This window comes from Dreissena polymorpha, chromosome 14 (assembly GCF_020536995.1).
Source record: "Dreissena polymorpha isolate Duluth1 chromosome 14, UMN_Dpol_1.0, whole genome shotgun sequence".
Lineage (NCBI taxonomy): Eukaryota > Metazoa > Mollusca > Bivalvia > Myida > Dreissenidae > Dreissena > Dreissena polymorpha.
Window position 1 is genome coordinate 40,449,347 of NC_068368.1, and position 72,089 is coordinate 40,521,435.

Here is a 72,089-nt window from a genome sequence, read left to right on the forward strand (position 1 = left end):
TAAATTGCTTTCCGACTTGAATGAAAAGGCATATTGGTTGATCGTGTAGCGTTTATGTGCAAAATTTGAGGGCCAATTGATAAAGCTTGTTGATGCCAAAACAGGTAATAATAATAATTTATTATCAGGTACATGTACACAAGCAAATAAGTATATTTAACCCTTTCATTGCGGGAACCGAATTTAAAGGCCTTTGAAAACAGTTTGGATCCAGATGAGACGCCACAGAACGTGGGCGTCGCATCAGGATCCAAACTGTTTGCTATTCTGATAGTATTTTTTGAAAAAAAATCGAAGAAAAATGCTAATTTTAGAAATTCAGCAGACGACATTTTAGCAGACGACAAATTTCCCAGCATGAAAAGGGTTAAGATGCTTAAGGTGTGGAAGACTCATAATCAGGTTTGGTGTCCCTCAAACCCTAAACCTCTTGTTATTCCTTATGCAGTTTGTATAGATAGTGCCGCATCCTGACACGTAAAGCTTGTGCTTTGTTGGCAGCGTTAGTTGGCTGTTAACAGGTTCATTGTGGTTATCTCCACAATCAGTCTGTCCGTCTGTTCTAGCCACTATCTCTTACACCATAAGCACTAGAACCTTGAAACTATGAGCATTATGTGCGACCCTGAACTATTTGGAATTTTGATCTGACCCTTGGTCAAAAGTTATAGGGGTTGGGGTGGGGACGGGTCAGAGATTTTCACTCATTTTTAGCTCGACTATTATATATGAAATATATATAATGGAGCTATCCTGATCACGTCAGCATTACCGTTAGCATGCACATGTTAAAGTTTGTGTACTACCCTAAATATTTTCTTTGTCCTTTAACAAATTACTTTTATATTTTTATGCCCCCCCCCCCCCTTCGAAAGAAGAGGGGGTATATTGCTTTGCACATGTCGGTCGGTCTGTCGGTCCGTCCACCAGGTGGTTTCCGGATGATAACTCAAGAACGCTTAGGTCTAGGATCATGAAACTTTATAGGTACATTGATCATGACTCACAGATGACCCTTATTGATTTTGAGGTCACTAGGTCAAAGGTCAAGGTCACTGACCCGAAATAGTAAAATGGTTTCCGGATGATAATTCAAGAACGCTTATGCCTAGGATAATGAAACTGGATAGGTAGATTGATCATGACTCGCAGATGACCCCTTTAGATTTTCAGGTCACTAGGTCAAACGTTAAGGTCACGGTAACCCGAAATAGTAAAATGGTTTCCGGATGATAACTCAAAAACGCTTATGCCTAGGATCATGAAACTTGATAGGTACATTGATCATGACTCGCAGATGACCCCCTATTGATTTTCAGGTCACTAGGTCAAAGGTCAAGGTCATGGTGACCCAAAGCAGTAAAATGGTTTCCATATGATAACTCAAGGACGCTTATGCCTAGGATCATGAAACTTCATGGATACATTGATCATGAATCGCAGATAAGCCCTTTTGATTTTCAGGTCACTAGTTCATACATGTACTTCTTAACCAACATGGACCCTAATCTATAAACAAGAGCCAGACAACTGTATCAAGCATTTTGACAGAATTATTGCCCTTTTTATACTTAGAATATGCATATTATTGATAAATCTATGTTAAAGTTTGCATACCACCTCAAATATTTCTATGTCCTTTGACATATTGCTTTCATATTTTGCATACTTCATTACCAACATGATCCCAATCTATAAACAAGAGCAGACAACTGTATCAAGCATTTTGACAGAATTATTGCCCTTTTATACTTAGAATATGCATATATAATTGATAAATCTATGTTAAAGTTTGCAAAACCACCTCAAATATTTTCTATGTCCTTTGACATATTGCTTTCATATTTTGCATACTTCTTTACCAACATGATCCCAATCTATAAACAAGAACAGACAACTGTATCAAGCATTTGACAGAATTATTGCCCCTTTTATACTTAGATAATTGAACATTTTGCTTAAATTGCCATAAACTTCTTTGTTTATGATCACATTTGATTCATACTTTGACAAAACAACACTTACCTGACATACCACAATGCACTGCACCCAAACTATCCCCATGCCCCACCCCAGAATCCCCCCCAAATTTTTTTTTATAATTATTTTTGAAAGTTCATCTTTTAAATTACCACCAACCCACATAAACCCCCGCTCTCCATGATGGCTTACATTAACCTGTCAAGCACTCGAAATCTCTTATGACAATACGGTCAATCTCAACCATGCATGGCCGCATTACAAACCCTGGGGGCGCCTCCTGGGTCAAACATGCGGCGTGGGAATACGCGTCAGCCTCTGCCGCACCATTTTTCACCAATTGACTTCAAATTAATACTAAGATTTCTTATGACAACACAGTCTATCTCGACCATCCATGTTCACATTACACACCCCAGGGCCCTGCCCACTTTGGTGGTAAAGATCCCAAGCTATTTCAGCATGATTAAAATCCAAGCCATTTTTGTGGTCAAGACCCGAGCTTTCTCACCATAATTAAAATCCAAGCCAGTTTGGAGGCAGAGACCCCGAGCTATTTCAGCATAATTAAAATCCAAGTCAGTTTAGTGGTCAAGATCCTGAACTATTTCGGTATAATTAAAATCCAAGCCAGTTTGGTGGTCAAGACCCCGAGCTTTTTCAGCATAATTAAAACCCTAGCCAGTTTCGTGGGGGAGACCCTGAGCTATTTCAGCATATTTAAAATCCAAGGCAGTTTAGTGGTCAAGATCCTGAACTATTTCGGTATAATTAAAATCAAGGCCAGTTTGGTGGTCAAGAACCCAAGCTTTTTCAGCATAATTAAAATCCTAGCCAGTTTCATGGCCGAGACCTCGAGCTATTTCCGCATATTTAAAATCCATGCCAGTTTGGTGGTGAAGATCCTGAAATATTTCGGCATAATTAAAATCCAAGCCAGTTTGGTGGTCAAGATCCCGAGCTATTTCAGCATAATTAAAATCCAAGCCAGTTTGGTGGTCAAGAACCCGAACTATGAGCATAATTCAAATCCAAGCCAGTTTGGTGGTAAAGATCCCGAGCTTTTTCAGCATAAATCCAAGCCAGTTTGGTGGTCAAGACCCCTAGCTTTTTCAGCATAATAGAAATCCAAGCCAGGTTGGTGGTCAAGATCCTGAGCAATTTCAGCATAATTTAATTCTAAGCCAGTTTGGTGGACATGACCCCGATTTGTTTCAGCATAATTAAAATCCAAGCCGTTTTGGTGGTCAAGACCCCAGGCTATTTCAGCATATATTGTTTTCGGCATAATTTTTTCTTACCCAATTGTTTTCGTACACACATTTTTTTTGGTACCAATTTTTTTCTGTTTTTTGACAGAATACTGCCCCCTTTTATAGTTAGAAATTTGGTTAAATTTTGTGTTCAGGTCTACTCTTATCCTATTTGTGTTAAGGTCTACTCTTATCCTAAAGTATCAAAGCTATATCGTCTACTTAATGTTATAAGTCATGTAACTGACATTTTTATACATTTTATCTTTTTTTTCCATTGTGTTTTTTATTAAGGTGACATACATCAACTGTTTAATAATAAAAGTAGCATAACTGATATTTAGTTAAATTTTCAGGAGAAGGAAAAAAACTGCTTTATTGAAATAAAATAGGGATACTAACAGAGTAAAACAAACACATGGGATATTTTCAGATTTGAATACTGGTATTTTACGCATCTTTAGGCAGTTCTGTGTACCAAGGATAAATACAATACTTAAACATTCATGTACAATGCACAATACTAAAAACCTGAATTGTAACTGTAATGTATTTCAGATTCGGAGATGTCTGTGTTGTTTCTAAGGTCAGGTGAAAAATTAAGTTTATATGTTTATAGGTTTAAAATTGCAAATTGTCCTCTTACTTGCCCTTGTATTTCAAGATAGAATACTTTCCTTCCCAGAGGAAAGAGATCTGGGTTTGAATCCCAGTGGGGGCTTCAGAGGATGATTCATTTTAAGAAAAATAAATATATTTGCTTTACTTTGTCTCTAACTTAACCAAATAACTCTGACAATGCCTTTACAAGTTAGCAGTTTTTGATAATTCAATTATGCAAGAAACATGTATAATTTTAGGGTAGACTAAGACAGCAAACTAAGAATGGGCATCCATTTTAGTTTTTTAAGTCAAAACAACAATAAATGCATATAGGAACACATATTTAAATTAAAAATGCAACAATCAGAGGACATAATCAATTAAATAGTAAATGACTACTTTAAATATTTTTGAGCACTGTTTGTTTTTCAGAGATTTGTGAATATGCCGTTTAATGTTCTTCCCATTGAACTAATGCAATATGTACTATGGAACTGGAATCATATAGTGTTGGAAAGCTGATGTTTCACGTCCAGAGGGTCCTTGCTTCCTGAAAGCTGAAAATTGTATATGATCTCCCCACTCATTCCATCCCGCGAAACCCTTAAGGTGTCGCAAGTCTAGTATGGAATGAGTGATGTATTGGACGTCATCATTGATGACGTTCATTCGAACGAATGATAAAGGGGGCTAAGTTTCGTTAAGGTGGCGAGAATCACCGCGATTTGAGCGCCTTGAAAACTGGCCCAGCACGTTTGCTGAAATTTGACATGTATATGGACAAGAATGCGATCTACCTGTTGGCGTAGGCGTTATACCTGGGAAAAATCAAGTTTTTGATGAAATCACGAAAAAATTTCGCAAGTTTTACATAACCGGAATTACAAAATGCGTTATGTGGAAATACCGATACCCTACCGAAATATCCGAAATCAAACTTTCATAAAAACAATGTTTCATTAGTTATTTCAGTGTATTTCGCAACAATCTATATTAAAATACGCAGTTTTTCGATAAATAATCAATATTAATGGGGATTTCGTGGAACTCGTGGATTTCTGGGGATTTTGGTAATTACGGGAAATTCGGTATTTCTTCACACCCGTCAAAATGGTCGACTTCGTCAGAATGAACGCTTAGAAAGTATTTACAAAAAAAACATCATCTCAAACGATGTAAAGTGAACGCTACTTATCTGTTTTGTAGATAAGTATACGATCCATTGGAAAACACCAACATTTGACATAAAAAAACGCCAGTGGATATGGAAATCTTCATCGTTTGAAATAGCAGACGGCGTCGACCAAAGGCGAAAAGAACGCGAGAAAGTATTAACAAAATAACATAATTAAAAATGATGTCAAGTGAACGCTAATTCGCTGTTTTGTAGATAAGTATACGATCTATTGAAAACCATAACATTTGACATAAAACACCCGTGGATATGCAAATCTTCTGCGTACCAAATAGCAGACATCATGCGGCGTCTAATCTGAGTCTACGCTGTTTGCCAAGGCCGATAGTATAATGAATGGAAATGCACAAACTCAGCAACTGGCAAGCATATATGCATTAGTAGATTGTTTCGTGATTATTTAGAAACGACTACATAATTCTTTTGGTTCAGCCAGTGCAACTTAACAGAAATAAGTATAATAGTTTCTACACCTGACAACAATGTGCCAACTTTATACAAGGTAAGTTGTTTACATTATTTAAAATATTTCAAGCTTACAGTATACAACAATAAACAGCTGGCACAATGTAATGTCATCGTTTTAATTTTAATAAGCCCGTGGTTAATTACCCTTTTTAATCTTATGGTTCAATGCATCTCTAACACCTTCAATTGACATTCTCGGCTCGGGTACTACTTACCGGTACATGTACCCCGGGTACTCTTAACTTTACTTACATGTAGCCCGGGTACGGTAAAGAAACTTAAACATACCCGCAAAGATTAGATTGTATCCGAGTTGTATATCTGCCAAAAATCCGATGTCGTTAAACATGCTAGCGATTAAAGTAAAACAATATTGTTTACCTTAAAGAAACTTCTCTTTAAAAAAAATCTGCATCAACATGCTTTTTAGTATGAGTGTTGAGAGGACGCCGTAGGAATAATCAAGTAATCAAGAATACGTCTCTGTTTCTGCTTTTATTTCCTTCATGTATAATTACGATAAGGATTGACGACTAACATTGACGGCAATGATAACAAGCATTGAAAACTAACACTAACGACAAGGATTGGCGACTAGATGTAACATTGACGATTCTCTACAATAAATGAAATTAACAATAAAGAATGAATAATACGATTATAGTACAACAGATCTGCTATTCGAAGTATAATATGATAGCATACACTCATTAGAATAAAAGGTTTCATAAATAACAATTTGAAACATTTTCAATAAATATCGAAATATCTTATACAATATTTATTACACAGCATGAATTATTTGTTAAAACATAATATAAATACCAAATATGGTGTTCCCCATTTAACGGACCTCGCAAACCAAAAAATGTTTCTTTAAAAAAATCTATGACGGTAAAAAGTGAACGTGCGACATCGCGGAAAATATACTTGACAACGTCATACAATGACGCGACTTTAAACAATTTAAGATTTTAAATTGAATCACATTAATGATTGTAAAAATAAGTTTTGATAATACATTGTATAAATGCCATTTAACAGAAAATTGACATAAATGTAAACATAATTAATTTTTACAAAATAGCCGACAACAACCGATTTAGTGTTAAAATTCCCGGGTATGTTTTAGTATATTTACCGTACCCAGGGTACGAGCCTTACTAACTGTATTATTATTATATCTCACCGACTACCTTTACCTTGTTGTGTTTCAACCTGAAATTTATGTAAAATCCGGCTTTCTTTACTTTTATTTTTCATTCATTTGATTACGCAATTGTTGACGTATCTCGTGGAAAATTATTTGAATCTTTGGATTTTAGTGACGACAAGCTGGAAGTGTCAATTTATTTTTTACAATGAATCTAAGATGTATTTAATTTTTGTGTGTTTGTCATGCATAGTTCAGTGTTTTCCAGAAAAATTTGAGTAGCCAGTTATATGGCCGGCAACTATGCAGTAAAACCAAAGCATTTGTGACATTTACTTGATATATTTGGGAAAAGTAGCCGGCATCAAGAGTTAATGTAACCGGCAAGATCGCTAGCAGCCGGTATTTAAAGAGAACACTGATAATAGTAAACTAAATCTCTACGACGGGATTACAGCTTTGTAAAATTGTTTTTTGGGTGATAATGGTTAGTAATTCATACTAATGTTATTAAAAAATATCGGCTTTAAATTTAATTTTGAGAATGGGATGGAAGAACAGAAAATGAAGAGCATACAGGGATGGAAATAAGTGGTTTACCGTGAACCCGGGGCAAGTAGATTTTGGCCTGGGCAACTCAATTTCAAAAGTTGGTAAACTTCTTTTTTTTAAAGCTTAAAACAATTCACTGCAATAAAAATTGAAAAAGAATTGATCACCATGGATCAATACTAGTTAAATAACATTCATTATTTAGGAATAGGACATGATTCAATTCAGGCTCATAATAAAACATCATGCATTGAACATGTGTTGTCAGCAAATGTATTTAATTATCTATTATTTTATTAAAAGAATGTATAATATTCACATGTTCATATTTCTGGGCTCGTTATTCTTTATCTGGGCAACCAAAATACTAAAGATGGTTGCCCACAATAGTAAACAGTTAGTTTCAATCCCTGGCATATCATTGTATCTCTATTGTTATAAGCATTGCATTAAAGTTGTGATTGAGGTTAGCCTGTTGTTTATGGTATATTTACATTTTAGCTTGACTGTTATATATGAAATATATATAGTCGAGCTATCCTACTCAACCCGGCGTCGGCGTGCGCATTGGAATGTTTGCGTACCACCTCAAATATATTTCCTATGTCCATTGACATATTGCTTTTATATTTTGCATACTTCATTACCGACATAACCCCAATCTATAAACAAGAGCAGACAACTCATTTACTGTATCAAGCATTTTAACAGAATTAGGCCCTTTTTCACTTAGAATAATATGCATATTATTGATAAATCTATGTTAAAGTTTGCATATGACCTCAAATATTTTTTATGTCACTTGACATATTGCGTTCATACACCATGTATTTTGCTTATTAACCAACATGACCCCAATGTATAAACAAGAGCAGATAACTGTATCAAGCATTTTGTAACAATTATGGCCTTTGTTTCACTTAGAATAAGCATATAATTGATAAATCTATTATTAAGTTTGCGTACCACCTTTAAATTGCCATAACTTGTTTATTATGCTCCCCCCCAAATTTTTTAGGGGGAGCATATAGTCGCCGCTTCGTCTGTCCGTCGGTGCACAAATTTGTTTCGTACCCAATTTTTTTTGTACCCAAATTTATATATGTACCCTTTTTTTTTCGTACCCAAATAGTTTTTTGTACCCTAATTTTTTCGTTCCCTATAGGTTTTCATAACCAAATTTTTTTTCGTACCCAATTTTTTTTTTACACAAATTTGTTCGAACCCAAATTTCTTTAAACCCATTTGTTTGTACTCAAATTTTTTTCGTACCCAAATTCGTTTTGTTCCCAATTTTTTTTGTACCCAAATTTTTATTTGAACCTTTTTTTTCGTACCCAAATAGTTTTTCGTACCCTAATTTTTTTTCATAACCAATTTTTTTTTCGTACCCACATTTTTTTGTACCCAATTTTTTCGTACACAAATTTGTTCGTACCCAAATTTCTTCGTACCCATTTGTTCTTACTCATTTTTTTTTCGTACACAAATTTTTTCGTACCTTATTTTTTATTTGTACCCATTTTTTTCGTACCAAAATAGTTTTTTCGTTCCCTTATTTTGTTTGTACCCTTTTTATCGTACTCAAATTTGTTTTCGTACCCAAATTTGTTTTTTTTTCCTACCCACATATTTTTTCGTACCATTTTTTTTTTGAAATAATCGATTTTCAATTTGATTTCATCTCTCCACTCATTCCATCACGCGAAACCCTTAAGGTGTCGCAACTCTAGTATGGAATGAGTGATGTATTGGACGTCATCATTGATGACGTTCATTCGAACGAATGATAAAGGGGGCTAAGTTTCGTTAAGTTGGTGCATATAGCCGCGATTTGAGTTTCTTGAAAACTGGCCGAACACGTTTGCTAAAATTTGACATGTATATGGACCAGAATGCGATCTACCTGTTGGCGTAGGCGTTATACCTGGGAAAAATCAAGTTTTCGAGTATTTTGCGTCTAAATATTTTTATGGGAAAGGGCACGCGCGCGTTACGTCATGAAAAGCGCTTAGGCTAGCTTCCATCTTGCTACGAAACAAAGAAACTGGCGTTACGCGTTATTAATTCAGTTAGGCGTTTAATCGATAAACAAAGGCGTAATAATTGTGTTTGAATATCAATCGGTAGTACACATGCATGTCTTTTGTGCACATTGTGGTTTTTTAATGAACATGACATAAATCTATGTGTTATTCAACGTATTGAGTGCGACGAGTTAAAGAAAGGTTTACACGGCTAGGCTTTCCGAGATAAATGTAAGTACACACTGGTATTAGAATGGTATTCTATTTTATAATTTATCCGAAAATATCTTGAATATAAATGATATTGAGACAATTACATTATTAGGGTTTAATAATTTATTATTTAATCAAAAAATAAACGCGAGCAGCAAATCAATTTCGTTTGTAGTGGAAACCGAAAGTAAACAAACCAACCGTCAAAATGGCTGACGACATAGCAACGTAGGAAGTAACACTCAGAAATTATTTACAAAATAAGATCATCAGAAATGATGTAAAGTAAATGCTCATTCGCTGTTTTGTAGATAAGTATACGATCTATTGAAAAACCATAACATTTGACATAAAAAACACCCGCGGATATGAAAATCTTCAGTGTAACGAAATAGCAGACATCACACGGCGTCTCTGATTCTACGCTGTTTGCCAAGGCCGATAATGAATGGAAATGCACAAACTCAGTAACTGGCAAGCATATATGCATTAGTAGGTTGTTTCGTGATTATTTAGAAACGACTACATAATTCTTTTGGTTCAGCCAGTGCAACTTAACAGAAATAAGTATAAAAAGTTTCTACACTGTAATGTGCCAACTTAATACAAGGTAAGTTGTTTACATTATTTAAAATATTGCAAGCTTACAGTATACAACAATAAACAGCCGGTACAATGTAATGTCATCATTTTAATTTTAATAAGCCCGTGGTTAATTACCCTTTTAAATCTTATGGATCAATGCATCTCTAACACCTTCAATTGACTTGTTCGTGAAAAATATACACCCTCAGTGCATGTTATCCCATACACCATCACTCACTTACTAAGGCTCGATTGATCATTCTCGGCTCGGGTACTACTTACCGGTACATGTACCGGTAAGTACTCTTAATTTTACTTACATGTACCCTGGGTACGGTAAATAAACTTAAACATACCCGCAAATATTAGATTATATCCGAGTTGTATATCCGCCAAAAATCCGATGTCGTTAAACATGCTACCGATTAACGTAAAACAATATTGTTTACCTTAAACAAACTTCTCTTTTAAAAAATCTGCATCAACATGCTTTTTAGTATGAGTGTTGAGAGGACGCCGTAGGAATAAGCAAGTAATCAAGAATACGTCTCTGTTTCTGCTTTTATTTCCTTCATGTATAATGACGATAAGGATTGACGACTAACATCGACGACAATGATCACAAGCATTTACGACTAACACTGACAACAAGCATTGGCGACTAGATGTAACATTGACGATTCTCTACAATAAATGAAATTAACAGTAATAAATGAATAATAAGATTATAGTACAACAGATATGCTTTTCAAAGTATAATATAATAGCATACACTCATTAGAATAAGAGGTTTCATAAATAACAATTTGAAACATTTTCAATAAATATCGAAATATCTTAAACAATATTAATTACACAGCATTAATTAATTGTTAAAACATAATATAAATACCGAATATGGTGTTCCCCATTTAACGGACCTTGGTAACCAAATAATGTTTCTTTTAAAAAATCTATGACGGTAAAAAGTGAACGTGCGATGTCGCGGAAAATATTATACTTGACGACGTCATACAATGACGCGACTTTAAACAATTTAAGATTTAAAATTAAATCACATTATTGATTTTAACAATGAGTTTTGATAATATAAATGCCATTTAACAGAAAATTTACATAAATGTAAACATAATTAATTTTTACAAAATAGCCGACAACAACCGATTTAGTGTTAAAATTCCCGCGTACGTTTTAGTATATTTACCGTACCCAGGGTACGAGCCTTACTAACTGTATTATTATTATATCTCACCGACTACAAAGTACCTTTACCTTGTTGTGTTTATCAACCTGGAATTTATGTAAAATCCGGCTAATTAGTAACAGATGTGATACACTGAGATAAAGATATTGCCTTAGTCCTTATGTATTTGAGGCTGTTTCCATAAATAATTAAGAAGTAACTTTTTACAGCTTTAAAGATTTTTTAAAAATAAATAACTCAGAAAAAAGTTTATCAATTACAGAATAATTATTGATTTTATATAAAATGGCTCCTTTGTAATGTTTAAATGCTACAATTTTCAATCGACCAGTAATGACCAGTATTGACCGGTTTTAACCAGGTATTGACCGCCGGCCCGGTCAATACTCAATTGACCGGTCAATATGCCAACCCTGCATTGAAGCCTAATATGCATTTATCTATTATTATTTGGGCACAAATAATTTTACTGTGTGAAGACCCTACATAAAAATGCTGATTTTTTTCTTACTTGGTACCTGGCGACACACATTTTCAAGTCTATTTCATTAAATTTGGCATAGATATTTATAAAACTGGCATCGTATGAACCAGTAGTCATAGTATAAGCAACATTGAAGCCTAATATGCATTCATCTATTATTATTTGGGCACAAATAATTTTACCGTGTGAAGACCCTACATAAAAATGCTGATTTTTTCTTACTTGGTACCTGGCGACACACATTTTCAAGTCTATTTCATTAAATTTGGCATAGATATTTTTAAAAATGGCATTGTATGAACCAGTAGTCATAGTATAAGCAACATTGAAGCCTAATATGCATTCATCTGTTATTATTTTTGGCACAAATAATTTTACCATGTGAAGACCCTACATAAAAATGCTGATTTTTTTCTTACTTGGTACCTGGCGACACACATTTTTAATTCTATTTCATTAAATTTGGCCTAGATATTTTTAAAAATGGCATTGTATGAACATATCGTCATAGTATAAGCAACATTGAAGCCTAATATGTATTCATCTATTATTATTTGGGAACAAATAATTTTACCGTGTGAAGACCCTACATAAAAATGCGGATTTTTTTCTTACTTGGTACCTGGCGAATCACATTTTCAAGTCTATTTCATTAAATTTGGCATAGATATTTATAAAAATGGTATCGTATGAACCATTAGTCATAGTATAAGCAACATTGAAGCCTAATATGCATTCATCTATTCTTATTTGGGCACAAATAATTTTACTGTGTGAAGACCCTACATAAAAATGCGGATTTTTTTTCTTACTTGGTACCTGGCGAATCACATTTTCAATTCTATTGCATTAAATTTGGCATAGATATTTATAAAATTGGCATCGTATGAACCAGTAGTCATAGTATAAGCAACATTGAAGCCTAATATGCATTCATCTATTATTACTTGGGCACAAATAATTTTACTGTGTGAAGACCCTATATAAAAATGCTGATTTTTTTCTTATTTGGAACCTGGCGACACACATTTTCAAGTCTATTTCATTAAATTTGGCATAGATATTTATAAAAATGGCATCGTATGAACCAGTAGTCATAGTATAAGCAACATTGAAGCCTAATATGCATTCATCTATTATTATTTGTGCACAAATAATTTAACCGTGTGAAGACCCTAGATAAAAATGCTGATTTTTTTCTTACTTGGTACCTGGCGACACACATTTTCATGTCTATTTCATTAAATTTGGCATAGATATTTATAAAAATGGCATCGTATGAACCAGTAGTCATAGTATAAGCAACATTGAAGCCTAATATGCATTCATCTATTATTATTTTGGGCACAAATAATTTTACCGTGTGATGACCCTACATAAAAATGCTGATTTTTTTCGTACTTTGGTATCTTGCGACACACATTTTCAAGTCTTTTTCATTAAATTTGGCATATACATGTATATTAATAAAAATGACATTGTATGAACATGTCGTCATAGTATAAGCAGAGAAGCATAATACGCATTCATCTATTATAATTTGGGCTCATACAATTTTACCGTGTTAGCACCATATATCAAGTTGCAGATTTTTTAAATATTCGCCACATACCCAAAGGCATTTTCATTAATATCTCAGAAAAATAGACCTATATATTAATACACATGGCATCTAAAGAACATTTTATCATAGTTAAACATGGTTTCCAGCCAACCTGGAAATCAGGGAAAACCTGGAAAAAGACTTTCACTAACGCCCAGTACAAATATATGGACAGAATGATTTTTTCACTTACCGGTATGTGGGTGTATGTTGGCTCCACTTCACAAGATACAGACATTGTAGTTTAATTGAAAAACGCATCTTACAATGTGAGATGAGTTCTGGGTTCAAGCCCCAGCAGTGCCCTATCATGTGTGATATACAGAGCCATTATGATTAAATATACACAGTTATCTTTTTAAACAATACAATTAAATATAAGGAATAATGTTAAAGGGGCATTGCTGCTAAGCCATTTTTGGGATTGTATTGTGATTTTTTGCCAAATTTGACACTGAATAACAGGGTTTATATACATCCCAAGCATAAATGCTTCTAAATTTGTAAAAAAAACAAGTCGAAGTGTGCAGAATATTAAAAATTTGCAACTTTCTGATGTCTAAAGGTCATTAAATGCCACTCAAAGTTTACATTTTTTGTACAAAATGACCCATTTTGTGCTGTCCATTATTGGTTAATGTTTTACGCTGTCAGGTCCAAAAACGCTCATTCTGTAGCTTGTTTGGACTATAATCTATAATGTGGCCAAGTTTCAGCAGATTCGACCCAGTGGTTCTGATTTTATACGCCGTGCCTAGCTTTTATTAGTCCACTACCAGTTTTACCGGAGGGGATTTATGGTTTGTGCTCTGTGTGTCCGTCAGTCATTCAGTCAGTCTGTCACACTTTTCTGAATCCTGCGATAACTTTAAAAGTTCTTAATATTTTTTCATGAAACTTGAAACATGGATAGATGGCAATAAGGACATTATGCACGTGATTTCATTTTGCTCCTATGTAAAAAATTCTGGTTTCTATGGCAATAAATAAAAAAATAAAATAAATTCTGACAATGGTGGAGCCGGTAGGGGACAAAATAATTTGCTTGACAATAGTCTTGTTGAGTATTACTCACTGACTTATGCATATGCGATCGGCTGTTTTCGGAGAATACCTGAGGTATTGTCATAGCTAGCTCATCGTGTCGTGTCGTGTCTTTTCGCCGTCCGGCGTCCGCCATGCTAAAACCTTAACATTGACCCATTGTACCCACAATTTTCGTACCCACATTTTTTTTCGTAACCAAAATGTTCGTACCCACATTTGTTTAGTACCCAAAATTTGTGTTCCCACATTTTCTTACCCAAAATTTTCGAACCCACATTTTTTTAGTTCCCACTCATTCCATCCCGCGAAACCCTTAAGGTGTCGCAACTCTAGTATGGAATGATGTTTTGGCATTTGATGACGTTCAATTGAACGAATAATAATGCCGACTAAAATTCGTTAAGCTTCTGGTTATAGCCGCGATTTGAGAGACTTGAAAACTGGCCTGACACGTTTGCTGAAATTTGACATGTTTATGGACAAGAACGCGATCTTCACGATGGCATATTCGTCATTTCTGGGAAAAATCTAGTTTTTGATAAAATGACGAAAAAGTGGTGTTTTTTATTGCGCAATCGCTATAAACACGTGACTTGGCCGGAAGTACATGTAGCGTTAATAGCAACCCCAAGACAATTCACCCCCAGGAGACAATTCACGCGCTAGACAATTCAAATTTGATTTTAAATAAAAAAATTCGGACCCAAAATATTTCGTACCCATATTTTGTTTGTACCCAATTTTTTTTATACCCATTTTTTTCGTACCCAAGTTATTTTCGTACCCAAATTTTTTCGTTCCCCAATTCTTTTTTCGTAATCATTTTTTTCGTACCCAAATGTTTTTCTTACCCAAATGTGTTCGTTTCCAAAAAAAAATTCATACCCATTTTTTTCGTACCCAAGTGTTTTTCGTACCCAATTTTTTTCGAACCCAATTTTTGTTTCGTACCCAAATTTATGTCGTACCCATTTTTTTTCGTACCCAATTTTTTTCGTTCGCAATTTTTTTCGTACCCAAATTTTTTTTCGTACCCAATTTGTTCGTACCCAAATGTTTATCGTTCCCAATTTTTTTCGTACCCTAACTTTTTTTCGTACCCAAATTTTTATTCGTACCCTTTTTTCCGTACCCAAATAGTTTTTCGTACCCTTATTTTTTTCGTTCCCTATATTTTTTCGTACTCTAATTTGTTTTCTTAACCAAATTTGTTTTTTTCCTACCTACATTTTTTTCGTACCCAATTTTTTTTCGTACACAAATTTGTTCGTACCCAAATTTTGTCGTACCCATTTGTTCGTTCTCATTTTTTTTTCGTACCCAAATTTTTTCGTACTTAATTTTTTATTCGTACCAATTTTTTTCGTACCCAAATAGTTTTTCGTACCCTTTTTTGTTCGTACCCTTTTTTCGTACTCAAATTTGTTTTCGTACACAAATTTGTTTATTTTCGTACCCACATATTTTTTCGTACCAATTTTTTTTATAGAAATAATTGATTTTCAATTTGATTTGATCTCTCCACTCATTCCATCCCGCGAAACCCTTGTGTCGCAGCTCTAGTATGCAAATAGCACACTTAGAATTTTCATGTTACCAAATCTATTGTTTTTTTTAAATTTCATTCAGTGGTGTTTAGGGTAGTTTTTTTATCTCAACAAACTATATACACAAACATTTTATATTTATTTTTGCATTATCAAAACAAAATGTATATATATTTATATCAGTGTATATGTATATGGGCTTTTTTCTATATTATTACTGATATTGATTAGATGCACATGGAATCTGAGTGTGCATGTTGATAAAGGAGTGGTTTCATTACAAAGAACAATATAAATCTAATAATACTTGTTTATTAAGGTTTTGTTAGTTTCCCATGTCATTACTATATGAATTTCTTAGTATATCTAAATAAACTCAACATTCATAATACAATTTCTTATAATAAGTATACAAATATTACATTTAAGTACAATATTAATTCAGTATCAACTTCATAAAGAAGTACACTAGTTTTCACAAGATTTAAGCTGTCAATTTATAAATATGCAAAGACTGCTATACAAACATATACAATCGGTAATTCACATGTTGCAAAATAAATCATCATCATCAACAGGTCTTGACTTTAGGGTTTACTGTACCAACAAATATACCAAGTTGTACTGATACATGTACTAAATGTCAAAGGAAATCTGAATATCTTAAAATAGTTTTAAATTCTTAATGGCCCCTGTCACGAAGGAGGGTTGGGGGGGGGGCGTAAGATCTTATAAGCAATGCACCGAGTAATAAACACGACATTTTGTTTGATTGTTTTTTTTTCACTGCAATACTTGCACCATCACGTAATTAAACGGAACAGTGTTTTAGTTTGTCAAGACTGGTCAATTAAAAGGTGTTTAAGAAACATTACATTTGAACATTTGCTATTTCTTCCTTTAACTGTTCATTTATTATTCCGTGACACTTTTGAACGTTTTCCATTTGTTTTAACTGTTCATTTATCAATATATCGTTTCAAGTCTCTTGAAGAAATTCTAGGTACTTTCATCTCCTTCCGGAAAAGAAGAAAATACAGAATGATAATCGTATGAAGGCAAAACGAATGTAAACATTTAACATAATAAGTATACACATATTACATAGCACATTTATATTGACAACCAATCAAATCAAGTTTTACATTAAGAGTTTATTATATCGTTACAACACAATTCCTGAACTCGTTTATTTACATATGGTATATTTATGATATAGATGAGCATGTGTAAACAAACAGATAGAGAATATGAGTAAGTACCACAAATAAAATATGCTGAGACACCCCACGAACTAAGCTTTGCAATGAAATTCACAGTCTTTTCAAGCTTGTTTATAACATCATATAAAATCATGTCCAGCAAAAGATGTTTTCTGGTTAACGCATCCTTTCGTTGCACAGTGGCACGTGAATGACTGTTATCAAACACGTTTAGTCATTCGCTGTTACACGTATTGGTGCGCAAGAGAAGGCCTGTGTGATATGTTAAATCTGTTTAGGTGTAAAAGTAGTTGGCACTTTATCGATCGTCCTTATCGACATATGCAACCGATATCTCAAAATATACATTTATTTTATATAAATAAAAACCAGTTACATATTTTTTAATCTTTGGTTTAATTAACTTGCTACACAAATACGAACACGAATCTTAAAGTAATAGAAATTACAAGTTCAGCTGCACAGTGACAATAATTACATTTCATGTTCAATGTTGTTTACCATACGATATTAACCAGCATGAAAATGTAAAAAATTCCTCAAACATCATCAAATACGTATTAATATATTGTTTTTAAAGCCGTTTTGCTATAGATGTTAAATTCTTCAAACAGTTATTAAATTAATCAACATAAATAAACTTTTCCCCACCCAACATAGCATTGTTAATTGTGTTAATTGTGTACTCAAATATATAGTTAAATATATTTCGTGCGCTCGCAAACGTGAATGAGTGAGCGAGTATTCAATATACAAGAAAGTAATACGTCCACACGTGCATTGAAACAAGTATTTCCCATGTCCCCTCAGCACTGTACATTTTAGCGTTACTACACAAATTATAGTAACACATCACGACTGAACAAAGCAAACCTACACATTCGTATTTATTTTTATTTTATTTTTTCCTTTTTTTATTTGAGTACTCTGACTTTTAATAAACGCCTGTTACGGAAAGTGGGTTACAGTGCTTACCAGTTATGAAATTGGGGCTTATTTTTCGAATTTTGATGCATTTATTGCGATTGCTTGTTGGAAGCATCCTGGTGTAAATGCAAGACAAACTAAGATGGTTCAAGTCCACCTTTCCATGAAAACTGCTGAGAAAACTAATATATGACCTAGAAGTGCACATGCAATTTACAGTTTCAATCGTTAACAATCAGGCACTTTCGTAAAAAGACTTCCATTACTTGAAAAATCGACCGCCATTTTGAACACCAGTTACTATTTTCTCACTTGCGCCCCAACAGTTACTTGTCCCTGGTAGTGTTGTAAGATGTTCATGCGACTGAAAGCTTTTTTGTGTATAGTGAATTTGCATTAAAAATATAATTTCAAGACAACACAAAAGAGTTGATCGCTTAAATATTAATGTCAGATATTTGAAATGTGTTTCGAAAATATTCATTTATGTGTCCATTGAGATATGGCGGGCATCAGTGTCATTCGGACACATTTCTAGTTATTTACAACTACTCAATTATGTGACCACTTGGAAGATTCCAGCATGAACATTTGAGCAAGATTTTATGAAACTTTGTTCACGACCCCTCTCTAATGTTTCGTGCCAAATATAAAGTCACGACTTTATATTAAAAGTTATATAGTTATGTAATAAATAATACTATATAAATCATTATACCACTGGGGCGTGGCAAGTTTTGATTCCATGGGCATGACTTTAACAACATATGCAGAAAATCACACACGCCAAATTTTAAACGCATGTGCATTGTGGTTTCAGAGCAAAGGGTTCATAAAGGTTAACCTTTGCCATCTTTTCTTAGCACTGGTAACCTACATATGAAACGGACCTGACCACTTTAAACTACTTTTAAATAGGGTCAAACAATGACTTTTCTAGTGAAGTTCAATACAAATCTACATAAAAGCTTAACAGCAGATGTAGTTTGAGGCAAATTCTTGACGACACACGACGGACGACGATGGGCGCCGGAGAGTCTGTCAGTCGGTCTGTGTTCGTTTTGCAACTTCCCCATGCATTGACCGATTTTGTAATATTTTTTCACAAATGTTCACCTATTTGGGACCGTAGATTAAGAGATTTTACAAAAGCATATCAAGTTCGTAGACAAAATAAGGAGGTGTTTCGCTAAAAAGAAGCAGGTCGCTACATAAAACGTCATACTTTGAGATCAAAAGTCAATATACAGCATTGATTTTGAATGTTTATTGTGGTTGTCAAAACGTTATATGGGTTATTAATCACTGTCAGTTATAACTCTTCTCTAATTATTACATTTTTTTATTGCGTGTAATTATCGTTTATTTATTTTTTTCACTCGGGTAGATTTTTAATCATTTTTGCCGTTGCAGTAAATTATATTTCATTGATATAGACGTTAGCTCCTTTTTTAAACTTTACAATGCAACATAGAAATCAATTCTATGTAACACCATATATATCACAATTACAGTTTTTTTATTAAATTGTACCTGAGTGATTTCAATATTGTTTTTTGTTCTTGCAAATTGGTAACCCCCGAGATGCATGTTGAGGTTCGTAAGAATAGTGATTTATACGTTCGCAGCTCATCTCGTCGACCCGGTTCAATATCCCCACACGGCCCATTTGAGTTTGGTTTTGTGGTCACCATACCGGAATCTACGATATGCGTCATTCCTTGTGATGTATTCATATGACATATATACTTTACATTAAATATGTCAGGTTTTTTATGAGAGACGATCACCTAATCTTGACCCCCGTCAACACAACAAGCGGTCCAAAGAGAGGATATACAATATTTGCACATTAAATATCACTACAAAAGCTAAATATTCTCGAGTAAGCAAACAATGGTTTGTCATTAAAAAACAATTATCTTGACCACCACCACTTACTTCTTATAATCAATTTCATGGAAGATCTTGTTATTAGGTATACATGTATACATTTCGTAATAAATATGCTGTTGTTACGTTTCTTGCTCCAATTTTTCTCGCGAACGCACCCTAAAGAAAAACTTGAACGTGCCTACATAGATTATGTGAAAACAAAAATGTAAAATGTCCCTAATGTCGATCAATTTTCAATAGAAGTTACCAAATGATTCTTTGTATTAAACTAAATAAAACCCAACAAGCTATCCCAGAGCACATAACTCAACGAAAATCTATTACCTGCCTTAATAAATGATTTGTAGATTTTCTACAATAAAACTAACAAGCACATCTTGTTTACATCTTGAGTTACAAAACTAGCACGTTTGAGTCTGAGTTAATATTCATATTGTAAATTATGTCTGAATTAAAAATGCAATCCCTGAAATTGGCACACCATAACACTTACACCTGCCTTAATAGTATATATCTCACCTCCTACAAGAATGACCTCATCCGTTTGGCTTAGAGCGGCCACGTGCCCATGGAGTATTTTCCATACACCTCTAGTAGTTTCCATACCCACCGAGTAATCGGTTGAGATATAATCGTAACACCGTTTCCCTCCGCTCTCGTATGGTATGAAATTACTGAGGGTGTATATCCCATACACCGTCAGTTACTCACGGTGTAACTAATAATTCTACGCTCTTACTTAAGTGCGGAAGGTTCATTCATGTGTTTAATAATATTTCATTTACGATACGGGGGATCGATGCTTTAATATGAAAATTCGTCAATATTTGAGAGACTAGCTCACTTAAAAGCTTTAAACTACATGGGCACATATAACTTTGAAGCCGAACGAGTAACATGCTGTAGTAACTTGTCGTTTGATCGAAAAATACAGCAATCATTGTATATAAAGCAACCTCAATGTATTATATAACTATGTTTTGTATATATTGATAAGAAATGAATCAGCTTTTTTTCCGTTTAACATTGTCGTGAAACTGTTTAAAAACCAATAAAGGGCATTCATTTTTAAACATTAAATCTTCTTTATTCCGTTCTTAAAATCCTAAGGTTCAATTGTAAACTTTAACTTATTCGCACGCTAGTATCGATATCAATACCTTTTCATCGGCAGTGTACCATGTATTCATGTAAAAGATTTCAGGAATCGAATGCTCCAAATTTACTTCCTTTCACACATTAGACAGATTCTTCTGATTGGTCAGGCTAAATAAACTCAAAAGAGGAAGTCTTGATTTTAGCAATTTGCTGGTTCGTATTAGCGAAAAATGAAACACAGTTGCTAAAGAGCGATGGCTATGCCAACTGAAAAATATGTGTAAACTAATCTAACTAATGCAATAATGGAACAACTGAAAGGAAATATAATTATTTTGATTGCAAATGTATCGTTGTTAATATTGATGCTTACAGGATTGTGCTATTCGGGTAAGAATAAGATATCTTTGATGTATTTCTTCTTGGGTTGCTGACTGTAAAATTAAATTTTATGTTTGTATCACTTAAATAAAGATACAGACAATCTATCTTGTCTTAACAAATAGGTGCATAAGATTAGTGTTTTCTACTTAAGGTGCAATTTTACTTTAGATTTCTTCGCCACTGATTAAACACCGAGTAATTAAGCGCAATAGCTCAAGCTAACATGTCTATAATAGTAAATGTCCATGTTTTTCAATATTTTAGAGGATTAAACGATCTAATCGATTAACTTTGCAACACCGATTTGTGTCGTTTTGTTCTCATTTCTCAGTTACCTGCCCCATCGGTTATACCGCGAACGGAAATATTTGCTACCATTATCATAAAACCTGTTACACGTGGGATAGAGCCTCAGAAGCATGCCCCACGGCCGGAGGATTTCTGTACAAGATAGCAGATGACGAGTCCTATCAACTGATCTACTCCATAGTTGACGGCAACGGTAATGTTCTATATTTCCTACGTACTCAAAACCACGGACTCTAGATTACACGGATAAGAAAGGGGACCGTTAACCCAAATATCTTGTTGTGTCTAAGTCACGTGACCGTGTCGTAACTATCGATCTTTTATCGAAGCGCCGAGGTTATACATTTGATGTACCCACTCACGTATTTTGTTAAATTATAGTTTCATTTCTAGGCCGATTTTGACAAATTATATATCATTAGAAAGCTTACGTAACGTAGTTTTCAGATATATAAATATATATTAAGTTTTTCTTCTGATTTCGGCAGCCCGGCGAGTTATAACTTTAACTTTTGCAAATATCATACCGTTTTGGAGTTTTAGAATCTAGATTTACGGTTGACATGTTCGTACTTTATACCGATTTGAAGCGTTTATATTTGGAGTTCAGTTTTAAAAATAACATCATTTGGTTTAAAAATGAAAGCAAGTAAGGAATGAAGGCGGAAGAATGTAGCGCGCGGTCCTAACGAACCGAACTGATGCTAAGGTCTTGGCGATTATGCTTTTGTTTAGATACCGGTCATTGAATTTCCTTTGCCATGATTATTATATTTTTTATGGAGTATATTGAAATATTTTGTTCTAGAGACATATCAATAAACAGGCCCGTACCCAGGGTTTGTGCCCAGGGGCCCGGGCCCTCCCAGCTGGCTGTTGAGTTATGATTTTTATTTAAATAATGGGCCTACTGCAAATTTTTCTCTCCTGAAACACAGTACACTTTCACTCAATACAAAAGAGTAGACGTGTTTTCTTGTCCCTGTTAAACAAAAGGATTAGCGCTAATTTACTCGCCGGTGGAGATAAGCCCTAAGGCAATGTTTTCTTATCTCCTTGTACCCACATCCCCGCTCAGTCAATTACCCCTTGGGATCTTGAATGCTTGATTAAACAGGTCTTTTGATTGACCAAGGAAAGAGAAGCAGCGAATGGAAACAACTGACACAGGAGTTCGTAGGTCTGGACGTTGCTGACGTTAATAATTTGTGAAAAACAAATAATGTTGGAAGCAATAAGGCTGTGATGTTGATAATCGTCTTTGTCTAAGTTCAAGGCCCATAACTTCGTCAAAAAAAATGAACCGGAACGAAACTGATACTTCATCTGTAAGTCATGTTGCTAGACTCACACACCAAATATTGGGTCAATATCTAAAAGCTATTTGAAAAAAAAACCGGAAAATGAAATGCCGGACGGATGGACAGACGGACGGACGGTCCGATTGCTATGTGCCATCCTACCGGGAGCATAAACATCAGTTCTACATTTGAAAGAGTTGCGTAAAAACCTCCTGAAAACGGTTGTTAAAGTTCGATTGGTCATTGTCGGCTCGGGTACTATTAAAAGTACCCCAAAACTCTGACTCTAGGATAGGCGCCCCCCCCCCCGGAGAGGTGCCACCTCAAAGATTTTTCACTGGGCGGATATATGACCCCTCAATGATTTTTATTTGGCGGAGAACTTCCCTCCTGCTAAAAATTAGGGGGCGAAGTAATGTCGTCTTGTCAGAATTGATGATCCGGATAAGTGCCCCCTAAATTTTGTTTTCCCCTTAAAGTACACCCTGAGCAGATTGATCCTGCAGGATTTGTCTATTCAGGTGGTGCCTTATAAACGAGGAAAATTGTGTGTGTGTGTGTGTGTGTGTGTGTGTGTGTGTGTGTGTGTGTGTGTGTGTGTGTGTGTGTGTGTGTGTGTGTGTGTGTGTGTGTGTGTGTGTGTGTGTGTGTGTGTGTGTGTGTGTGTGTGTGTGTGTGTGTGAGTTTGTAAAACCTACCAACCGGGGAAAATCGTATGAATACACACCAACAAACCGGGGAACACCTACCAACCGGGGAATTCCCCGGTTGGTTTTAGGCGAAAATCTCTGATCTACGTGTATGAAATACCAAACTGTCAATTTAAATTAGAAATCCAACGCCTTCCCCGATTAGCGGGTTTGTGGCATGCACAAAATGTATACAAATCTTGACCATATTACAAACGAGTGTGTATCCAGGCTTATAACAGTTCCCCGGTTGCGCTGTTTAAAAATCATACACTCGGTATTTACAGAGACGTAGATAATCTACGTCTCTGGTATTTATATCATTTAGTGAAAGTAAGTTGGAAAAATGGAGTTTCGACCAAACAAACGCATTAAACTAAGGTAAGTTTTTTAATTATGTTTACAATTTTTAATTACTATTAAAAAGCGCTTTTATGCAAACGTTAAAGTAATACTGGAAGACGAATTCTAAAGATCGATTTATATAAATATCATTTGATTACAAAGCTTGTTTTACGGTACATATTTCACGAATATATTTTATAAATATACGTTAAACAAAGTAGAGCTCTAGGCAGTTTTTAGCTCAACTATATATATATATATATATATATATATAACTATATAACTATATATATATATATATCCTACTCACCCCGGCGTCGGCGTTAGCGTGAGCGTTAGCGTGAGCGTGAGTGTTGGAATGTTAAAGTTTGCGTACCACCTCAAATAATGTCTATGTCCCTTGACATATTGCTTTTATATTTTGCATACTTCTTTACGAACATGACCCCAATCTATAAACAAGAGCAGACAACTGTAACAAGCATCTGGTAAGAATTATGGTCCCCTTTTTCCACTTAAAATATGCATATTATTGATAAATCTTTGTTAAAGTTTACGTACCACCTCAAATATTTTATATGTGCCTTGACATATTGCTTTTATATTTTGCATACTTCTTAAGCAACATGACCCCAATCTATAAACAAGAGCAGACAACTGTAACAAGCATTTTGTAAGAATTATGGCCCCTTTTTTCCACTTAAAATATGCATTTTATTGATAAATCTTTGTTAAAGTTTACTTACCACCTCAAATATTTTCTACGTCCCTTGACATATTGCTTTTATAATTTGCATACTTCTTTACCAACATGACCCCAATCTATTAACAAGAGCAGACAACTGTAAACAGCATTTTGTAAGAATTCTGGCCCCTTTTTTCACTTAGAATATGCATAGTATTGGTCATTCTATGTTTAAGTTTGGGTATCACCTTAAATGTTTTCTTTGTCCTTTGACATATTGCTTTCATATTTTGCATACTTCTTTACCAACATGACCCCAATCTATAAACAAGAGCAGACTACTGTAAACAGCATTTTGTAAGAATTATGGCCCCTTTTTCCACTTCGAATATGTATATTATTAATAATTCTTTGTTAAAGTTTGCGTACCACCTCAAATATTTTAATTTTCCATTGACATATTGCTTTCATATTTTGCATACCTTTTGACCAACATGACCCCAATCTATAAACAAGAGCAGACAACTGTAACAAGCATTTTGTAAGAACTATGGCCCATTTTCCACTTAGTAACTTTGAATATTTTGTTAAATTTTGTGTTTACATCGACTTTACTTCTAAAGTATCAAGGCTATTGTTTTCAAACTTCAAATACTCTCTTACTATCATGAGGGTACTGTACCTGGCAAGTTGAATTTTACCTTGACCTTTGACCTTGAATCTGAAGGTCAAATTAATAAATTTTGATTAAATTGCCATAACTTCTTTATTTAGGATCAGATTTGATTCATACTCTGACAAAACAACACTTATCTGATATACCACAATGGACTTCACCCAAACCATCCCACACGCCCCACCCTAGAAATCCCCCCCCCAAAAAAAAAAGTTTTTTGTTTTTCCTCATTTTTTAAACATGTTAAAATAAACATTTTTTTAAGACCGTCCAACCATCCCACCCAAGCTATTGCTATCAAACTTGAAATACAATCTTATTAGCTTGTTTTATGTCTTTATAAATAATGTTCAATAGATTGTGGAAAACATACCTGAACTCAGAATCGTCTATAATGTACCACTTCTTTAAAACATAAGCGATCAATATGTTTCAATTATGGTCCTCTTTCAGTTAGAATATGACTATAGTACCTTGACCTTATTGAATATGAACAATTTCCCCATGATGGCTTACTTTACACTGTCAAGCACTTGAATAGTCGAGCGCGCTGTCTTCTGACAGCTCTTGTTGTTTTCTTATCGACATTTCCATTTTAACATTTAGTAGCCAAAAGGGTCCAAGTCCCCTTGATCTCGCAAGAACGTACTGCCAGAATTACGTTGATCCACCAGGTTTTGAAGTAAAAACCGTCAATGATGTCATAGGTACAAATATTTTTGTATATGGTTATATTTAAGGTCGTTTAGAAATTATAAAAGAACATCGTAGCCCCTTTCCATTAAAAAGAAGAAAACAAACATGGACTATTGGGTTACTTAATACTGGGCAGAAGTATGGAAAAATCATAAAGATTTATTGATTATTTATGAATAAAAAAATATTGGCGCCTATATCTAGCCTTCAATTATATGACCAAAATGATTATTAATATAAAATGTCTACAAATATAAATATTTCAGGCGAAGGAGTCTTTGCCACTAAGCCTTTTAAAAAAGGAGACTTTCTTCTCGAATACAAGGGGGATCTGATAACACGAGTAAAACATGCACGGCAATTAGAAAAGGAGTATGAAAAGGAGGGTCAAGGCAGCTTCATGTACTTTTTTAAATACAGAGACAAATCTTGCTGGTAACTACAAATTATCTTCACTTTGCACATAAAACGTTTAAATCACGCCATTAGAAGAAGAATTATCTTTATTTTTTTCACCATAATAATTAAATATGGCATGCGCGTTATTTTAGTATAAAGCATCAGAAGTGTTTATTTAAATGTCTTATTCAGTATTGACGCTACCAACGATATATTTCATGAGGGTCGAATGATAAATGATGCCGAAAATGGAGACGCAAAACAAAATTGTGTAATGAAAATAGTTGAAGTCAACCAAACTCCCCATCTATGCACTTTCGCCGACAGAGACATTGCAATTGGCGAGGAACTCCGATATGATTATGGAGTACCAACACTTCCATGGAGAAAGGTACATTCTATTGTAAAGATGTCATCTGTGATGGATTTATCACTGATATTTATCAAATATCACATTTTAAATTAGCTTTAAATGTCTTTTGAATTATTATTTTTATAAACATAGCCAATCAGTTGTATGATTACATTCATGTTCATTCATGAGTTATTCATGTTAAATAGAGATATTCATATATCTTTTTGCCGTGAATTAAAATGTTTAATCATTGAACGTCGTCAAGCTCTACTTTAATGCGGTCTGTCTGATAATGTGTATTTGTTATTTGAATTTTCAGAAATGCACGAAGCAAAAAATGGGTATGTTTCACAGTGATTTTGTTATTACTACACATGCATTAATACAAATGCGTTGTTCCCAATGGTTTCATAACTAACGAACTTTCTTACACTGCCTAGATTATGTGTAATACCAATTTTTATTGTTGTTTTGAATAGGCAACCCAATGACTACTAGATCTACGGACAGCCAGGAACCAGGACAAACAACATCCATACACAGGGAAGAAGTCAATGAGACGGTTTGTAATATTTCGCAAGGTCGAAGCTACTAAGGCGTATGTTCTGGTTGGTTTTGTCTTCAGTGAAATAGGCGTAATTTTGCCTTACTAAGGCGTATTTTCTGGTTAAATACCTTTTAGCTGTGAATTAAAATGTTTTATCATTGAACGTCGTCAAGCTCTACTTGAAATGCGTTCTGTCTGATATTATGTATTTGTTTTTTTGCATTTTCAGAAATGCACGGAACAAAAAAAGGGTATGTTTCACAGTGATTTTGTTATTACTACACATGCCTAAATACATATTATGAACATCATGAAATTATTGTAAATGTTGTACAAGGAATTAATGTCAATGCGTTGTACTTAATGGTTTCATAACTAACGAAATTTTTAACACTGACTAGTTTATGTGTAATACCATTTTTTATTGTTGTTTTAAATAGGCAACACAATGACTACTAGACCTACGGACAGCCAGGAACCAGGACAAACAACATCCGTACACACGGAAGAAGTCAATGAGACGGTTTGTAATATTTCACTATGTTGAAGCTACTTAGGCGTATTTTCTGGTTAAATACCTTTTAGCCGTTTGTTTTATGTTTTATCATTGAACGTCGTCAAGCTCTACTTGAAATGCGTTCTGTCTGATATTATGTATTTGTTTTTTGCATTTTCAGAAATGCACGGAACAAAAAAAGGGTATGTTTCACAGTGATTTTGTTATTACTACACATGCCTAAATACATATTATGTATATCATGAAATTAATGTTCATTGTATACAAGGAATTAATGTCAATGTGTTGTACTAAATGGTTTCATGAATAACGAACTTTTTAACTCTGACAAGATTATGTGTCATATCATTTTTTATTGTTGTTTTGAATAGGCAACACAATGACTACTAGATCTACGGACAGCCAGGAACCAGGACAAACAACATCCGTACACACGGAAGAAGTCGATGAGACGGTTTGTAATATTTCATTATGTCAAAGCTACTAAGGCGTATTTTCTGGTTTGGTTTAGTCTTCAGTGAAATGGGCGTAATTTTGCCTTAAATTATATTGTGCCAATATTTATTCCGGGTGATGCTAATTGGTTTTTGAGCTTAACATAACACCTTCGTCAATGGTCATTATATTATAGCACACGTTATGCGAATTTTAAAAGAATAAAATATTGTTTACCAGTTGAAGTGACTTTGAACTACTTGTCTTTCAAAATCTTCATATACACAAAGAATTTAAAATGTACACCTGTCAATGAAACTGGTGCGCATGTGTATTAACCACTGTAGTTTATAAACATCGACTTCATCATAATCACAAAAACGTTAATTATCGCTTATCCAAGAAGTGTTATATCATTAATTTTAGTATTCAGTGTAAAACTTATACGCTGCCAATTACTGTGTATGAAACTCTGAGACATTAGGACATTTAACTTGCCTGTTACATATGGACATTGGTTGATATTTTATCTTAACGACAAAAAAACAATAGCGTCTACTCGATATTTTGCTATACGATACATTCTGACATGGCTAAGAAAAGATAGTTCATTTTACACCAACCACCGCACAATACATACAGGATTTACCGTGAACCACAGTCCGTTCACCAGTTCTTTTTTCTTTCAACACATTTGTCCAGAGAAGTACAATACCTTTCATTTAACCGTGCATACATTTTGTCGTATTAGTATCAGTAAAAAATATTCCTTGTATACTTTTTCGAACTTTGATAACATGTTTGGAACAACCTGGTATATGTTAAGACATGCTACGTCGGTGTATTTAGCCAATCTTTAAAAAAGCTTGATACATTCAAGATGAATAATCAAAGATATGTTAAATTTGAAACCGTTTTGTTGAAATTGATCATTTAAATGCAACCTTAAAAAAAGGTTTTATGGGTGTTTTTCAGTTTGTTATTATGTCGACAAAACAAGCTATCAATCTGTTTCAAATCTTCCCCAATGACAGTGAACGGCAAAAAATAAAACATGTGATGTAAGATAAGCAAAAGTAAACTATTTTGGACGAAGGTGAATTAAACTTGTATTATACCATCGGTTGCAAACATTTACACAAAATTCTCATGTCACTTAGATTTTCTACATCATAATAAAAAGCCACATGAGTGATGATATCAATTGAAAATGCTGCTAATAAAGAATTGCAATTTCAACTGACACTAAGTAACTCGGATGTATGAATCTTACTCTATTATTGTCTCATTGAATTGTGTTGCAGAGTACCGAAACTAAAGCACATAGCGACACTGCACAAGAGCACAATTCACAAGATGCAGCAGAAAATATGCTGAACAGTGAATCATCGGATATCGATGTACGTAAACTTATTACGATTTTGTGATTGCAATACAGTACACACATTTAAACATTTTATCTAAGACTACATATAGTTCAGATTTTGTTTTCAAGCTCTAGTTTCAAACTGTAATTAAGACATGCATTCTGGTAAGTGTTATGTTACACTTACATATTTTATGGATGTAGTTCACGAACAACAAATTATGATATTGTCATATTTATATATTATGTATATGATCTCACACAAAGGAAAACAAATGTATTTTACAGGATAGTGACAATGACAAAGATTATATTCCGGAAGAAGGCGATGCATCGTCAGATGAGTCGGTAGCTGTTGACATAATACCAAACATTCAAAGATTTCTAAAGACGACAGCGTCAACACTACCTCCTGTTGAATCCGTGCAATCTCGGGAACGGGACGATTCATCTGCAGAGGCACACAAAAACAAAATCACCATCGCTCAAACAAATAACAGTGAATACAGACATTACGATAAGAAATTTTATTGCATGTTTTGCGAAAAGGCTCAAACAAAACTAAAAAAACATTTGCTTTCGCAGCATAAAGATGAACAAGATGTGAAAGATCTATTAAATACGGAAAATTCAGCAGAAAATAAAAAAATGTATGAAAAAATAAGGAACGTTGGGAATCATCTCCATAATGTTAAAGTATTGCGAGATGGCCAAGGACAGCTGTTTGTGTCATACAGACAACGTCACAATCAACGCGTAGCTGCAGACGAGTATGGACCTTGTCCTTACTGTTACGGGTATTACCCGAAGAAAATCCTGTGGAGGCACAATAAAAAATGTAAGTTTGCAAATGCAGCGGGATCAAGAAAACGACTCGCTTTAGAGAGCAGCCTGCTATTACCAAAATCAAAAGAAGGAAGCACTATTTTAAGACGTGTAATCGAGTCCATGAGAAACGACGAAATAAGTCGCATAGTAAAAAGTGATAATACAATCCTTGCATTCGGTGAAAAACTCTGTACAAAAAGGGGCCATGATGAAGAGCAACACAATTATATTAGACAGAAGTTAAGAGAAGTTGGTAGATTGCTGAAAGACATGCGATCTTGTTCAGGCAATGTTGAAAAGTCTTTGGAGAATTTCATGTATCCAGATGCTTTCAAATTTATTACACAATCTTGCAAAAACGTTGCAGGCTTCGACGGAAACACCAATACTTATGCTACACCATCATTAGCCTTAAAGATTGGCACAACGCTTCAGAAATGTCTAAAAATTCTAATTTCGAAAGGAATCGAAACAAACAATCGGGATCTGCAAACAAGGGCTGAGGAGCTTTCCAAACTATTTGAAATTAATTGGACGGATGACGTGTCTTCCAATGCCTTAAGAACACTTCATGAGGCTAAGCAGAACAGTCAGAAAGGACTGTTGCCATTGGCAAATGATGTCAAAGTAATGTCTGAATACTTACGACATGAAGCAGAAACACATGCAAATACCTTACAAGGATCAGCAAGTGATTGCGAGAAAAGGCAAGCATGGCATAAGTTGTCTGAAATCTGCTTGTGCCAAACTATTCTGTTTAATCGAAGACGATCAGGCGAGGTGTCAAAAATGACAGTCGAAGAATATTCAAAAAACAAATTGACAAATGACGATGGAGAATTAGATGGATGTTTAACAAAACTGGAAAAAGACCTGTGTCGTTATTTTTACCGTACAGAGATTATTGCAAAACGAGGTCGAATAGCTGCAGTACTTTTTCCAAGACAGGTGAAAGAAAATATCGACCTCCTCATACGCAGCAGAAATTCTCTAACAAACTGTTTCAATAGTAAATATCTTTTCCCAACAAAATCTGCATCATCGCATATTCGTGGGACAGATGTATTACGTTCAATTGCAATTGACTGTGGAGCTGAACATCCGGAAAGGCTTCGTTCTACAAAGTTAAGGAAACATATTGCCACAATGACTCAGCTTTTTAACTTGTCTGAAAATGAATTAGACATTCTAGCTAAATTTCTTGGTCACGACATTCGGGTACATAGAGAATTCTACAGATTACCAGATGGAACCATGCAGGTTGCCAAAGTCAGCAAGCTGCTCATGATGATGGAAAGTGGACAAATTACCAGAAATTCTGTCAATTCGCTAGACGATATTGATGTTGACGACGAATGTATTGAAGGTATGTCGCATTTTCAGTGTTAAATTCATACAGTAAACTTGTATAATGTTAATAATGGGCTCATTACCGAACTTGATAACCTGAAGTGATAAAAAGAATTACAAACATTTTCTGAAATATACTTGTGTTATGCAAGGAAATTCTTTTTTTATCATAGGCGACCAAGTAAGGTGGAATGTAAAGTCTACACGCATTTTGTGCTCAGTAAGGTTTACATTGGCTACTTCTAATTTTTCAATTTCAATGCACTAACTGCATATTTATTTGGTGTGCTTCGGTTGTTTCCATCATTGTTATATTATAAACTATACATAATTTTTGATCTTGTGATTTACACGACAGATGAACAATATTCTTCTGAATCATCCGAAAATGAAAATAGTGAGGACCTTGAAACTCTGCTTCCCAGCACCAGTCAACCAAAAATAACAGACAAAGGTATGCATACACATGTGAATGCATTTAAGTTATGTATCTCCAGGTTTCTTATGTTTCTTAGAACATGATTTGCTTACATGTAATTGTTTGATTCATTAGGCAAAATAATGTTTCCAAATTTGTCGTGTGACATCGATGTCATTATCAGGTGCCGTAAGTACCTGGGCGCTTTTGTCGTAATTTTGCTATAAAAAATTGTACTGAAGTAGATATATTAATATGAATATCTTACACATAGCAGTTAGCGACGTCATATGGTGTTTTATTATCCATGTACAGAAAAGGGTACTTCAAATACCAGGAGAACAAAACAAGCAGCCAAAAAGCAATGGAGTGAAAACGAAAAAGGAGCTGTTCACAGACACTTAGATCGTTTTTTGATAATGGGTAAATTACCAGGGAAAAAAGAAATACTTGCATGTATTGAAAGTGAGAATGACCTTCACAACAGAAGTTGGAAAAATGTCAAAGACTTTTGCAGAAATTTAATTGAAACAAAAAAGCGACGGGGACTTTTAACTTAAAAAAATACTACACATATAATGCACGTTTAGGAGAATACGTTAAAGGATGAAGTTGTCACATGTGTTTTGTGTGTTTTCTTGTTCTATATACTCTTTTCGAAAACGATATATGTGTGCTTATTGTATTTAAATGTTTTATTAATACGGTTCAGTCAAAAACGATATTTGTTCATAATCATATCGCCGAACAAATTAGGATTGGTATATAGTTCGGCCATAGAGTGTTTCTTTGTACTTTCTATTACGAGTTTCTACGAGTTTCTCACTATACAAGTTATTTTTTACCCCAAACTTGGTCAATATGAATGAATATAGCAAACATGATAACAAATCAATCTAGAAGGCTAAACGTTCAGAGAAGGCACAAAAATTTAGTCGGATAACTGGAAACAAACATTTTGTTCAAGCATAACAAACAAACACTTTTAGATGTAATAAGATAAATGTAAATAACATAAAAAACTACTGCTAAACTACTGCTTCAATGTGAAGAATACAAATGAATATTTTGTCAATTTTACAAAATTTGTTTTGAATGACAGGTGCCTGACTTGCAGCTGAGTACTTAATAGTTATTTTAAAGTAAAAATTTACCAATATGTAAATTATTGCGTAAATATCGCACTAGAATTGATAAAATAGTTGTTAAATATTACAACAATTTCCTACACATACTTTTGTGCATTTGTTTTGCGTGTAGATATTCACATTAACTATCAATTCACATACCCATTTCCCAGGCTAAGATATTGTTAAAACAATGTATCGCGTTTGCGACTGACCTCTTTTATGCATTCTAACACAAGCTATTTACTTGTTTTTTCGAATACTCTGCATATACACACACTTGAACAAGCTGTAGATAACCTAGAACAAAACATATTTGAAACATATATTTATATGTGATATGTAAATGCATGCACAAAGCTAATAATTAATCATGTTTATACACTTTGCGATATTATGCTATAATGTCGGTTGTTTTAAGTGATTAATCATTATGTTAACCATGTTATCTGCCATCTGGAATGTAATTAAGTGTTTTGACATGTATGCGAAATTGATCTTGTTCGATTTGGTGCGGTATATTCAGAATTGAGTCACACTGTTATAATTTTCCTGTTGGTACATATTATTTTTAAGTTGGCACCAACAAGGGTCTAACAATTGATCCACATGTGCACTCCCCAGTAAGAATATATACTATAATGTAAGTGATTTAAAATAATATGTAACTACGTGTTTGATAAGTGTTTGCTTTGGTACATATTTAATTATTAGTGTTTTTATATAATGATAATGCTGTCAAAGTCAGCGGTGCTTATACGTGTATAACAACATTAATTATAACTTTTATATGGTTTTCTAATAATAATACATGGTTGACACATCGGCATAAATTTTCAGTGCTTAAAATACACTCTTTCTATTATATTTTATGCAAAAATTAGCTACATAAGTTGGTTTACATAAAGGTAGTTTGAACAAAATACGTGAATTCAAATCTTGAAAAAAGGTGTTTGGTTTGCAAGGGAAAACTAAGCGATTGCCAGTGACTATTTTCCTTAAAATATAAGCTGTTATTTCGACAGGTAGAATTAAATGTAAGTTCATTATTAACGTTAACCCGTTTTTGGCATTCTCTACTCAAACAAGTGCATACATACTGTATTATTTTAATACAGCACATGTGTAATGGTATCACAGTTGTAGAATTGGAATTCATATATTATAACAATAAATACTGATCATTATTCAGATTGACCTACCGCCGTAGACTAAGTCACTGGCGTATCAAAATGCATTGTTATCAAGTCGTTTTGCTAGTTTACTAAACTATTTTGTTTCTCAGGCCTCGCCACATTCGTTGTGAAAAGTTCATGATTGTTTAAAGTTACAGATTTTATTATTTTTGAAAATGCAATTAGTGTATTTAAGACAATTTAAGTGAAGTGGAAGTTGCCATGCGTGTGAATGAATTTTCTGATGTTTACCTGTTTCAGGGGATTAAATGCATGAGTTATTTTATAATGTCAGAGTAAGGACAAAGTAAATTTACACTACTCAATCTACATGCATATGGACAGTTCTACTTTTAGGATAAAAAACTTCATAGTACGTGAAAATCGTGAATATTTTTTTCTGATGGACACAAGGAATTAAACAAATAAGCCGCCTCCCCCTCTCCTTCATTCGGTTTAACAAATAGCGTGGCCTGAAAAAAAATAACATTATTTTTTTGTTTTAAGAACGAATTGTATTCATTTGTTGTTTAATTGCACCATGATTGTTATGGTATAATGCAGCACTTGCATGCTTGTAGTCGGCTTATAGCTAATAAAGTCATAAATGTATTGTTTGATTTGCGTTATGTCTCTTATGCTTATTTTGATGTGAATAATATTTGAGTCAATCAAATGAGGCATTTTTGTAGAACTTATATAAGGTCATATAATAAACATATTTAATTTAAATATTGTTTCATACATATTCTTTTCAAATTTGTACTAACTTAAATATTATCCATGAACGTGCACGCCATTGTCCTATTAACAACGGTACCATGATTACACACAATTACCCCTGTTGGTAAACGCAAGTTCCCCGTTGGACATTATTGAAGTTCTACAGTGATAGCGCGCTTAAGTTCCTCTCTTGGTTAACACAATTCCCCTGTTGGCACACATTAAAGTTCCACGGTTGGTACGCACATAGTACCCCTGTTGGTATACACCGTTCCCCAGTTGGAACACATTGAAGTGCCACAGTTGGAACGCACTAAGTTCCCCTGTTGGTATACACCATTCCCCTGTTGGTACACATTGAAGTTCCACAGTTGGTACGCACTTAGTACCCCTGTTGGTATACACCGTTCCCCAGTTGGCACACATCGCAGTTCCTCATTTGGTACGCACATAATTCCCCGGTTTGCATGTAAAATTTTCTTTGATTTATTACCCTATTTATCATAATTTTTATGTCAAAATCGTATTTTAGGTTCGAAACTTGTCTGTTCTTTATCACTTTCAGCTTTCTAGAATATGTGGAAATGGTGGTCCCCGGTTGGTAGGTTTAGAACACATTTCCCCGGTTGGAAGGTTTTACAAGTATGTGTGTGTGTGTGTGTGTGTGTGTGTGTGTGTGTGTGTGTGTGTGTGTGTGTGTGTGTGTGTGTGTGTGTGTGTGTGTGTGTGTGTGTGTGTGTGTGTGTGTGTGTGTGTGTGTGTGTGTGTGTGTGTGTGTGTGTGTGTGTGTGTGTGTGTGTGTGTGTGTGTGTGTGTGTGTGTGTGTGTGTGTGTGTGTGTGTGTGTGTGTGTGTGTGTGTGTGTGTGTGTGTGTGTGTGTGTGTGTGTGTGTGTGTGTGTGTGTGTGTGTGTGTGTGTGTGTGTGTGTGTGTGTGTGTGTGTGTGTGTGTGTGTGTGTGTGTGTGTGTGTGTGTGTGTGTGTGTGTGTGTGTGTGTGTGTGTGTGTGTGTGTGTGTGTGTGTGTGTGTGTGTGTGTGTGTGTGTGTGTTTTCCTACGAGTATTCGTATACTAAATCCCAGTGTGTGTAAGTGTGTTCGTGTGTGTGGAGTTGTATATCTGACCATTCGTTAATACCCTTTCAAATGATACACATGTATGTGCTGTTTATTCTAACTGATCCATCGAGAAACTAGACCGAACGTACAAGTCATGCAGAAACTGCGTAATTGTTTGGTTCAGATGGACGCCCTGCAGTAATGCTATTATTATAATAGCTTAAGCGTTTATTCCATTTTGAAATGCTGTTGTAAAACTAAGACAGATTTTAACAAACCCTTTGGATAAATACAAGTTAAACACAATCACAATCGATTTTGTTAACAATTAATCCACCGATACTTTAATACCTAGGTCAAACCTAGGTCAAACAAATTACATTTCATAAGATCGGACCACTCTATTGAAGTCATACCATTAATACCAGTGTAATGACAACTCAACTATCTTAAATAATAGGATAAATACTTTTATTATGAGAACGGCAAAATGTGAAGAGATTTCTCGCCGCATTGAAAAAGTTTTGATTGAGAATCTAAACATTTGCTGTCTGCGGCGTCTATTAAAAAAAAGTTTGTAATCGGTATGGTCATGATTTTAATTTAATGAAACTAATTGAACATTGGCATACAACATATGAAAATGCTCATTCAGTCCCGATAAACTATTACTATTAATTCCTAACATTGGGCTCAACTGAAAAAGCATATATTCGATGCTTTTCTGCTACAACAACGCGCGGAAATAGCGTGAGCATGTGCAATGTCAAGTAATCATGTCATGTCCATACTTTATTAATTTTTTTGCACATAATTGCAATATACAGTTCGCGAACGGTAACTTACTAATGACTCATATGTCACTTGTTATGTGATTAACCAATAAAGGTTTGTTTCTCAGAGCGCGATTCACATATTACTTCATCCCTCATCTGAAGCAAAATACAAAATAACATAAGTAAAATACATAGATTAAGAATGATGAAAATAAGGTGATGACAGAAGTTAACAAAGAATATAATGATTAGTAGCATACTTCAATTGATAATGACATTGCTCATTCATCAAATATTGCGATAAGGATAGAAGTAAACACATGAAGTATCCATTTAACATTGATATTTATTACAATCCATCAAATCCTACGATATAAATTATTGTTCATAAATACATTTATTTGTTTCTAAATTATTCTGTTAACAATTTGGATTGTTCATTCGTTCGTCCGTCGACTCGACTAGGACCACTCAAGTCATCTGTGGGTTTGGGACTGGCTTTGTCTGTGTGTGCGCAAATGGCTGCTGAGGCCGATCCTGGCACGGAATATTCTTGTACAAAGGGGAGGAGTGGGACGTCTCCAGTTGGGCTTGCAACACGGGCGTTTCGGGCTTGCCTCTTCTCTGCCGTAGTTGTTCTGTTCGCCTCATACATCTTGTCGCCATTGCACATGGAAGAGCACCAGGTGGTGCGATAAATATTGCGAATTGTTCTTACGGTAAGTGTCTGGGTTGATTGCAAACTGGAACAGACGAAAGTTCCAATGGGGGCACTTATCCGCCATTTTAATTATTGTGAGGGGGCAGATATCCGCCTACTAAATTCTGACATGGGGCACTTATCCGCCCCACCAGATTTGCTTGGGGGGGGGCACCTCTCTGCCCCCTTAAAATTAGGGGGCACCTCTCCGGGGAGCACCTCTCCGAGGGGGCGCCTCTCCGGATACCAAAAATCTGCTCAATATCTGAAAGCATTGCTTAAAAAACCTCCGAAAAACGGTTATTATAGAAAAAATTCCAAACAAATGTCGGAGTTGTAGACGATTGTGATCGTTAATCTGTGTTGAGGAAGGTTAAAGTGAAAATATGTAGTTGTGATAAACATTTTATTACGAATATATTATGAAACTTTAGAGAAAATTTGAATTCAAAGAGAAAATAATATTATGGTTATATGTCAGTCATACGTTATTATACATTTCTTAATAAAGTTGTTTGAGTTTTAAAGTTTGCTTTCCTTCTTCATCAAACATCACACATTTTTGAAATACAAAGCTTTAAACATCGGTGTGAATTTCACACCAATCTGTAAAGCTCTAGACTTCAGAAAGTTGATGATTGTCATGTTATATTCCATAAATTTATATCACGAAATAAGTTTTTTAAAGCATAAAAATTCACCTTAAAAAGTGCCAAATTAAGAAAAACTTGAAATTCGGAATGGGAGGCCCCTCCCGCACCCTCCCCGCTTGGGACCCCCCAGTCAAAATAGACTGCATACGGCCCTGGTAAAGCTAAGTATTAATGAAGCTTAATAAATTAACGATTTCAGCTCTTGATTATAACACAGAAAGGGTGTTAATTTTATGATGAAACAGCGTATATAGCGGACCCTCTTGATATTTTTCGGCTTTGCATACTTCAAATATAATGGGTGTCAAAACATTCATCGTTTGTTGTTTATTATCAAAAAGGTAATTATGTAAAATTTTATGAAAGGTTATTAACCATAAATTATCAATAAATTGTTTTTTTTTAAAGATTCTTGAAAATCACGATCAACTGTCTATGCATGCATATTGAAATATCTTTATAAGTTATCGGAGTTATAAATGTATAGAATTATAAATTATAACTCCGTATTATTTGTATTTTTCGGAAAGATTATTTAACCCCGTTGTGGTCAAATGAGAATGCTGTTTTTAATCATGTTGTTCCGTACACTACCATACACTCTTTATAGGACTACGAAATGACGGAGTTTTTTACCGGTACCCGCTAAATACGTTAAATGTTAAGTATTAGATTGTTTTAATGTTTAAAATGTACATGTATAGGTATTTAGCACTTATTATTATTATGATTAAGCTGGCTGACATCTATACAATATTTAGTTTATGGCAATCTGTATAGACAGATGACTATAAATGTTTTCAATACGCTACATATCTTATAAACGCAAACTTGAGTATTTGGCGTTACATTACTCCGAGAAATGACCACTAATACCACGAGAAGACACGGAGGTATCACAAAAACTGACCAGACATTGCCACCTGTGGTTAGGGACCAATATACAAGTATAGGTCCCTGCTGTGGCGTATGACACCATAGTGTTATTTAGTATTGGTCGGCACAGTATCTGATCATAACGAGATAATTGGTTTGTGATGAACACAGGGGCAACAAAACCACAGATCTATCAATAAACAAGATTGTTGAGATATCTTATATTGAACACCGCTATAAAAATGCTCAAACCACGGACTCTAGATTACACGGATAAGAAACATGGCAACATTCTCAGAATCATCACTGCTATATGTGTAATCACCTAACAATTCGTCTAAAAATAATGTATATATTTGAGTTGAAGACGATGTACTGTTGTATAAGTCTGAATAAACTATCTGTCTGCCTGTCTAAATCTAAGCCGTCATCGTCCCAGTGAAAAAAATCTGATTTTGAATAGTTGGACATGATGCCCTGATGTCAAAATACAAAAAGAACCGCGTAACACCGACCGTGATTTTCAAGAATCTTTAATAAATTGATAATTTAAGGTAAATAACATTTCATATAATTAAACATAATTACCTCGTTGATAATAAACAGCAAACGATCAATGTTTTTGACACCCATTTTATTTCAAGTATGCATGCAAAGCCGAATAATATAGAGAGGGTCCGCTATATACGCTGTTTCATCATAAATTCAACACCCTTTCTGTGTTATAAACAAGAGCTGAAATCGTTAATTTATTAAGATTCATTTATAATATGCTTTATTGATATGTTTCGTGAACAAAATAGTACAATATATTCCATAAAAATATAAGAATATGGCAAAGGAAATTCAATGGCCGGTTTCTAAACAAAAGCATAATCGCCAATACCGTAGCATCAGTTCAGTGCGTTAGGAACGCGCGCTACTTTCTTCCGCCTTCATTCCTTAATTACTTTCGTTTTTAAACATGTTTTTTCTATCGTATACGGAATTCTATTCTCCTAAGCAAGATGTAATTTTTAAAACTGAACTCCAAATATAAACGCTACAAATTGGTATTAAGTACGAACATGTCAACCGTAAATATACATTCTAAAACTCAAAAACGGTAAATTTGCAATAGTTAAAGTTATAACTCGCCGGGCTGTCGAAATCAGAAGAAAAACTTAATATATATTTATATATCTGTTTACTACGTAACGTAAGCTTTCTAATGATATATAATTTGTCAAAATCGGCCGAGAAATGAAACTATAATTTAACAAAAGACGTGAGTGGGTACATCAAATGTATAACCTCAGCGCTTCGCTGTACGCTAATTGTAAAAGATCGATAGCCACAACACAGTAAAACGCGCGGTGGTAAAACATAAAATGTGTATTTCTTGTGTTTAACTCGCTATAAATCCATTAATAACAACGGGAATATACTAAAAGTTATATTTTTTTGAAAGAGGAATTAATAAGCAACAAGATAACGTATAAACCAATACAATCGGATGAATAGTTTTTGCATAAGATTAATTTTACTACAGTAAGGGTCAAATACTCGATTCATCTCCTATCAATATACACTCCGTGTCGAAACACATAAAATCCGCGAATTTTATCAAATGTTTCTGCAAAACGTTTAAGTGTGACACCTCCATGTTGTAGCTTGTGCATATTAAACGAAGCTTATGCAGCTTTTTAGTATATTGAGAAAACATTTAATTGACCGTTTGAGCGTTTTAAAAAGCGTAAGTTAGATAGTCAATAATAGAATTTACCTATTTCTTCATCCCGATATAAAAAACGCCTGGTTTTTTAATGGTGCAGTATTCGGGCAAACCGCCTCGGAACAAAGAATCAAGTTTGATATATTTGACAATATAAATGACACAATCAGTGACTTCCGAAACAGGAGTAGGAAGTTATAGACGGCAATCGGTGTTTCTGGAATGATGACATTATGTTCTCATAAGAATATCCTACAAACATTGGAAATTTTACTTGTCTACCTTTTAATCGGTATGTAATTGTGTTCTTATCCAACTGTCTACTATAATGTCTCTTACAATGGAATTAAATATTGTTTCGCTCCTTACGTAAAATAAACTTATTTACCGTTCTTTTATATAGTAGAACTAACTTGAATTGTTGTATGCAATTTGTAACATATTTTCTTTACAAACCCAATATAGAAAATACAAACATTGTTTTTGTTCCTAATTAAAAACAATACTTCATTATATATCTCGTAACCATCTATGACCGTTCGATAAAATTTGCATTGTATCTTCTTTTCTTTAAAAAACATACTAATGTAGACAATAAATGTACAGACGCTCAGTCTTTTACGTAAGAGCTTGTATTTTATGTGTCGCATATTATATTGCATGTTCGTCAAAAAGTCATTTGTTGTTAAAACTATTGCCGACTCTAACCTTTAATCTTGACTTATATATCTAATTGAAATGTAAATCATGCAAATTGACGAGAAATTCGTGGCACACGGCGATTGTTTTTGCACAACCTTCTGATTTATCAAAACATTATATTCTTTAGGTGTTAATCCCAACTGTTATAAACTAAATGACTTGCTAATCTTGCACTCATATACAGTATACTTCCTAATTTTCCCCGTGGTTCCCGTGAATAGCTTGTCAGTTGAGATACTGTTAAATTATGGCTGTTTTAAACGATTTTTACTTAACAAGCTCGTAGTTTCAATAATTATAAAATACAAAAACGTCTAGATCATTACAATACATACTATATTATTAATTATTTCTTAGCTAGACAACATCATATATCGGTTGTTAAAAAATACATTATCAAATCGTGATATTTGATTATCTGCAATCATGTTGTACCCGTGTATGTTTTCTCAACGAATTACAAAATGGAACACCTCATCAATTACCACAATTTACAATAACGGTAAAAATATTGAGCGGGAAATCAATAGTCTGCGCTGTTCAATTAGTTTTTACTTGTTTTTCCACTTCAATGCTAGAGCGCCTTTCCGATATCTTTGGACTTCTTCTCTATTTATCTATTGTTTAATTTATCTGAATAATTTTTCTAAATAATTATTGAAATTATATAGCCTATATGGTATTCATACCAAACGCTTTATTGACAACAAATTATAATAATTATTAGAATAAGAATAGATAATTTCTACACGAAAGCGTTTTTTTTTTCCTATCTCCGAAAAACAGAGTCGAGATCGGTGCGAAGTATACTAATTTTCCTTAATTGAGGTAAAAATACATGCCCACCTGAATATTATAGCCTGTTCCAACTAGTTGAAAGCAAATATCACCTATTAATAGTATGTGATACGTGTATACATGTTGTTGTTTGATATATAGATTAGTAATGATTTGAGGTAAAACTACATGCCCACCTGAATATTATAGCCTGTTCCAACTAGTTGAAAGCAAATATCACCTATTAATAGTATGCGGTACGTGTATACATGTTGTTGTTTGATGTATAGATTAGTAATGATTTCATACATGCCTTTTTGTCGCTAGTCTTTTGGCATACATAAGCATTCGTTCTATCTATGTTACTTTTTTACTTCTGATGTTAACAAAAAGCTGACTTTGACTAAAAAGCTATTTTTAGGATTAATGTTTACCATAAAAGCGTGAAATTATTGATCTATAAAATAATGGTAGTGATATTTTACGTTTTGTTAAAACTAAGCACTTTTGAAACAAATCATTTTATGCTCACAGCATATTATATATACACAGTGTACAATAATATTGTAGTGAACTAATACTTGTAAAACAGTATCTGAAATACCATAAAATGTAATTGTATTGCTTAATTGTTTAACGTGTCTGTTGTTTACAACACTTACGTTGATATTTTTTTATTTTTTTTGACCAACACTTGTTAAACATACTCCTGTATATCACCAACTGTATTTGTATTGTTTTCATGCTTAAACTTTTACGTTTACAAAACTAACAGTGGTAAGGTTTTCATAAATACTTGTTTATCAGAACCCGGCTTATCATCAAAGGTACTTGTTATATGTATTTTTAACTACTCTGTAATGAATATAGCATAAATATGTATATTCAATTTATGTATAATTCCTTATATATGCTATATAGCTCAAGCATAGAATAAACATATTACATCTTTATGTATACAAAATTAACATTGATATTGTGTTTATCAATATTTGTTAATGGAACCAGGCTTACCACCAAATGTACTTGTATTGTATTTTTTAACTCTTCTGCAATGGATATAGTACACATACGTATATACAATTTATGTATACCACAGTATAACCATATTACGTTTTATATGTATGCAACATTGACATTGATATTATGTTTATCAATATTTGGAAATCGGAACCCTGCTTACCACCCAATATACTTGTATTGTGTGTGTTTTTTTTTAAAACTTTATATGTATACAATATTGACATTGATATTGTGTTCATCAATGTTTGGTAATCGGAACCCGGCTTACCACATAATATACTTGTATCGTGTGTGTTTTTTTTTAACTCTTCTGTAATGGATATAGTACAAATACGTATAAACAATTTATGTTTAAATCCTTAATTATGCTCTTTTGTTAAAACTTATAATAAACATATTACAGTGTGACATTTAATATGAATATGCATAAACCTCAAACATATTTATTTTTTTATTTATATATATATATTTTTTTTAAATCTTACATACCGGAAAGTAACGTCTTATACTTAGTAACTTAATTACTTAAACTTAAAAAAATACATACTCAAGTGAAATTCTTATTATTACTCATACCCACCTTTTTAAACTTCCGTTTTGAGAACATTAGATACCGATAATTTATGTCTTATATTTAGGGCAATTTACCTTGCATAAGCACATTTGCTTGTTTTTGTGTGTTCATATGTTTTATTTTATTCTTTTTCTTCTATGTCTCTACTAGGGACAAGTCTTTTATTGAGTTTTCTTCTTACTTTTGTGATTATCTCTTTTTACTTTTTCTCTTTTTACTTCTTCAAGTCTATGGAATATTCATCTTTTTGTATTCCTAATTTTTGTTTTCTATTTTTGTTTGTATGTATGGACATCTTATGTCCTATAATAGAAACAAACTGGACATGTTTTAAGATAGAAACTAACTGGACAAGCACATACAATTACCATTTACACACCCTCCACCTACTTAAATGATTAAATTATGTACTTTAAATGTTAAAGGATTAAACAATAAAGACAAACGAATAAAAATCTTCAAATGGTTAGACGAAAAAAAATATAGTATATGCCTTTTACAGGAATGTCATTGGACACCTACTTTAGCACAAACCTTAAAAGATGAATGGGACGGAGAAATCTATCTCAGTGGAGAACATACTAATAAACAAGGCATTGCCTTTCTGATAAAAAATAATATAGGGGTCACAGTCGATAACTTTAAGGAAATAATAATTGGTAGACAAGCAAGTATAGATATCAAAATACACGAAACACAAATAACACTAATCAACGTCTACGGCCCTAACATAGACGATTCCACATTTTACGAAACATTACAATCCTTTATAATTAATAACCAAGATAAAAATATTATAATCGGTGGTGATTTCAATACTGTCCTGAACCCTTTATTGGATAAAAAGAATGGAAACCTTTATACTCATACTAAAAATAGAAACATTTTAAATAACATAATTGTAACCTACAATATGATAGATATCTGGCGTACAGTATACCCAAACGAAAGCAAATTCACCTGGCACTCAAACACAAAACCAACAATATTTTGTAGATTAGACTATTTTTTAATATCTGAATCTCTTTGCAACATTATTGACACATGTAACATAAAACCAGGATTTATGACTGACCACTCTATAGTTGAACTTAAACTCCACAATATACAACCTGAAAGAGGCCCAGGATACTTTAAAATTAACAACAGCATTTTATTAGATACACAATATCAAACACAAATAAAACAGGAAATATTAAATACAGTTCAAAATAATAAAGATGCAAACCCAAACACCTTATGGGAAGTAATTAAAGGAAATATACGTAACACAACAATTAGATACACATCTTTTAAACAAAAAGAAACACACAAACTTGAAACTGACACCATCAAAACCATTGAAACACTTGAAAAACAATTGCATCAAACAAACACAAATGATACCACCGACATTGAAAATGAAATAACATTAAAAAAACAAATATTAGATGGAATCTATCATACACATCTCAATGGAATAATACTAAGAGCGCGTGCACAGCATGTTGAACACAATGAAAAAAATACAAAATATTTCGCAAACATTGAAAAACGTAGAAGTGAACAAAAAACTGTACACAAATTAGTAGTCAATGGCAAAGATATAACAAACAGAACTCAAATACTAGAAGAACAACGTTTATTTTTCGAAACCCTCTATAAAAGAAAAAATGTTGAAAATAACACCCTTTTTAAAAATACACACCACGCTTTAAACCAGGAGGAAAAACAACTGTGCGACGGATTGCTTAATGAATATGAATGTGGATTAGCCCTAAAAGAAATGCAAAATAACAAAAGCCCAGGATCTGATGGCATCACAATCGAATTTTATAAAATATTCTGGAATGATATAAAAACACATCTAATTAATTCACTTAACTATTCATTTAACAACGAAAACTTAACTACGCTACAAAAACAAGGTATTATATCACTTATTCCAAAACCTGGAAAAAACTTAGAATCATTATCAAACTGGCGCCCGATAAGTTTACTTAACAATGATTATAAAATTGCAACTAAAAGTATAGCAAACAGAATAAAAAAAATATTACCATCAATCATTTCAAAATCTCAATCTGGTTTCATAAAAGGACGTTACATTGGTGAAAACGTTCGTCTTATCCAAGAATGCATAAACTATTTCAACAATTCAAATAATCCTGGTCTAATATTCTTTGCAGACTTTGAAAAGGCATTCGATTCGCTTGATCATTCATTTATGTTCTCTTGCTTAGAAAATATGAACTTTGGTGAAAGTCTCATTCAATGGGTCAAACTATTCTATACCGATATTAACAGTATAATCATTAACAATGGCTTCTTTTCAAACAGTTTTAACATCGAACGAGGGGTTCGACAAGGATGTCCACTCTCATCATCCCTATTTATTATTTGCATCGAGTATCTATCACATCACATCCAATCAAATAAACACATAAAAGGCATATCACTAGAACCTGACGAAGAAATCAAACAATCCCTATTTGCTGACGATGCAACTTATTTTTTAAATGACAATTACGATTCTTTCCATAACCTTATAGAGTCGCTAACCCTTTACGGAATGACATCGGGTCTTAAACTAAACAAAAGTAAATGTACTGTGCTACGAGTAGGTAAATTAAAACAAAGTAATGTTCAATATAATAAAGAAATGAAATTTAATTGGACATCCGATGAAGCCACAACGTTAGGAATTACTTTCACAAATAATGAAAAGGATACAGTTCTAAAAAACATACTACCTAAATTACAGAATTTTAAAAACTGCTTAAAATCATGGCATCATCGTAAACTTACACTTATTGGAAAAAACACAGTATTGAAAACGTTTGCACTTCCTAAGTTAATATATGTATTTACAGTTCTCCCAAATCCACCAATTGATGTTATTAACGATATAAAATCTGCAATATTTAATTTCATATGGGACGGTAAACCTGATAAAATAAAAAGAACTCAGCTAATTCAATCTGTAGAAAATGGAGGTATCCAATTAACGAACATTGACTCATTCTTGAATGCAATCAAATGCAGCTGGGTTAAAAGATACCTAGATAGTACCAATACGAGTAAATGGAAATTATTCTACCAGAAAATCCTAAAAAAATATGGTGACTCCTTACTCTTTGAATGTAACATCAGCAATACTATCTTACATGAAATTGCAAACGAAAACATATTTCTGTCTGATGTTCTATCAGCGTGGAGTGATGTCACTCATAATTTAGAAACCCAAACCAGCAGTAAAACAATAATATGGAATAATAAAGACATAACGTCAAACAATAAGACGTTTTTCTATAAAGACTGGTTTGAACGAAGCATTAAATATGTCGACCAACTATATGACTACAGAATTAAGGATTTCTACTCTTTTGATAATATATGCTACATATACGGAATACCTTCAAATAATTTTCTGAAGTACTACACACTAATCAAAAGCATACCCATACATATTAAATCTGAAATCAATACAAATAATACACCATGTACTCAAACAACATTTGTAGAAAACATACTTGGAAGAAAAAACAAAACAAATAAAATATTTTACACACTACAAATTAAAAACCCTACAGAAAACTCCAAAATCAAAAATAAATGGCAAGTCCTTTTTGGAGAAAATGAACTAAATTGGAAACACATATTTACCATGCCATATAAAGCAACAATTGAAAGCACACTGAGAAATTTTCAATATAAATACATCCATAGAATTATAGCTACAAATAAATATCTCTATAAATGCAAATTATCTAACTCAAATCTGTGTGACTTCTGCAGTGAAAACATTGAAACTATAGAACATCTTTTTTGGGAGTGCAAACACATCCAGCCTATTTGGAATCAATTAATATCTTTTCTTGAACAACATCAACTAAACATTAAACTATCTTTCTTAGATGTAAGTTTCGGAATTAACTCATTGAAATCAATAGACTGTAATAATATTGTAAATTTTATGGTTATATTGATGAAATATTTTATCTTAAACATGAAGTACAAAAAACAAGTACCAAATTTTAATTGTTTTGTCCATAGTCTTAAACTAAAAATCCAGATTGAGAAAGAAATAGCCCTCAGTAATGACACATTACAAATCTTTGAACAAAAATGGAATCGGATTAAATTCTCATAATGTTTTGTCCACTAATATACATTTCACTCTAATGTTAATTTATCCCTCTAAAATAGTTTTGTTTATTTTTTATTTTTTTTTCTCAATCGGACAAGATCATTGTGAATATACAACAAAACACACAAGTCCAGTATGCTTTCTTCAGAATTTATACAACTCAACATTGTTCATAACTATTTCTCTGTTGTTCTTTTCTTTTCTCTCTAAAAAATATATATATATATATTAGCATATCTTGTATAACATGTCTGAACTTTATTGCTTTGTACAATCACTGTGTTGTATGCTCATATACATGTTTACATTGTATGTATGATATTGAATAAAAAAAAAAAAAAGAATTTACCTATTCCTTAACATATCCACGCACACGTACATGTATCACAATCGATCTGATTGATCGAACATGAATTGAATGTCCTAAGCATGGTGGTATATAAATATCAGTTGTTCTGGCCCAGGAAAAAGTTTGCGTTGAGGTTTTGCAACAGGTAAATTTATATTGATAGGTTTCAATATGTCTTCATAACCTCATCAATACTGTTATTGTGCCTTTAGTGCAACATAGCATAGCAGACGCTTACTCAGTAACCCTTATACCCCGCCTATATTTAGGATTATCGATCGATCTGAGAAAAACAGGTTTAAAAACCTGTCTGTCTATAAAAAAACTGTTAATGAACAGGATATCGTTTCAAGAGTATTTACGATAAACACGCTAAAAGTACACACTATTAGCATACGTTAAACAGTTACGCTAATTCTAGCAATCGCCATTTTAACAGTTGACTGTGTAATATAACTGGTTTTCTCCCTTCATTTAAATAAGTGTCCTTGTAATGTAAACTACTTGTACATTGTATATGTATTTTCATTGAGTTAATAAGTAAAAATATGGTATCATAGTATTTTGTGTTCAATTGATTATCAATCACTTGTATATTTTGTATTTTAATATGCTGATATATGTCTATTGTATAATTGTTTTGTGTAATAATTGATCGGGAGACGAGAGTATCTCTCTGTCTCAGTAGCCTGTAGTGGGACGTGTTGGGAGTTTATCTCCTTGTAACTTTCCTGAGAAAGTTTTAATATTGGGAATTAATCTCCTTGGAACTTTCCTGAGACATTTTGTATTTGGGGAGATAATCTCCATGGCACTTTTCTGAGTAAGGAACCATGCCCGGTGAGTAACACAATCTCGATAATTTAGGATAATAAAATAGTAAACAGTTGATTACTTTGTTTTTCATTAAATTTGAACCTTTAAACTCCTCGTTAGGGGTAAGATTTAAGAACCCGTTCTATTACAACTGTAAACAATAGTGTGCATGTTTAAATGCACAATATACAGTCTTACATTAACGTATACAACAACTACAATAATCTAATGCGATAATTAAAGTGCCATAATTTTTAAGCTGGCATTTTTGCTGTGATTGAAACAGAGTAGCACATTGTATTGCATAAGTGGTTACTATGTACCTTGCAGCAAATTTATTTCCCACAACTTTTGCATTTTATCTTGGTCACAGCTTAAGAATACACGTGTCGTGCAACTGAACCATTTCGTAATTGCTACGCAAGGCAATAACTGTTATGAAATTAAACATTTATTAAGTTGAATTGTGTGTTGATCCCCTAAAATTCGATAAACCCACATCACAAACGCGACAAATGCGACTCCTGAATGTTTCCTTTTTTTCACACAGTCGATCATCCGAACTTTCTCAAGAGTGATCATCAGAAGGCGTATTTTAATGTTAAATACATAATCTCGCTGTCTACAAAGTCGATGACTGACTCACTTGTTAAGAATTCCACCTGTTGTGAAAACTTACATGTTTTTGTTTAGTGTTTACATTTCACGCTTTTGAACCTTACCGGTATTGTAGTTTGGGTGCTGGTGTCTGGTGTGTTAATGAATAGATGTAATTTTGTATCATGTTTAAATTATCGACAAGTTACACGCTTGATTTGTTGCTAATTGATAGAATGTGTGTTAAAATGTTATTATGCGGATTTTATCTATTATAACTATTGTGTGAGCGTGTGTGTCTGTAATGTTCAGCACACGACTTTTATTTTTTTAACTAAGAAAAAGAACCTGACATTGTAAATAGAACACATGTTTGGTATTGTAAGTTAGATACATAAACATCCCAATCTCCACGAGTTGTCTTTCCTTGCTTTCACATAAAAACCTTTCTGGTTTAGTTTAAACCTATTTATTTTTAGCTCGATTGCATCGAAAGCCCGAGGCTTATATAAACGCTCTCGAGTCCGTTTCCTGGGCCTAGAATCAGTACTTGGTGTCTTTGGGGGATCTAATGAGATCTAAATAACGCTCCCACGATGGAGATCGAACCCGTGACCTCCCTGTCGCTCGTCGCTACTTCTGGTTTTAGTATTATATTATGAAAAGTAGTTATCATTTTCTAGTATATTTTGAAAATAGTGTATAAGTTAAGTTCATAATCAAAAAGTAATCACCTAAATTAAAAAATTAAAATATTAACGGTATAAGTATTGTAACACGTGGCAAGGCTATCATCAAGTGGTTGGTTGTGAAGGCAGTGATTTGATCCAGCTATGCTGGTTCCAGTCAAATCTCTGCGCGGGGGTTGCAAACATCTTTATCGTTTTAGATAAGATGTTTAAATAAGTGTGACTTTGTTTTCGGTTATTGTGTGCAAAAATGTTCCGATCAGATCGAAATATTCGCACACAAATGTATTAAATGTGCATTTTTGAAGTTGTATTTAATCTCAATCTGTTAGGTTTGTGCGATCTCGGTGTATGGGTGGGTTCCAGAATAGAGGCGGATGGTAGTTATAAGTGGCGTGACCAGACTATCACGGATTTAACTCAGTTTTGGTCTAGTGGTCAACCCGATGTTCCCTGGGAGTCATGTGTTGAGATTCGTAACGCCCTCGGTAACCTCATGAACAATAAGGAATGTTGGATGGAAAATGGTTTTGTTTGCCAAGGTATGTGTAACTTTTGTTTCATCGTAAACTTCGATTTGTGTCGTAAATATTTTATTTTTGTATTCCACTCAATACAAATATTGTTTATAATACACTTAAGATTAAGTCTTTTAATAGTGTAGCAGGTAACTAAAGCATAGTATATGATGGTATAAATAATATTTATATAAACGTTCATTTGTTTACGTATTCGTATTCAGAGGAAACAATTATTAACATAAAGGGTCTAGTAATACGAGTTGCAAATTCATGATAATCAAGTTGATGTTTTCAGGAATATTATAAGTAAGTTTTTCAGGAATATTATAAGTAAGTAAGTGTTTTGAACATAATATAACTGACATCAAGCGTAACATGTTTTATACGGAGACAACTTCGTGTCACAACAACAGCTTCAGGCGATTGGTCAGTCCAAGAATATGTACGTAATAAGTTATGACTAAATTATACGCACATGTAACAATACATTAATTATCGTGGTTTTAGCATGCCATGAGATTGCCCACTGCACTATAATCAAGTGTCAAACTCCATCAAAAACTGAGTGTGAAACGTGTAAAGAACACAATGTATTTTATAAACCGTCGCCAAACAGAAAAACTTGCGAGCGTAAGTAGTTTTTTCACTTTTTCATAACGATAAATGATATTAATCGGCATTCTACATAAACTTTCTGTTGCTTAATTAACGTTTTATTTATTAGATAAAATTATACGGAGGGACAATACTGATAACAGATACCACGTTGGGATACACTGCCCTGTTGTCAATGTGCTTACACTCTCAAACCGAAATCGAAGTAACCTCTAACTGTCGGGGCAATGTTTGTTTGTAGACAAACACGTTTTTAGTTACTGAATATAGTGTTCCTACAAAATACAAATAATAGAAAAAAAAATTATGTTGCACAACAGGATTATGTTCCTGGAACAACCACTATTGCTGGCCTGGCACATGCACAGATGGACTAACTAAGGGTTGCACATGTGCATCCGGTTTTAAACATGTTATACAACCTGAAACTGAAGCTACTTACTCCGGTGAAACTTCATGTCAACCGGAAACCTTTCATCCAAATATCCTTACATGTGACACAGTGGCGGTTGATCAAAATGGTGACAAGACTCGTGCAAAAAGTGCATCCAACTCGACAGAATGCCAGCATTTGCAGGACATGTACGGCCATTTCCAGCCGGTAAAGATGGAATTCAAAATGATGTCAGAATTTACAGTAAATATAAGTTCATACACTGCTATCAGACCATTGTTTATAAGTGAAGAAAATTTTGGAATCAGCGACACAACGGTAAAGGTTCTCAAGAGGAATTTACAAGGTATGACACAGTGGTAAATGCTGCACGATATAACTATTAATTCAATTCTGTACTAAGGACATATCACTTCTAATTTATCCAAATATTTATGCTAAGATGTTTTGAACGACATAATTATTTCAGGAATTAGTGCCGTTCTCTCTGTGCATAACCAGCTTGTTGATGCGAACGCGAGTTCTTCAAATGTGAGACAAACCCAACACGACGCAGGGAATATTACCGTCGATGGATTACAGTATTCCTTGCAAAATGGAGAATCGTATGTAACGTTTTATGAAGGCTTATAAAATACTATGTTAAGTTGTGTTAATCTTAGAGATATTGTGTGTGATGTATTGCTAAATAAAATTAAGATTGGCCGTAAGTAAAATAAAAACTCCTGTACGTGTGGGCTTTAATAAAATGTTTACGAAACAATGAAATTTGAAACCTCGAGATTTGCAGATAGTATAAATTGATATACCCGTACTTATTGTAGTTACTAAAATCATAATATTAATTAGGCTTTTTAAATGTACGTCGTATGAATTTGTAGACTGTGTTTGGAATTCGAAGCAAAAGGCGGAGGATATCTGAAAGGAATCGATAAAAGAGGAAGCAGTCATAACATCTCTGGCCCTATTTCATACCAAAAAGTAACCAAACAACAGGCCGTGTGCTATCGATACGACAATGATCCACCCAAACACTGTGCTGAGTTGCATACATGCGCATTTGATCCGTTAGTCCTGCAAGATAGAATTACAAGGTCTAACGTAGCAAAACTTATGTTCGATGGGTGGATCGATCCAATCCCAAAAGGTGGAACTAAGATAACTGCATCAACAATTGAAAGCTATGAAATCACAGTAAACGAGGTTCCACCAACGAACGGATCACTCAAAGTAGATTATTTAAAGAACATCTTTTCCAAGAAAGTAACACATATCATAACTACAATGGACGTAGCGTTGCCATCCGATTCCCCTAGGCTGTATTGCATAACTTTGGAAGTCAAAGATGTTGCAAATAATGTGATGCAGACTAGACGCTTTATGTTGTTTGACAATTCTAGTTTTATTGAAACAAATAAAGACAAACACTTTCGGTTTGAGTCAGCATCGCCATACACGAAGTTTACTTGGCAAACACATCACAATGATATGTGCCTTATTTGGACGGACTATTTTATAAATAATATATATTTCCACAATAATATGTTAAATCCAATTGAGCCAGCCCCAAATAAAGGAATAATTGGTGTTTATGAGCAAATAACTGGATTGTTGCCGGTCAAAGGAACAACCAACGTTCATGGCATAATTCAGTATTACGTGTCATGGAATGTCAATGGCGGAGCTTATACATCCGAACACCTAGTTCCAGATTTCGTGAAGCAGACATTTTGCACTAGTCTGAATTTCAATGATGGAGAAACCTATACTTTCAATATTCGTTCAATAGATATTGTCGGAAACACCTACAATGAATCGCGGACAGTGTTTATCGACAGGTCTCATCCCCATATAAACAATGTGTGGTTAGAGAAAGACGGATATAAAGGGCTGTTTGTTCATAACACCACAGATCTGTCAAAGATGCAGATGACTTTCGAGGCGTTAGACCCACACAGTGGATTGAAATTTATTCATTGGATATTTGGTACATCGGATACTTCTACGGAGCTTCTTCGTGGGAACATAGCTGTAGGACGAATGACTAATGTAAGTCAGTCCGAGACTAATATCCCAATCAATTTACATGCCTTTGTTTCTCTAGGCTTCAGTAAATGATTAACGCAACCAATTAAACTTAATGAATTCTTAAGGGAATATAGTTTGGATATTCTCTTCAAAAAAGGATAATATATATGTTCAAATATCGTCTATGTATCTTCTAAAAAGATTAAAGCAATCACTTAATTTTATTTTATTTTATTCTTGTTCCTAGCAGAAAGTACCATAATGCACACTAATAATTTGTTTAAATATTTTCCCATTGAATATATCCAAAAGGTTATCAAGAAAATATGTGCCCTTCAGCACATCTGACAAAACAGAACTATGGGATCGGTAACGTTTGCGGAAAAGCTCTTGTTTATAAAGTGGTTCTTTTCGTTTCTTTTTAGATGACGTGTACTGCTGACAATGAAGATTGTTATTGCCCGAATATTGGAAACTGTGAACATTTCCTCTACGAGATACCTCTTAACAAGCTCATTGAAGCCTTTAAACATGTCGGTAACCACAACCGTAACTATTTTTTTTCGATAAATGTCACTAACAATGCTATGCTGTCAACAACTGAACACATCGATGTACTCGTGGATGATTCTCCACCAGAAAAAGGAGTAGTGCTTGAAGGTTAGCATTTTTATTGTAATACATATGCATTGAAAAACAATTCAGATCATGCATATATGTTTTGTTGGATTTTAACTGTACTACAACGATGACCGCATCACTTATCAATTTCTGTATGAGCAGTCGGTCACTTATCTTAAAAATAACAAATAAACTGCATAGTTGTAACAAAAGTCTCCCTTATAATGATTATAACATATACATTTTTCCTGCATTTGATTATTAGTTAAACGAATACCCATGTTAACAATTGTGTTGTTTATTAAACCTTATTAATGGGCGCATCATCACAAGTGCAACCCTACAATCAAGAAAATGCCTCTCCCTATATAGTTAAAAAGGAATATCTTAACAGACTGGTATTTTGCCACTTTGTAAAGACTCGTTTTGTAAGTAACATCGACATGTAATAAATCAAACTAAAACATTTCAATTTAAAATCTCTTCTGAAGCCAAATGCGTTTTAAATTTACATTTCCATGCCCGATTGATTACAACGATATCGATTACACCAGCGAAGACTCGTTTGTTGTTCACTGGCATGGATTCATCGACCATGAAAGTGGAATTAAGCTTTATAGACTAGGTTTGGCAGATAGATGTCTCACGAAAGAAGAATTGACAAATAATTCAGACGTTTTTGAGTACAAGGAGCTTCCATACACAGAAACATCAGTGCGTATGACTGCCAATTTTACAGGAAAGCGATACGTTTCTATAATAGCATTAAATAACGCCATGGAGTCCTCAGATACTGTTTGTTCGGATGGAATAACTCGAGATATATCAGCCCCATCTATTCAAAACTTGACACTACAGCATGCTTCTTGGTCAGAAAGTTTAATTTGTCACAGTGGGCGTCCTTATGTGCTGCTTTCAAACCTCCAGAAAAAGTCGCTTTTTAATTGTTCAGCTTGCTCGCATGTGTGCAACGGTTTTGCGGAACAGCAGACCCCTTCGTTTTTGCAGACAACTATTAAAGGAAATGAAGATAACGATGTTTCTGAATTTCTATGTCAACAACTCCAGTTGTACACAAATGCGACAATTATCTACCTGCCAGATGATCATATCTTTCTCCAGTGGAATGTTGAAGAAACGGGAAGTCAAATTGAAGATTTATTCGTTGGCTTTGGCACTGACCGGACAGAAAAGGACACACCTAGCTTGCTCAACTATGTTTCAACTGATCGGAAGTTCTATTTTAAGCGCAACCATGAAGCAATCGGATCAGATGAGATATTTTTTATATTCATTAAAGCATTAAACAAAGCAGGCATATCCAGTATCGCTACATTGGGTCCAATTCTCATCGATCAGACTCCGCCAATGTACAGATATATCCCGAATGTTCATATCAAAGAAAAGAACGTTTTCTTTGCCTGGGAATCGAATACATTTTACGATGATGAACAGACTGAACAAATCAATCGAATATTATTTCAATTTGGTATGTTATAGTTTTGCTTATGACAGTAAAAGTAGTGTACTCTGTGTTTAAAAATAGCTATTTAAGACCTTAACCATTATTATTTTACCCATAAAGGTTTGACATTGACTTTATTAAATTTCGTTGTTATTGTTGTTTTGCAGTGACCAGAGATATTCCAGTAAGTCCCCTTCTTGAATGGCGATTTGAATCATCTGACCCTTGTCCTTCGCACTCTGGAGGTTGCATTAAATATCCTCTAAGTCGGCTTCAAAACCAAGAGACAGGCGATGGTGATTTGTTCCAAATTATTATACATATTTACAACAACGCCGGTCATTTCACATCGCTATCAACCGAAGCTTTTCAAGTACCAAGTCGTTATCCGCCGGGAAAGGGAAATGTTTTTGATCTTGATCCAGAGCTGTTAGATGCGACGTCAACAGACATAAACGTCCACTTCACTGAACATGTTATGTGCGCTTCGTGGAGCGGTTTTAAGCATCACGAAGGTATTTTGCAGGAAGTGGGCGTTGGTACAGACCAACTCACGGCGAATATTGTTCAATTTCAATCTGTTTCTAATACAACAATGCTCTGCCTACATTCAAGCTCCATTTCTGCCGGACGAATTCAATACTTTTTGATCAGGGCAAACTGTAGTGGAGGCTCCACCATATCAGCCTCTAACGGAGTGCTGATAACACCCATATATTATATACAGGAAAAGTTAGACATTCACTTAGGCCAAGACTGTTATTCTACAGCACATTTTGAACAATCGACATATTTTGAAAACTTCAGTTCTACAGTTGTATTACACAATCCTTTGCATATTGGGCAACGATACTCGATATTATCAGAAAATGACGATTGGAAACAAACGACGATTGTTTTCGCCGATGGAATCGTGGAAAAAAGCAAAGATATTGAATACTTAATTCCGTTTGTCGATCACCCAAGATTGCAACTTAAACATTCAATAATACCTAACGCAACCATGCTTTTGAAAATCTATAAATGTCCAAGCGAAAGTCTAATTTCGACAAGTACACAGGTGACTATCAACTGGAAATCGGAGACAATTAATGACATATCCGGCTTGCTATATTCGATGGCCCTGTTTGAAATTATCGATTCTAATGAATTTGTCATTGTGCCGCTTCAAAAATCTATCAATTTAAGGAATATATCAGTACAAGATGTACATTTGGAAGAACAGAAAGAGTATATGGCACGGTTAGAAATATGCAATAATATGAGATGCCTTCCTTCAAATAAATCATTATCATTTGGTGTGGAAATATCCGCACCAACGATTTTATTTTTGGAATCTGAGATAAAAAATGTGCCAGGTGAAACCTGCGTTGATATAAAAGTTTCATGGACAACTCCTGATAGAATTAATGTCAGTTTCTACCAATGGACATTGAGCTCCGATGACAAAGCAAGAAAGTTGATGTTTATTTGGGAAAATGTAATTCCAACTAAGAGTTCCATGGAAAAGGTATTATTGATTCCATATATACTTTCCTTGAAGCCTAATCATTTGCTACCTTTATATTGTCATCCATTTTTGTCAATTTTCGCACTGTTGGTTTTGTTTTAGGCTCAGAAATGCGTTGCTCTACCTGTTCACGGACATTCGACATTGTACGTTTGTGTACGCCTGTTCTCTGTGAGTGGTTTGTCGAGCACTACTTGCGCAAGTATAGCGACACCTAAGATGGGCGCATACAAGGCAGATGTTGTTTATGAACTTGACACGAATAAAGATAAAATGATATTACATAAGATATATAGTGCTGACATTGGCTACCATTATACCCAGCTTCACGACAGCGAACTTGACGTTGGAAATGCACATTCAAGTGTAGCTGGTGCGTTGGTATATGCCTCAGAACGAACAGTTGAATGGTTTCTTATGACCTCTCAATATGTTCCAGAAAACTGCAATACGGATGTTAATTGTCAAGCGAATTACATGACACATACTGGTTACGTTGAAATAAAAAACGAGGACATGACGTTCAATCAACTTTACTATATTTGCGCTTTTTCTAATTCTACCGAAGTGAAAAGAGAATCGTCTATTGAAACATTAAATGAGATATCTTCATGTGGCAATGGGTTTATATTGGACAGTCTGCCTCCAACATCAGGGCAAGTTTTGGTGCATCATCACAATGGCTTTATATCAAATCCACAGCAAATTTTTGTTTCTTGGGCTGGATTTGACGACAATATAGATGCTGCTTTGTTAGGATATCCGGGAAAAATTCAGTATTATTCTATTGGGATAGGTAAGAACTGTGTTATTATGTTGGAGAAAATATGAGTGTTCAAACAATTATAAATAAGTCGGAGATGCCAATATGTTGCTTTGTTTTTATGAGTGCAGGTACACATGGAGGAAGAGAAAATCTTGCCCACGAGTTCAAACCGGGAGTGGAAAACTGTGTTGCATTACATACGCAATCTGTAAGAGACGGAACACCGCTCTTTGTTACAGTCAACGGTAAGAATTGCCATGGATTGTTATGTTTCAAATACAGTTTTTATATATTATGTGGAAATATGTTGTGCCCAATGGATGTGTAATAATTTGTTCTGATGTTTCAGCTACGGACTATGCAGGCTACACCGTAGGGGCGCACTCCTCAGAACTTATCGTCGACACTTCACCTCCTTCTAGTGGCCGAATCACACTTTTAAATAATCTTCAACGGAATCATTATATTAACCACAACATTGCTTATTTAAGATTAGAAGCCTTTTCCGATCCTCACAGTGGGATCGATTATTTCAATGTCGGTCTTGGTACATTTGAAAACATAGCCGATATAATGTCACAAACGAGAAATTACGGCGAAAATGTTGAATGGAATCTGTCACATTTAATTGACGGTCATCCGTATTACATTATTGTTCAGGTATTAAAATGTATTTCATTGAATTTTGACAAACTTGTAATCACAGATTTTATCTCTTGATTCATTATAATTATAAAATACAACATATATATTAAATACTAGTATTTTGTTTTAGGCTGTCAATCGAGCTGGACTGCTATCCAAACCAGTTTCATTAAGGTTTATTGTAGATCGAACTCCTCCAATAAATGGGCATGTTCTCGATGGAATTGTTGCTGAAAAAGTACGTTTGATTGTTTAACGGGTTCATCTTCACTCGAATATTCATGTGTTAGTATAAATATCAATTTTCTTTAACCATTAACAACATTGTTTTAAAGTAGTAAATGCATTATATCCCGATTATGTATAATAATGAATAATCAAGTACATTTAGATAAAAAACAGATTGGAGAATATAAAACGTCTTTGATTCGTCGTTTGCAACTCTAGATTTATGTTGTCTTCATCATTACGAACAGGATGTACATCTGTTTCAGGATGTTGACTTTCAAGCTGATATCGACGTTATACATGCCAGCTGGAGAAACTTTTATGACACCGAAAGCGACATAGCTTTCTACAGAGTGGGGCTGGGAACGGAACCCTATCAGTCAGATCAAACGCCTTTGATTAACGTTGGACTGATGACTGGAGTGGGGCTGGGAACGGAACCATATCAGTCAGATCAAACGCCTTTGATTAACGTTGGACTGATGACTGGTTACGTACTAACAGTTTATAACCCTTACAAATAACACATAATTAATGTATCTACACAACAAATACAAATATAACATAAACAGAAATAATGATAATAATGCGGTGGTAGTCCTTCTTTAATGTGTATCTGTCACCACTTTACACAATCCATAAATATCGATAATCAAGAAGAACTTGTGTCGAAGTTTGTCAATATTATCCCAGACTTTCAGCGGTTTATACACTTCTTATTCTTTTCAAGAAAGTGTTTGCCTTTTGTCAGATCGCTATATGTCACTTGGCATAAAGGATCACTGCTATAAGGTTTTTTTCCCCTGTTGATACATCTGAAGTTTCACTATTTTGATAGTTATATGTTTAGCTTTGTTCTGATTTATTCTTTGACAAGCGTATTTTTGTTGTTGTTTTTTAAGATGAAACAATAATGACATAGAACCAACAGTAATCACCAATTCGCTGGATAATTTGTATTTGTTTAGATCCTGATGATAACAACGCATGTTTTAATAACTCACCAGAATCGCCATAATATTATCACATTTAAAGATGTAATTTTAAATACACCTTTTCTTAATTAAGATACAAGTTTTTTACTTATTAATGTTTTTCTCAGATCACGCATGGAATGGTCCGTTTGTTCCTGGACTAAAGTACTCCGTGACGGTGGAGGCGTGCAATAGAGCAGATATGTGCACTATAAGATCATCCGACGGCCTAGTCGTGGATAACTCACCTCCTATACGTGGAATCGTATACGTTGGACCAGGAAATGGTCATAACAAATATCTCTCACAAAGGTTTAGTGCCTTTACTAGCGTATAAAAAAGCTGTGTTAATGTTTTAATCCATAAAATAGTTTCATTGTAGTATACATATCATGCAGTGAAAATTATAGTTAACTATTTGACTATTTATTTGTACGCGATTTCCATTTACTAGGTCTTCCATTCAGATCAGATGGGATGAGTTCGAGGATCCACATTCGAGCATTGATCATTATGAAGTTTGTGTGTCCACAATAAACGGCGTTTGTGACGTAGTCAAACGTTCCAATGTTCTTTTTCACTCCAACATTTTTAAATCGAATATTACACTACCGACCAATGATCCCTTAACAGCGACAGTTTGGGCAACAAACGGCGTCGGCATGTGGGTTTCACAGGTATCGGACACATTTATTATAGACGACATACCGCCTATCGTAAAGGAGGCACCACAATTTAAGAATATTCAAACAGTGCAAGGCCAACATTACCAATGGGACAAATCCATTATTAAACTACAGTGGCATTTTTCAGACGATATCAGTCCAATTATTCGTCATGAAATATCTTTAAAAACTCATCACGATGGTCACACGCCCGTCGAGCATGTCGTTCTGGGATCCGAACGTACATTGTCTATTAGTTTAGACGGAAATAACTGGCTACATAGCGGGGATACATATTATGCAATTGTTACAGCATGCAATGCCGCTGGCCTTTGCACTTCTGAAAGAACAAATGATCTGTTGATCGACTCCACTCCGCCGCATCTCGGAGGTTTTAATGAACCCTTGTTTTGGACCGAGTATAAAAACGCATACGGTCACATATACTCTAATCTAACGCTCACATGGTATGGTTTTTATGACCCTGAATCTAGAGTTGAAAAGTATTTTATTACAGTATCTCGAAAATACAGTGACACTGAACTATCTGAAGGCGTATTCACAGTTCTTGCATCTAATGACACCAAGTTGGACATGCAATCAACACTAGGACTTTCTGAATTATTGTCACCGGGTGAGTCGATAATACTGTCGTTTGGGCACAAAATCGTGTTGGACTTAATAGCTCCACCGCAAGAGTAACAGTTGATGTTTTATCATCTAGTCATATCGTCTTAAATAAATCAGGTACGCTCGAAATAAAGAAACATTCGTGCGACATCCATTTTTGCAATAAGGATTGTACGTGCGCTGTGTTAGGTCGTCCCTGTGTAGAAGTACCTACCAACGCTACATGTAACAAAATATCGTATTCAGATGCGGAAACGCAAAACCTTCCAACATTTACTGTTAGCGCGGGTTTAATGGATGAAAATATAACAATGTCAGCATCGTCGGCTTGCATTACCGGGCATTGGTTTAGCAATTTTAGTGGAATAATACCGGAACATGTTCAACGATTCGAATGGAGCATCGGAATAATTGGCCAAGGTATCGGTGGAGGAGTTTTTGACGTGAAAGTTGAAAGCCCGTGGACAGATATAGGGATGCGAACTGAATTTATATATTGTTTACCCGCAAACCGTTCTTTCATACACGACGAGCAGTACGTTATTTATTTGAATGCGTGGTATGACCAAGATACATACATGGTTTTCCAATCGACTCCCATTCTGTTTGATTTTACTCCACCAACTGTGCGAACAGGACGCTATATCAGAGAGGGTACATGTACAGAAGACATGGATTTTATTTCGTGGACAGATCATATTATTGTTTGCTGGGACGGCGTATTCAGTGAACAACAAACTGGACTACAATACTACGAAGTCAGTCTTGGATCACAACCACATAGTAAGTACATTATGTTGTTTTTATTATTAATCTGCATTTATTGTGCTTATTGTGGTTTATCATAAATGCCGTTTTCAAATGTTATGTAAATATTCCTTCACTATGTTGCAGACGATGACATATACCCCATAACAAATGTAGGGCTGGACACAGGTTTTCATCTTCAAAATATTTCCCTGCGTCCAGGCACTCGCTATTATTTTACTGTTATTGCCATGAATACCGTTGGGCTTCACAAAGCAGCTATTTCGGATGGTTTTATTGTTGATACGGATTTGCCAATCGACGGAGTAGTTTTCAACACTTTCCATCACAGAAATTCTGCTTTTCAAAGTTTGAATGAAAGTATTGGTATATCCTGGCATGGATTCCAAGACAACATGTCTGGTATTAAAAATTATTTTGTTGCCATTGCCAAGGTTAGAAGTTTCAATGAAACCAATGTCAAATATACTGACGCTCAAATGTTGACAAGTTATGTTTTCTCTAATATAAGCCCTCAACAAGGTGAGTCTTATATTGGAATCGTGAAAGCCGTAGACGCGGCAGGACATCAAAGTTCGATCGTTATTTCAAAACCTTTCACATTCGATATGACACCTCCAAGAGGTTACTCTTGCTATTCGACCGAACGCTTACCTACTGACGTAACATACACGTCTAACGAGCTTTCTTTTAACGTCACTCTAACTGAAAACAGCGTATATTACATACGTGGAAATATTACAAAAGCCCCAAAAGAGTTGTATCCTGTCCTCATAATCGACAGCAATAGAACACCAATGTCATTCTCAGAAAGCCACGATGGAGTGTTCATGTATTATTACTCCTTTATTGCACCAAACACGAGTCCGAATTTTTTCACGGTCGACTTTGGAACATTTGTCACCACAAATTCAAAGCAAACACTGGAGTTGTTGGAATGTACATCACTGCAAGAGAATGAAACAGCGGCCGTCACTGTTACACAAATAGGCCCTTTCTCATTAGCAGTTAATGTGATGGTATTGGATGCTGAAAGTAAGATAAGCAAGGTAATACATATTTTTGGTTTAAATATCCAATTATTGTAAATTAAATGAATCAAAATGAATTGCAATTTGATATTTTGAACAGAATATTTACACTTATACTGTTTTATCTTTTCAGATCAAAATTGGAGCTGGGACATCAAAGGGAGGATTTCAGATCAAGCCTTTGTTTGAGATTCACACTCAAAATAACAACGGAATCATCCTTGCACCTTTCATACATGGCACCCCTGTATATATAACTGCTATAGCAGAAAATCATGCAGGCAATAACAATGTATTTTATTCAGAACATGCCATTACAATTGACCACACGCCTCCCAGTATCGGCGATATAAAGGTCACGGTCGAAGTACACAGCGCATACTCGAATACAGTTACACTCTATGCGAGTTGGGAAGTGAATGACGATGAAACGGCTATCGAGTATTGTAAATATTTATTAGGTAAGTTTATTCACTTATAAGGAATGATCTTTTTACATATACGTGATTACTTGTTAGTATTATATTTGGAATCAGGAGTGAAGGCATACAATCGGAAATTAAATTGTTTTCGGGTCTGATCTTACTGATGTTATTTGTAAAATTAGCATAATATGAAAATTTGAGAGTTATTACTTGTGGCCCGTTAATACTAGATTCATCAAAACGGAACATAAAAAGGGAAAACTTGTGGGAACTATAGTAAGGATTTTAATATTCAGATGACGTGTAAGCTATGACAAATGTTGTTTTGTTCCAGGTCATTCTCCGTCGGTAGCAAACATTCGACCTGAAAGTGAATCTAATTCAATAACGGGATGTAAGTTCGAGGAGTTAGATTTAATCCATGCCTCTACAGTTTATGTAACTGTGAAATGTGTCAACAACGTCGAGCTAGCATCATTTGCTTTCTCCGGCCCAGTAACCATCTATCTCGAGGTTCCAAGTAGCGCCCAGGCATATGTAAGTTTTATACCAGTGAGTGAACAATCAGTGCCAACCACAGAGACAGTGAATAACAATCCTATTGCACAGTATAATAAATCGACAATTCAGTTTGAATGGAATGACTTCATGGATGATGCACAGATCCTTTCATACCAATACCGGGTTCTTCAAGATGGTCTAGTGATTGTGGATTGGTCAACTGTCATCTTTAAAAACATGGCTTCAATTAATAATCTAGCGTTAGTTTCGGGCAACGTCTACACAGCTGAGGTTAAAGCGATGAATGCGGGCAATTTATCCAGCTCTAACGTTAAGTCGTCCCTATTAGTATCGTCGGAACCACCCAAACTAACAGGTACGCAACTGATATAAGTTGATATTTCTCCTGTTTACTGAAGATGCTACAAAACGACTTGACGGTCACTAGCAGGACCATTTTTATTTTTTACTATTTCCTTATTACGAATGTTTAATCATTCAACTCGGTATTTAGACAAATTGTATTTCTTCTTGTGGGTTTTGTTTCTCATTGTTTCAATTTTAACGCCTAAATTACCTTTTAAATATCGATTTTGTTATTCTTATATTTTGAAATTACGAATTATATACAATTAGTGCAACAATGCAAAACATCTTAATTTAAAAATAATTGTTGAATCATATGCACAATGTAATATTTAATAACAAATATTGAATGTTTACCATTTGTTCCTTGGTAACGTAGACAGCCTAAAATCTCAGAGGTCCTTTAATCGAAAATGTATCTTCACTTTAATGAAAATATGTATTGCCGTATTTTGTTAGGTCTCCCCTTGAAAATCTCCGCCGCAAATCAAACACTGCACTTTGAATGGACGGATGTTTTCTTGCCACTGAACAGCACCCATTATTACAGCCTGGTGATCGGTTCCCAAGATGGCTTCAATGACATTGCTGACGTACAGTACACACGTGACCAAGTGTATGACGTCATCGTACCAGAATCCACTTACGTCACAAATGACGTTAATGAGCTCTTCATATATGTTTCTTGTACGTACAATACAGGACTGTTTTCGACTTACCGAATGTCTTATTAGCTGTAAATATTATTGGGTAGAAAGGTGTAAATGTATTTTTATTCAATGTATATGCCTTTGGAAGTTAGTTTATATCTGTACATGCCAGGAACATATTATATTAACTTTTTTATTTTTGTATTATTGAAACATTGAAACGTGTTTGTTGTGCTTCATATACTTGCTTCCATCCATTAACAGTGTATTATAATAATTTATCTTCATTATTTTTATGTTTTACGGTTTTTTTTATCGAAACTATGTTTGTGACTGTAAATTACATTTCCTCTGGGATGTATAATATATTTTTGTTACGGTAAATTACATTGCCTCTCTGATGTATATTAGATTTGTGTGACGGTAAATTACATTGCCTTTGGGATGTATAATAGATTTGTGTGACGGTACATTACATTGCCTCTCGGATGTATAATAGATTTGTGTGACGGTAAATTACATTGCCTCTCTGATGTATAATAGATTTGTGTGACGGTAAATTAAATTGCCTCTGGGATGTATAATAGATTTGTGTGACGGTACATTACATTGCCTCTCGGATGTATAATAGATTTGTGTGACGGTAAATTACATCGCCTCTCGGATGTATAATAGATTTGTGTGACGGTAAATTACATTGCCTCTGGGATGTATAATAGAGAAGAAACAATGGGAAAAAATCACAGCTCAAAATACGTCGCAAAAAATGTATCAGTATATTCCCCGACATGTAATATGTGTATAAAAATTGAAAAACCATTAGTTAAGTATCGTATGGCTTAGAACATTTGCAATGGCAATACTACTGTATATTGTGCACGTGCATTTTTTTCCATTAATATGTTTAACATTAAGCTCTCTTGAAACCTCTTCTTTTAAAAATCTCATAGAATTGAGTACATTATGTAACATTAAATCATAAACATTTGTGTATTTCGTAGACATATGTTTTAATGTGATAGTGAACCAAATGTTCCATTGTTCTATTTGTTAATATTTTCCGCCCATCCGATTATTTACTTAGTTATTTGTGAAAGTACTTGTTTTAGATATAACTGGTCTTGAAATCAACCGTATGCGGTGTATAAAAAATTATTAACGAAACGCATTACGAATGCTACAAATAATGCTATAAAAGCAACAAAACAGCACTGCAAACTCGGCTTTCTATGAAATTGATTTCATATACAGACAGACAGACAGACAGACATACATAAAGTTTATTTGAGTCTCACTTTTATACATTCATGGTAGATCTATATAAAACATGTAGCAAATTAAACAAGTTCATGTATAAAACCACTCTAATAGAGTCATGAGAGACTGTAAAATGTATGTACCTACGTCATATAAAACGATATAACTAAACAATAAAAGGATAGATAAAATAGTTATCTACGTTTGTACAACATATACACACATATATACATATAAATATATAATATTCACAGTAACATAATAATACAAAGCAATATTCATTATTTCTAAATGAAATTACGTCTTAATCTTAGTATTTCATGACAGGTTTTGGCACTATAGTTTACCATATTTTCATCGGAGAGTAGGAATGAAATCGTATCAGGCACTGAAAATGAATTGAAACCATTATTGATGGATGTCGCTTTTAATACAATTTCATTTCTCAAGGTATTGTATAATGGACATTGGAGTAAAACATGAGTTTCGTCTTCCACCATAGTTTTACAGTAAAAACAAGTTCGTTATTCTAAAACAATCCCTTGGTAACGGCCAGTTTCAATTTTTAAGGGTGCTACACCGCATCTGAACTTGGCTAAAGCGCTTCGTTCATTTCTTGTTATTGTTCTTTTTTTAACATAAGGTCCAGCTTTAAAAGTACTTTTAAAAGTCTTATAAAGGCGTAATTTATTTCCACCGGTACTGTAACCGTTACCAGTAACTGAATTAATTCGATTTAACCATGTCTGATTTAACTCATTTGACATATTTGATTGGAACAAATCAAATATTCGTGTTAATTGGGATTTACTGACATAGGTATTTATGTTTAAATCATGTTCAGTAAACGATTTAACGGTCTTTTTAACAAGATGTGGCCAGCATTTATTATGAGAAGAAATGGCTCTAAACATAAAATTGTTAAGTCTATTGGTGTCCATATTTGAGAGTCTAATACAATGAGTGATAATGGCTTTCCACTGTTTTACGATTGGTGGCGTCCATCCGATGTCCCCGTTCACTGTGGCATTTGGTGTGTACTTCCCGACCCCCAGGAAAAAGCGGACAGCTCTATGTTGGACTGCATTAATGCACGAGAACTCTCGGGTCCCCCATATTGCGGCTCCGTAGCTTATGATGGGCCAGACACTTGCCTCGTAGAGCTTTGAGAACACTTCGTATGGCATCCCGCCAAATGATTTAAACTTTGCGATGATAAGACCGAGGGCTCGTGTAGCTGACTGCGCTACATGTTTTGCCGTCACGTTATAGTCCAAAGTGTCAGTTAACATTAAGTCAAGATAACGGTAGCTTTCCACGCATTCTATAAAGGCATCATTGCACCTGAAATTAAAGTTCGTTTTTCCATTGGAAGGTGGTCGAAAATGCATAATCTTCGATATATCAGTATTAATTTTCATATTATTTATATCGCACCACTGTGATAATAAAGTTAATAGGTGTTGGAGATCTTCCTCATTCTCTGTGATTAAAACTATATCGTCGGCGTAAAAAAGGTGATTTATGATTTTGCCGTTAATTTTCACGCCCATGTTTGATTGCTCGAATAGCTCGCTTATGTCGTTGAGAAAGAGGTTAAACAAAGTCGTTGAAACCAAACAGCCTTGCCTCAATCCAGATTGTACGTCAAACCATAGCCGAAGTCTAATCATTTACCCGTACAGCACATTTAACGGATGCGTAAAGGGATTTCAGAGCATTTAAGAATTTACCGGTTAAACCGTAAATAGTTTCTAGCTTGGACCATAATTTATGTCGATTGATTCGGTAATAAGCTTTAGAAAAGTCCAATATGCGAAAAAAGTATTGTTCTTGCTTTTCTTTCGTGCATCAATAATATTTGTGAGAGTAGACAGCTGGTCGATGGTACTTCTTTGTGGACGAAATCCGTTTTGAGTGTCGGATAGAATATTGTTAGTTTCTACCCATTTTGTAAGTCTATTGTTAAGCACAGAACAATACGCATTGTATATAGCTGATGTTACCGTTATTCCTCTGTAATTACTTGGATCTCTTTTGTCGGATTTACTACATTTAAGAATTGGGATAGGAGTCCGTATTGCCATGCTGAGGGTACACTGTCGGTGTCTAAGCAAACATTGAACAGGCTGTGTAAACAGTATATCGTGAGCTTATTATTTAAAGTCTCCGCTGGTATTCCGTCATATCCGGGGGCTTTGTTTTTATTTAGTGATGTGATTGCTTTCTCGATCTCTAATATGTCTATACCTTTATTTAGTGTATGTTGTCCAACAGATAGTGGTGATCTAGCTTCGAATGTGCTATACGATTCTGTCGTCGGTATGTTATAAAGTAGTTCAAACGCCTTTTTCCATTTATCAAGCACCTATTGTGGTAAGGTTGATATTGTACCGTCCTCAATAATAACTTCCATTGGGATTGATTTGTTTCGTTCTTTTCTTATGCCGATATTTCCTATTTATTTCCAAAAATCGTGTCTGTTTGTGTTGTTACATGCTTCAAGCAGTTTTTGTTGTTCTTCGTACCAATAGTTTCGTTTTCGTCTTTGTACCGTTGTGTCAAACTGTTTACGTGTCTGAAATATGTATATTCTTGGTATTGTCTTACGCACGATATATTAATGCATGTAATCAGAGTACACAAGTTATAAGTGTTTTGTCTGTGTTCCCAAGGTTCAATCTTACGTTAGAAACCAATGTCAGCTTTTATACAACGTCTGTGAAAGTGTTATAACACATACAATTGTTTTAGTTTTAATGAATGAATCAAAATATAGGCGTGATAACAGCTGACATCACTCCCTCATATATGACTTGATTTAAAGCGAGATTATACGATTTTTTATGTGTTAAATTGTAATATATTGATAAAATATGTTACAATAACACAAAATAAGCAAGAAAAAATATACATTGAAAACGAATTAATAAAATGCAACAAAGACAAATTAGCGCCCCGAGCCGATTGTGACGAAGATATTTTGTACATATTTTCCTATAATGACCGAAGCATTCGTCTTTTTATTAGGATCAGAGTTAGTGTTCGTGTGTCGTATGAATATATATCGTTGAAGGAACCGTTAAACTAAATCTAGATTCACATCGTACATGCATGATATACATGCTGGCGAATTAGACTGTACAGACATTGTCGATTTCAGAATTAAATGTCTGGTTTATTTCGCATTTTTTGACACATGTTCTTCTTAACTTTTATTTTAATTTATATTGAAATATATGTATAATAACTGTTTTACACATTTTATATAAATTCATAAATATTTGACAAAATCGTATAATCTATATTTAACCAATGATATAACTAAACGGCGTTTATACAAATAAATATGTATGTTGCTATGGCATTCAAATGTACTTTAGCTTGGAGGTAATATCCGAAATAGTGTTATACTTATGTACAAGTCTTTACGGGCACACACGTACAGCTCCTTATTAGCGAATGTTCAAGTTTAACAAATGAACGGCCCGTAAAGCAATCAATCAAAGCACCCATCTACATAACGTAACTTTTTATTTTAATAGAGTATTAGTTATAAAAAAAGTCAATGGTGCTAATACCATCGAAAACTATTTTATGATTACGAAAAGGATTGTATTATATAAATGTTTAGAAAAAACGGTTCAAGCTTACTATGTTCTTTTGACTAGGAAGTTACCGGTATGTTGTTCCCAATACTAACTCAATCGATCCAATGACTCTCTTACCGGTAGCTATACGCCGTTTCAACGAGTAAGCCTTACCACGACTTCTTAAGTGGATCCAACGGAACAGTTAGTGGATCTCAAAACATACGGCGTTCACACGTTTTAGTTTAACATGCGTCAAATCCACACATTATTTTCAAAAATAGTTCACTGAAACAATAATTGTATATTGTAGATGTGTTACGTGCAAATAATGATTTTTCATATGTCGCTTGTGTTGAGACAATAAGGTCAAACCAAAGTTCGTTATAAGTGTACCGATTTTAAATCGGGCATTGGGTTTACTTTTTTTAAATATTCATTGGCCGCGCCATGAAGTGCTCCCGGAATGTCAATGGTTGACATTCGTCACTTGCGCACGTTATATTTCGAATGTCCCGCCATGCCACTGCAAATATCGTAGCTTATAAGAAATATTAGTTTTTAATTTAGATGATGTATTTGTATGCACTTTGAATAATTGCTTAGCCCATATATCACGTTTTATAACGCGCATTAAAAACACTATTGTTGATTTGAATTGAAGTCAAAATATTTGTTTACTCGAGCCTAAGGCTCGATAGGTCATTATCGGCTCGGGAACTACTTAAATGTACCCTGGGTACAGTCTAATATCGACCGGGTATGATTAAGTATATTTAGCGTACCCGGATTACATGTAAGTATACTTAAGAGTACCCGGGTTACATGTAAGTAGTACGTACCCGAGCCGACAATTACCAATAGATCATAAGCGATCCCAAATTAGCGTTAGAACTCCCGGGTACGTTTAAGTATTTTACCGTACCCGGGGTACATTAAAGTATACTTAGGAGTACTCGGGGTACATTTAAGAAGTACCCGAACCGACAACGACCAATCGAACTTTACTAAGGAATGGGATCGTCGCAACAATTATTTATCAACATCAATGTTGCCTTTGTTGAATGAACACATGCAAACATTACAGATGCATGTCTGTTAAAATAATAAATCAATATTTTATAAATGCTTAAAACTGCCATATTTAAAGCAAAAAAAACACACTTCACGCCAATGCGACTCTGGTTCAATCTTTTTTGTTTTGGATGAGCTGTTATGTGGTCATCATACCGGACAGGTGGTGTTTCCTCTGGATACTTTGTAATTCCCCAAGATTTCTTGACCACATAAAATGTACGCCTTTCAGTAAAATTATGTGGAAAGTTACAGTCGCAACTTTCGTGATTCCAGCAAGTTAGATCAGAGTACAGGAACACACTCACAGTTCTCGCGATATCCAGCCTCAGGCTCGGAAGCAACGCATTAATTTCGAAATTCTACACATGTCAAAGAGTAATGGTTCTAATCAAACTGATGTCGTGTCCTTACTGAAAGCTTAAACCATTGAGTCTTAAATACTCTGAAACGACCTTTAGTGCTACAGTCATAAAATGCTCTGCTTCGGTACGTACGTTTGTTGGATACAATATAAAACGGACCAATACAATGGCTTTTTTAGTTTAATG

General features: G+C 34.3%; 4 protein-coding genes across 9 annotated transcripts; all 4 read left to right on the plus strand.

The window, feature by feature from the left end:
• The first annotated feature begins 24,069 nt into the window (after positions 1-24,069).
• Positions 24,070-35,392, plus strand: LOC127858807 (uncharacterized). 6 transcript variants are annotated; one of them, XM_052396091.1, is made up of 14 exons: positions 24,070-24,122; positions 26,054-26,154; positions 26,410-26,578; positions 26,735-26,933; positions 27,217-27,238; positions 27,377-27,459; positions 27,674-27,695; positions 27,885-27,967; positions 28,122-28,143; positions 28,333-28,415; positions 29,701-29,796; positions 30,051-31,956; positions 32,299-32,394; positions 32,674-35,392. In XM_052396091.1, exons 1-14 carry the CDS (start codon positions 24,088-24,090, stop codon positions 32,916-32,918), a joined length of 3,162 nt encoding a protein of 1,053 aa, XP_052252051.1. In that variant the 5' UTR covers positions 24,070-24,087; the 3' UTR covers positions 32,919-35,392. The 6 variants fall into 6 exon arrangements, with proteins under 6 accessions (XP_052252051.1, XP_052252052.1, XP_052252053.1 ...); XM_052396092.1 differs by lacking the exons at positions 27,885-27,967; positions 28,122-28,143; XM_052396093.1 differs by lacking the exons at positions 27,674-27,695; positions 27,885-27,967.
• A 20,597-nt stretch (positions 35,393-55,989) lies between these two features.
• LOC127857315 (uncharacterized) lies at positions 55,990-59,454 on the plus strand. Its single transcript, XM_052393721.1, has 5 exons — positions 55,990-56,482; positions 56,626-57,518; positions 58,071-58,764; positions 58,863-58,979; positions 59,084-59,454. Exons 1-5 carry the CDS (start codon positions 56,362-56,364, stop codon positions 59,452-59,454), a joined length of 2,196 nt encoding a protein of 731 aa, XP_052249681.1. The 5' UTR covers positions 55,990-56,361.
• Positions 59,455-60,033: 579 nt separating this feature from the next.
• On the plus strand, positions 60,034-62,245 carry LOC127858901 (uncharacterized). Its single transcript, XM_052396230.1, has 3 exons — positions 60,034-60,096; positions 60,710-60,893; positions 61,036-62,245. Exons 1-3 carry the CDS (start codon positions 60,090-60,092, stop codon positions 61,946-61,948), a joined length of 1,104 nt encoding a protein of 367 aa, XP_052252190.1. The 5' UTR covers positions 60,034-60,089; the 3' UTR covers positions 61,949-62,245.
• An 8-nt stretch (positions 62,246-62,253) lies between these two features.
• Positions 62,254-65,871, plus strand: LOC127857316 (uncharacterized). The gene is made up of 4 exons (XM_052393722.1): positions 62,254-62,659; positions 62,771-63,679; positions 64,435-64,977; positions 65,427-65,871. Exons 1-4 carry the CDS (start codon positions 62,353-62,355, stop codon positions 65,699-65,701), a joined length of 2,034 nt encoding a protein of 677 aa, XP_052249682.1. The 5' UTR covers positions 62,254-62,352; the 3' UTR covers positions 65,702-65,871.
• Positions 65,872-72,089: the final 6,218 nt, after the last annotated feature.

What these genes read in the sequence shown, in the direction of transcription:
- LOC127858901 (XM_052396230.1), top strand. An exon ending in AACAAATATCTCTCACAAAG is followed by an intron (nt 60,894 to 61,035) that starts GTTTAGTGCCTT and finishes TCCATTTACTAG; the next exon opens with GTCTTCCATTCAGATCAGAT.
- LOC127857316 (XM_052393722.1), top strand. Translation starts at nt 62,353, where the DNA reads ATGCGAACTGAATTTATATATTGTTTACCCGCAAACCGTTCTTTCATA. An exon ending in TCTTGGATCACAACCACATA is followed by an intron (nt 62,660 to 62,770) that starts GTAAGTACATTA and finishes ACTATGTTGCAG; the next exon opens with ACGATGACATATACCCCATA. An exon ending in GGAACCACCCAAACTAACAG is followed by an intron (nt 64,978 to 65,426) that starts GTACGCAACTGA and finishes GTATTTTGTTAG; the next exon opens with GTCTCCCCTTGAAAATCTCC.
- LOC127857315 (XM_052393721.1), top strand. Translation starts at nt 56,362, where the DNA reads ATGTACAGATATATCCCGAATGTTCATATCAAAGAAAAGAACGTTTTC. An exon ending in TCGAATATTATTTCAATTTG is followed by an intron (nt 56,483 to 56,625) that starts GTATGTTATAGT and finishes GTTGTTTTGCAG; the next exon opens with TGACCAGAGATATTCCAGTA. An exon ending in GCTCTTTGTTACAGTCAACG is followed by an intron (nt 58,980 to 59,083) that starts GTAAGAATTGCC and finishes CTGATGTTTCAG; the next exon opens with CTACGGACTATGCAGGCTAC.
- LOC127858807 (XM_052396091.1), top strand. Translation starts at nt 24,088, where the DNA reads ATGGAGTTTCGACCAAACAAACGCATTAAACTAAG. An exon ending in ATGCACGGAACAAAAAAAGG is followed by an intron (nt 27,696 to 27,884) that starts GTATGTTTCACA and finishes TGTTTTAAATAG; the next exon opens with GCAACACAATGACTACTAGA. An exon ending in GTGAATCATCGGATATCGAT is followed by an intron (nt 29,797 to 30,050) that starts GTACGTAAACTT and finishes TGTATTTTACAG; the next exon opens with GATAGTGACAATGACAAAGA.